General features: G+C 34.5%; 1 protein-coding gene across 1 annotated transcript; it reads right to left on the bottom strand.

The window, feature by feature from the left end:
* Positions 1 to 23,837: 23,837 nt before the first annotated feature.
* Positions 23,838 to 47,819, bottom strand: lrig3 (leucine-rich repeats and immunoglobulin-like domains 3). Its single transcript, XM_088644771.1, has 19 exons — positions 47,342 to 47,819; positions 43,530 to 43,601; positions 43,340 to 43,414; positions 35,328 to 35,462; positions 35,095 to 35,238; positions 34,857 to 35,000; positions 33,043 to 33,186; positions 32,256 to 32,399; positions 31,280 to 31,360; positions 30,808 to 30,879; positions 30,222 to 30,293; positions 29,898 to 30,061; positions 27,010 to 27,330; positions 26,506 to 26,787; positions 25,825 to 26,277; positions 25,462 to 25,620; positions 25,176 to 25,316; positions 24,649 to 24,903; positions 23,838 to 24,485 (listed from the first exon to the last, which is right to left on the bottom strand). Exons 1-19 carry the CDS (start codon positions 47,542 to 47,544, stop codon positions 24,238 to 24,240), a joined length of 3,309 nt encoding a protein of 1,102 aa, XP_088500897.1. The 5' UTR covers positions 47,545 to 47,819; the 3' UTR covers positions 23,838 to 24,237.
* Positions 47,820 to 72,089: the final 24,270 nt, after the last annotated feature.

Genomic DNA, 72,089 nt, shown 5'->3' with positions numbered 1-72,089 from the left:
TTTTAAAAATCAACAAACAATAACTGTACATTAACATAAAATAAAAACTGAACATCAACATGTCTTAGGTACTCTGTCATTTAGATTGAAGCATAGTGGTTACACTTAGACAAGTCTTTGTTATTGCCAAGTCCAACACCTGTCATATAGGACTATAAGAATGATGATATTTGGGTGGGTGCATGGCAGAGCTACAGTTAAACCAAATTGAGGTCATATGAAACTGGCTGAGGATAATTAAAATACTAGGACATTTCATTCGAATCATTTCATTGCCATGTTGTGTTGATTGCTGCATTCGTAATGGAACTGATAATGGCCAGGTCCTCCTCTCAAATAGACAGATGCAGCTGTAAAAGCTTTCAGACCAATAGGAAACATTTTGTGTGCAAGTCTGGTACTTAAAAGCTGCATGCATGTATTACCCATTTTCTCTTAATTATTATGTCAAATAGTTTGAGGTAACCCTGTGATGTTCTTCAACATTTTGCGGAAGTCTTGCACAAAATATTTACCATTTTATTTTTCAGTACTATTATATTTTTATTTACATTCTGCCAAAACTCTCAAATGAACTTTGCAGTCACTGTATAGTAACAAATGGGTTTCATATTTCATGACTCTGCTTACGCAGTCATCAGAGCAGCAGTAGTTCTTTGCTGAAACCCAGATGGCAGTGGTGAGCTCAAGGATTTCTGCGATAGGCGCAGACATAAACACTCAGATGTTGATGTTCAGCATTTCATCTTGAGATTGGACTAAATGTGAAGTGAAGAAAGAAAGAAAGGTGGTGAATACTCATCCAGTGAAGATGGAGAGTTTGGAATAGTAGATTTTTGGGCTAGAAATTGCAACAGCATTCATAACATTTATTCAAGACCAAAGTGAGCAAAATAATCCAGTTGGATTCTTGGAAAGATCATTCCCTTTGTGATACCCATGTTTGGCACAGTTGGACAGGGAAGTGAGGGGGGCACAAAAATGCCATGAAGTGTTTTTTTGTAAAGGTCATTACAAGCCACAAGTTTTCATTTTCATGTCTCTAGTACATACAATTGCTTCAGAAAGAAAATAGTCACTATAGTCTTATTTACTCTGCTGAACTATCTGTGCTGGATTTTTACCTAGATCAGAGTCTGCCTAGATTATATGCTTTCTTTCCCTTTTTCAGGAGTTACAAAATCAGACCATTTTTTATTGTACCATGTAGTACTCAAAGGTCCTCCATATTGGCAGGCAGAACCTGTGTACTTTGGCACAGGAAACAGACTTTAATAGATCAGAACATTTTACTTTGTCAGATCTTTTTTTCAGAAGTCATAACTTTCACTGTGGTATTCTTTTCATTTAACTAGATGGATGTAATATCAGACCTAGGTGTCTGTATTTTATGTCACATTCCCTTCAATATGATTTTTAAATTGCATAGGAAGGAATCAACAAGAGGATTTTCTATATCATGGTAGCTGTTATTGTGAAGTCAGATCTCACTGATTTTAAGTTTTGTCTACATTTATCATTTAACCCAAAAGACACCACAGCTTGCACTTCTGTTTAAATATATATTTTTATGAGGCATATTCAATTGTTGTGTCATCTGCAAAGGAACAAGTAATAGGTTTCAATACATATTCAATTGTCTATGTTTCCAAAATGTTTTTCTAGTTGTTTAGTGGTTGCTGGTTTATTAACAATATTTGTATATACATCACTTTATTCTCTTACTGGGGGAATTTCTTTTTTTCATTGCTCTGCCCAGTCAGCCATTTTGACCATTACCTACTGCTGCTTGGTATCTACTGCTGTCACCTAGTTGTTTTAATGTTTTTACTGTTAAGGATTTAATTTCTGTTATTTTGTCTCCCCCTCTTCCCATTTGCCAGAAGCTATGTATATTTTATTATTTCATGATATGTTTTATCTTTGTCATTAGATTTGGTGTCTGAAACCCATGACTAATGTTTTATTTCTCGTGGAACATATGGAATCTTAAATTTCCAACAAAAGGTGCTACTTGTTGGAAAAAAGATAGATCTTGCCATGGCAGAAGTCTCATTTGATACAACAAAAGTATCTACAGAGATTGGTATATGGTATATGTGGTTCAGATAAAAAAATATTTTTCAGTTTATGCCCCTATGTATTTATTTTCAATCCTTTTTTGTCATGACTTCTATCATGAATCATGTATTTGATAAACCAAAACTGAAACTTTATTTATGCAATTAATAAATTATGCATCTGATCTGGGTGAAGTAGGCATATGGCTTTTTTGGTCCAAAATAAGCATTCTAGAATAGACTCTGTATTTGCTCCCAAATGTTTTTTCAGTGATACACAATGCTGAGATATTATTGACTTTGCTCTTGGGTTAAAATTCAAAATTCTCTACTAACTGGCAAATACTCATAAGCTCCCTGCTTGCATTTTCTAAAACCATTGCAGAAAGATTGGCTTTAACCATATTGAAGAAAACTAATTCAAAATCCCCATGGGCTAAAACCTACCATAGATATTCTTGCCCAAGCTAACAGCCTTCTCAACATTCAATGAAAAATTAGTACAGGAGGAGGCATGTTCCTTAGTTACATGTATAATGTGGAGGAAGTGGGAAATGTTCTTAGATGCAAGATGGCCCTTGATAAACAACGTTGTACTAATGTGGTCATGTATATTTTCAATTGTCATAATATAATCTTCTTAGCATACAGCTTAACATCAGAGCAGATCAGAGAGGGGTACAATAATGCTCCCAAAGTGGCGTTTGGGATGAAATATCTAATAAAATTCATTATGATGAATGCAATTAATGGCAGGTGATTTGTTATTTGTCATGTCTCGAACCAAGAAGAAGGCTCCACTGACGTTTTCTTTCTTATTTTTTTCAGCATGGAATAAACCTATTACTTGTTCATTTATATGCTATATCATGATACCACAAACAAGTGGTTTTAGAACAGACAACCGTCAGTTTGCCATCTCTAGGGAAGCTGTTCAGGGATACTCACCATTATCTCTGTTGTAGCCACAACCTCAAGTTGTCTATCAATCTGTTATTTCTACCCCTATTTCCATTAATGATGCTCAACGTTACATATTCATCTGTGCAGATAACATATTGTTATGTGTAGGCAATGTCTACCAATTCCTGCCTTGTCTGCCAACTTTTTAAATGGGCTAAGTTTGATTTTTTCTAAAGGAGGAGACACTGGTCCACCTCAAATGGTGCTGTTGGTAGGTGCTGACTTTAAGCAGTGAACACATGTACCCATTTGTCATCAACCTCAGGTCTTTATAATACTAATGAATAGACTTCCTTGCTTTTATGTTTAGTTCTGTGATTCCTTTTTTCCCCCATTTAGGGGACTGAAATAGACAGAAGGCTAGAATTATGTGTGAATAAATAGTGTTTTATTGGTTTTGTTAAATTTTGGAAAAAATGTAAATGGGTTTACAAAAACATAAAAGTGAATACATGCACTGATTCATATACAATTTTACCAATGACAGTCAAAATGATTGCGTACGAATGCACATTAATGCATTTTTTTAGTCAGGAAAGAAATTAATGTTTCTGAAATTGGGGTGACCTGCTAAATGAGACCTGAATATTAGTTGTAAGTTCCAAGGATGAGTCATTTCAGGTATTTTCACAAAACAGCAAAAAGGTTAATAAAGATATGAATTAAGGGTTAAATAAGAGAGACTACTAAACAAAGAGCTAATTTAAGTGGTCTTCACAATCTTATATTCCTAATGTTTTCAACTCTGGATGAAAAACTTTGGTGGCACCATTAGTGTGTTAGATAATGTCTCGGCATTAACTGGTAGGTTTCTTAAAATACAATTCAGATGTATTATAATGTACAAGTTATAAAAAGCATGTTAAGCTCACATACTTACACATTGAAACCTACCCAGAGACAACATATGACTCCACCTGTTGGCGGGAGATTTTTGCTAATGCATATTTTCTTCCAGTTTTTCATGATGGTGGAAACAATTTTTTTTTTACTTTAAATAAATGAATCATATATAACCAAAACAGGTTTAGCTCTCATTTTCATTGTCTGTCATTTTGGTTCTCTGGAATACAGTTGTGTGATCAGCTCTCCCTATCATTGAAGCTCATTAACCATTAATGTTTAATTTTTTAAAACTTTGTTCAATTTTTACAAAAACCAGGCCCTCACAAATTACAAAAAATAAAGGTTTTATACAAATTGCTATAGTGGAACATTTTATGGTTGCTATGGTATAGAATTGTAATAAGGCAATAATCTAGAGTTATCATCATGAATCTCTTCCATAAAGTTTGTGATATAAAATCTCTAAAATGCTAATTATTTTGTCTAATACTGTATATTCACATTAGCTGAAAAAAACAGACATTACATTGGTAACACATTTAACGGATTACAGCAGTATTATTTCTTTTCCAAAACTCGAAAAAGATTGCCCAGTAATTAGTATTTTTCTCTTCAATGCTGAAAATAATATAAATATATGTCTCAGAAAATCATTGATCTCATTACTGTAATGGAATGATTTTTAAAGCATGGAATGGGCATCCATAAGTCTCAAAACATATATACTAACTTAATACATACGTCAGTAGGTGTCTGAAAGGTCTGAAATTACAACGATAACCCAAAAAATTCAACATAATTGAAAACATTAAGGTAATTCAAGTAGGTAGGTGCGTCAACAGGGTTAGGCTGCAAAGGAACAAGTTAAAGGTTTATTCCATGAAAAGGGAAAAAAGGAAACAACATTTCGGCTGTGGAGCCTTCTTCGTGTGTGAGCTGATAATTGAACACTACAATTAGTGAAAAGCTTTAAATCCCTGAAGTTTCTTAAGTAAGTTTCAATATAGATATGAATATATACTGTAAAGTATATCAATCAATGGTAACACCACAAACTTCCATGAGAATGTACAGTATTTACAATCACCTGAATTCACATTACTCTTAATTATGTTATGATGTTAGTATATACTAGTAGTGTACTGTATGTTTTTGATGTTTAACTTCAGCTTCTTTATGTGCCTCCTCTTTCGTTCCTTTCTACTTCAGTGAGTACTTCCATTTTCTTTATACTTTACAAAGTAACTTTAAAGTCAGCTTTTTCCAGATGAGAGTGAGTTAGTACATTTTTTCCCATCAAAGTGTATAAGCCAAATAAGACAATCTTGATAACATTTTTTTCAGCTGAAATTGTTTCCTCTCTGTATAATTTTTTGTTTCCTAAAAACGTTCATTGTCATTGTTTTACAACCAATTGCATTTGCTTTCCAAGCATGGTGCACTCTTAAAAGGTCAGTCCGACACAACCTTGGATCTCAAAGTGCACTAACAAGACAGATGTGCCAAATGGCCTGTGTCCAGCATTGTGGGTATAGCAGTGTTTCATAGTTACCCTGTAGTGAATGATGTACTCCACTGATTAGATTCTTCAGTTAGAGCTAGTAAAGCCGGTCTTGCCCATGTGTGCATTTTGTTGATTCCTGGCATTTAGTATTATATACATACTACACTGCTTTCTTTGCATGCTTTGGGTTTATGAGAACACAGTACTGATAGTGGTACTTACAAGCCTTGCTATGAAGTAATATGGTGTGTACCTTAGATCTACAATTTCACACAGGAATATTTACAAAACATTGTAATATATTTTCATAAAATGACTTCATAAAATTTTATACCTCACACTAGAATATTAATAAAAACTAAAATATATGAATAGGTTTTCAATTCAAATTAAATTCTGGTAATTGTGATGTTTAAGTACCTTGAAGTTTTAATAGCTTAGGGGAAAACAAGGTGTGATTCATGTGACTCATGAAAATACCATAGTAAGATTTTTGTTTATAATTTCAGTAATAGTATTTATTGTTAGTATTTTTAAATGAAAATGAATACTCTAAACTTAAAACAAACCATTGTTTCCTCCCTTTAATTCAAGGTACATGTACAAACAAATAAATTAAATCACTCTTATGATATTATACAGTATCTTACCCTGTAATAGAGTTCATTTTTGTACTCTTAGTAGCACAATTTCTTTTTGCATTTTGCATTTATTACTATTATGAATATAGCGCTACTGCACTGAAATAAGTCTTATTACAACACAGTAATAACAGACAAGAAATTAAATTATATTCACTCTCTTTTCTACTCAAACAAACCATTCTCTTTCTCTTGCAGCTTGTTTAATTCTCTTCTAATTTAGTTTGCTATCCTATTTAGTCATTTAAAATGTCTTTTATTTCACATAACTCTCATAACACATCTACACACTAACGCTTTTCTAACAGAAACTGAATAATTAAAGCACAGTCATAGTGCACTACTACATGATATTTGACATGATAGTTCTTTGTTAACCAAGCTAATCCTTTACCACAGGGACCAATGCAGATTCACAAGATGACACTTAATAGGTCAGTTAAGCAAATTCTTAGTTTAATTAAGTATAGCAGCTGGTTCCAGTAACTGAGCTCACTGAAAGGAAAACCAGATGATATTGGAGTTAAGCAGCCTGGGACTGTGAATCCTGGTTGTAAATATACTAATTGTTTACATTAAGTATCCTAATGTTCCAATGTCAGCTGCTGTAATTGATGTTAACCATCTCTGTATCCTAAATAAGAAATAATAAAAACATCACCAAATGTAATCAAAAACTAAATGTCCAAAAGAAGACATTTATTCAATTACAGTAATTGTTAATATTTTTATCACTTTTATTTATCTGCAGTAACTATTACTAAGCTCACATTATTTTGCAGATATGTTAGACTTTTTTGGCATCCTCAGCCTTTCATTTCCATGTTATATTTTAACCTTACAAATAAAATAATACTATGGATACAGAAATGGATTTCATCAGCTTCTTCCTTTCTGTGTCTTGATTCATTTTTGCTGTAACTATGCTCAGATGCTTCATAAAGTTCAGGTTTGACAACAGAGTTATTGTTTAGTGTTTAAAAAATGTGCAAGGATAAATGATGGTACAATGATAATATTTAATTGCACAGCCTGCTAGTACAATTAAAAAGAGTATTTGATTAAATAAAAAAAAAACATCTGAATTCCAGGCCTTGCTCCAAATGCTTTAGGAAATGCATATTTGAGATCATTGTACAGTGTAGAACTCCCTTTGATTGTAATTTAACCTTTGATTTTTCAATACTTTTTTATTTATTGTATCTCTACCTTTCAGAGCTAATTAAATCAGTCATTAAAATATACAAAAGCTTAAACTGTAGTATGCTAGGGAATTTTATGTATTGAGTATGAATTACCCACCTAAAGAAATTAATTCAAACCTCTAAAAAAAGTATTACTCAAAGTGAACAAATACATAGTACATTTGTAACTTATTTGCAACGTATGCATAATTAGTTTGTAGAATAATGCACATCCTTAAATTTCAGATGGTCTTAAGTCTTATGCTTCAAAGCTCAAATACACATCAAAAGCAGGTTCCACATCAAAAGCAGGTTGTAATTACTCAGATCACATGTGTAAGCCATATTACATCAATTAAATATAATGTACACTTTAATCATTTCTTCACAGTGAACTTGGTTATTTTGACACCATGTGAAATTGGATGATTCTGAAATTCCGACCAACTTGGTTTTTCAATGATAAATGTTAAATTTTCTCTTTGTGTTACATTTACTACACCTTTTTTCTCAATAACAATATTTAAGTTGATTTTACTAAGTCATCAATTAGAATATTTTGATCCATATGACAATCTGGCTTTTGTGTGCTGTTATCTAAAAACGTGGTAGTGGTTTACAAAAAACAATAACTAAAAAATATCATGGTTCTTCCAGTAAATTCAATTCCACTAATTTCTGTCCTACTTCTTTTGGTAATAAAACATAATTCAAAATTAGTGTTAATATCGGCAGATGTGGAAGAATGAAAATTATAGATAGACAAGCCAGCACAGGCTGGAACCCAACCCCTAGCTCTGGCCTGGGAGTGTTTAAACTGGTTAATTTCCTAAAATCACTAGAGAAGCACCACATCCCATCTGGTTTTGGGAATAGCACTATCAGGCAAAGTCAGTCACTGCTTGGTTCATCTGTCATTCATGATTTCAGCATTCTTTGACCTCCACTTTGACATTTGCCCTCTTTGCATCTGGCACCCTAGCCGATTTAGTGTTGACCTCTACAGCAGGCAGGGTGTAAGTAACAATATTATTAAGGTATTTTTCTCCAGCAACCTTGAAAAAGGGATTAAGGTAGCAGAACACCATGGGTTTTATTTCATTCTTTTACTTCTCTTAGATAGGACTAGTGTGAACTTGTGGGATTTAGGAATCCACATATTCATTTTAATCCCCTTCTGCAGTTAAGGTGACTTTTTTGTCTCATTAGATTTTCAATAAATGAACAAGATAAATTTGCACCTTCTTTAGGTGAGCTGGTTATTAGATTCTGGAATGTATCACTTCATATAGTCCCTGCTAACTTACAAAATATTTGCTATCCAGGGCTGGAAAGGGAACTTTCTTTGGTCCCATAGCTTAAATGTTTAAGTAGTAATGTACTGAAAGTACTGTAACTAGCCATCAGACCTTCCTAAACCTTTGCGTGTGTTTTTGATCTATAGAATGGAATGCACTGAATAGCCACAGTTACTGTGTCCAACACGAACTCCATTACATTCGGTTTTGAGGCGGCTTCCCTTCACAATCCTCTTTATAGAAACCACTGATAATTTCTACATCTACAAAATAACAGCTCAAATGGGGAAAATCCTAAATTTGACTTGTGTATTTATTTAATTCCTATTATAAGTAGAGCAATGCAGAAATTGACCCAGTTCCTGCCATTTTTGCTGTTATGTTTCTGTTAATATGCAATAAAACCACTCGACTAACCTACAGTATATCAGTTCATGAGTTTGGTGTTATTCTTAACAACCCAGAGATTATTATCCATAAAGTGAGAAAGGGAGAACTCTGGTCTATCAAGATTTAATTTGGATTTCTCACTCAAGTACTTGTCTCATTTAAAATACTTGCGTTTTAGCTGTAGGCTATTGGGATATATTCCTCTAAACAAGGGCTTCTGGCTAGTTCAAAGCATACAAACTGGCACTAGAATATACTCATACACTATTGCTGACACCGATATCCACTAACAAATCCATTGTGATTCTGGGCACATAAATTATTAGGAACTAAGGGAGATCTAACATTGATCAGCAAACTTTTGTAAGCCCTGAGTAAAAAATAAATAACCTTCCATCTTTTTGCACATTCAAATAGTTGATAAAATATCTTTAGAATGTTTTAGAAGGTTTTCTCATCTCCCATATTTTCTCAAAATAAAATGGCTCTGAGTGAGCATTATAGCAAGCCTGCATGAATTTGGCACCAACAATTGCTCCATCTCAGTCTCACTAATAATACTTAAATGTGTAGTTTATTAATTATTTGTGTGTTTTCTTCACTCAATTTGAATGATACTTTTCTATAGTTTTCTTTTATTAACAAATGTCTTAAATGGTGCCGTACATCAGCCCCACATTATTCTTTTCAAAACATTTTCTAAACCTTCTGCAAACATCACCATTCAGTTCATGTGCTCTAACACCACAGGAGGTGCATCACCCTGCTTCAGCACAATTGGATACAAAAAAGTGTTGCAAGTTTGTGAATGCAAGCACACAAATGAACAAATTTGAAGTTTTATACCAGTAAATGCTGTCATGAAGGCTACACCAGTAGTTCTGGAAAGTACACACAACAGCTAAAACATCGGTTTAATTGAAAAATAAATGTTCCTGATTTTTCATATTTGTGTGACTTTTTTATATTAATACCTTGTAGCTACATTTTCAGCCCAAATTGACTCTTTAGAGCTGCTACTTTTCTTAATTTATATCAATCCCATTGACTCTGGCATTGATAATGAACTCAAAAGACACCTCATACTAGGAAAATTAATTTAAACTTGAATAAGAGCAAAATACTAAGTGCAGTTGGTGAAAACGTATGTTGTACGTACCAAAAATGAAATGGAAGAAGCCACATATGAGTTTACAAACTTTATCCTGATCTGGTACTTTCTGTTCTAGGGCATTAAGGTGAAAGAACATTGAAAGAAGTTCACTAAATAATGTAAATGTTGGAATGAAAAGTGTAAAATTTAAATTCAATGAAGTAATGTCAAATACCATACAATGCATCTTGTAGATATGAGATTTGTAATATTAGGGGCCACATTTAATTATTCAAGCTTCTGATATTATTGAAAACACCAATCCAATGAACTTATAGAAGATCAAGAATTAAACAAAGACTCCAAGATGCAGTGGCAGTTATTTTGCAAGAAAGTGCAAAACTTGTATGTCTTTACAAAAAAAAATCACACTAGCTGCACTAAACTACCCATCCATTACATTATGAATTTTATGTGGCTGATGTTTTTTCCAATGCAATACACATTAGTATACAACTCACCTTCCAGTTATGACCAAAGGCCTAACCATTGCTGAAACATTGTTTTATTTTAATTTAGAGTCCTTCAAGAAAAGACTTTCTACCAACTGGATATCTATTATAACTACAACATTTTTTTTGCTGGCATTGAGTCTCCTGCAGTATTTGCTCCTCTCAGTCTTGTACTAAATCTCACACCTCCGCCCCACAGCTGTCTCCAAGACAGACCCTAATCCCTTTTCTTCTTCCACTCCTCCCTGCTGTCTTCCTCTATTCAATTTAAGGAGCAAGTCTTCTTTAAACCTTTGGAGGTCTGTAATAACTTAAGAAAAGTTACATTCCGTTCCTTATTTCCTTGTGGTTTTCTTCACATTCATAGTTTCTAAGATGAACCTTATGCCAGGTCTACTTGCACCCACTACCCTGGCTGTAGCTCCACTTAGTATTTACTGGATGGTCTGTCCTTTAAGTTTTTCTACCAGCTATTCACTTCTGTTTTCAAAACAAATATCTTCATTTCACTACCTTCAGCGCCCAGTCTCTAGAATCCTTACATGCCTTTATGTCTGAAGCCAACATAAACAAAGCAAAAATCAAGAGTTCTTTACAATTCCTTTACGATATATCAGTATAATTCCTTCCAGACCAAAAAAATAAGGTTTACGTCATATGCATTCTACGCAGCCAGTTGACATAAAATGGAAGATATTACTTTGCTTTTATTAAGGGATGAACATGACCTAAATGTTTAGGCCATTATATTTAAACTGAAAATGCAGAATTCTAAAGCATTCCAGCAATTCTTACTTCCCTGTTTATATATTGAGCTTGAATGTTAAAATGACTACAGTACATACAATGCTAAAGTATTCAGACAACTCCTATGGAGTCCAGTTTTGGTAAAATTACAAAATTACTGTAATGCTGTGTGGGGCAGTTCACAACAGAGGCACGGGTTCTAGCACAAACAATACTTAAAGTGAAAAAATAAGTTTTGATATTTATACAAGCCTTTTCCTGTGGTACAAATGTTTTCCAACCAGACGTGGGGAAAAAAACAACAAAAAACAACCCGTGTTGGGGGGGGGGGACGAAGAGCTCATCCCACAGGATTATGGGAAAATATTTAGCTATGACAATGCCTTTCAGTTTGATCTGGAGATGAAAAGAATAGCAATAGTGTGGCCCTCCAGACAGAATTGAGGAAGAATAATAATATAATAATACACAGTAGTACTGCCCATTCAGTCAAAGATGAGAAAGATGAGAAAGTTAATACCAAGCCATTATACAAGGCATAGATTCAGTCCATGCTGATTAAAGGCTGCAGAATCTTACAGAGCTCCTCCTACAATTTAGTTCAACACCATCTTCATTCCCACTCCATGGTCCATTTATACTGTCTTGAGCAGGAAGCACAGCTGATCCTCTTCCAGTAATTGCTGTTGTCCCATCCAACTGCAATTAATATGTGCACCATTATCGTAGGCAGGGTAAAGCTTCAAAAAGAAAGATAAGCCACACGAAAAAGGACACCGTGTGAGGCACATCCCTACGCAACACCACAATACACATTTTTTAAACTTAATATTTTATTTGAAACCTGAATACTGAAACCAAAAACTAAGGGTAGGGTAAGTTACACTTTCAACAAAATTAAAGAAAAAAAATCTGAGAAATGTTGATTGAAGAAGTAGTCATTTGTTATAAGCACTTTTGGCAGCAATTATAGCCACAAATCTTTATGGGTAAGTCTCTACTAACTTTGCATGCTTGGATAATGCAATTTTAGTCCATTCTTCTTGACAGATTTGCTCAAGCTCTCTCAAGTAACTTGGGGATTGAGGATGGGCAATGACCAGGTTGAGAGCCAACTACAAGCATATCTACAGCATCCTAGCACCCTTTCTTCTTTTAACAAGAACACCTAGGTTTCACAAAAAGCATCCAGGGTGAACACAGAACAGAATGGGAATACCTCAGTTGCTCAGCAGCTTCCCTAACTGTCTTGCAGCAACCTTTGGCTCTTTCTCTAGCTACTCATCCAGTTAGCTCTCCACCTTGTGTAGGACCATTCAGCCTCCTGATGCACTATAACCTAGCCACTGCATTGAAACACGGGTCTAAGTAGAAAGGAGCCCAGCTGTAAGGTTTAATGATTGTAAGGACTGACAGCTGGCTCCTCTCAGGCAATGATTAGAGCTGCCTGCTCGTCACAGGGTCTTTATCCCCGAGTTGTTTGAAAGCCCCTTGGTCTTTGTGGTAATAATCTTTGTTTGAAATTCACTACCTGACTGAAGGACCTCACAAAGACAGCTGTATTTATTGTGAAATCATGTGAACCACCATTATTGCACACAGACTTCCCTTAATTGTGTGTCTACTTAAGAGACTTGTGTGCACCTCAAATTAATTTAGGTATGCCACAGCAAAAGGGTTTGAATACTTATACAGTCATGATTCTTCCTTTTTTCTTTGATATCAGTTATCTACTTTTTTATTATTTTTTTTTGCTCTGGAGGTGTGGAGTTGGTTGTCTATACAGTAACAAATAAAAATTGCTCTAGTGATGACTGCAAGCTTTAAAACAACAAAATGTAAAAGCTGAGCAAGGGCCTGAATACTTTAGGAAGACACTTATGTCTTACGTATTTAATATGTTTATAATATGTATTTATAGATAATGACACAATTAATTATTATTTTAGCATTTTTATTTCAAATGTGTAACATCTATTATATAGGCAGAAAAAGATTAGATATATAGGCAGATTAGAACTGCTTGTGATATCAGTCCTGTTGGGACAAACACTATGCTACATTTAAATACTTAACTGATTTCCAGATTGCTCTGGATATTTTCCCTTTCATGTTGCTTTCCTTTAGTTCAAGTCCGCCAACAAATAAAGCCACATCCCCGGACTTGTATGATGTCAATTTATTTGTAACACACTTGCCAAAAAGGAGTTTTAATTCACTACATAACATCATATTTATAATGAATAATGAAAATAACTAGGTGTGACTGAGTTTAACTTTCAAATTAAGGCAATCCTCTGATAAGATTTAGTGTTGTGCCTTAAAGTTCTAACATGAAGATCATGGCAAAAATGGTTCTCTTCTACCCACTTAAAAATAACAAAAACATTTCCCTATCCTTCCACGTGTTTAGTTAAGTCTGAAGTTCAGGTGTGAAACAAAATATCAATCAATCTTTATTTCTTATAGTTGCCACAGAGAGCTTTAGAAAATATGTCCAACTGAAGTTTTATGTAAAGATTGTAGACCACTGGGTAAGAAGCATTATCCATTTGCTGTTCTTATTAAAACAGTTTCAGTATATGGGGAAGGCTGAAAATATTTCTGAGATAATAAGACTGTTTTTAATTGATGTATGGAAATCATATTTTTCAAGTTCACTATCTGGATTTTTGCTGTGTATGGGAACAATGAACAATGAAGTTGTTTTCCTTGTTTCTTGTTTTCTTCAGTAGTGAACCTCACAAATTAAAATGCGGGTGGAACAGTCACTGAAAGCATAGAGATATTAACTATATTCACTATGGGACAGGTAACTGTTGGCATTGGATATTGGGATAGTTCAATTGCTATAGTGTCTAATACACATGTTCTTGAAAAGATTCAAAGACAAACTGGTACTGAGCCTTTAAGACATGATAATTTCTGTTTCTTTATGTGAACAACTTTGTCATTAAAGTGTTTCATAAGGTAATTGGTCATAAGATAAATTAGTCGTCCTGATGGTTTTTAAGATTAGCTACAGCAGCGGTGTTAAACTTGTCATTTCTGTGGTGGAAGAAATGTGATTTGAACGTAATTACATAGTATTGTTCATTTGCACAGTATTATTACAATGTACCTACCATTCTATAATGTGTATTTTATATTGTATTATTGTATACAATATTCTTACATAGTAACAAATGCATTTCTACAACTATTGCCATTGCTCTTAGGCAACAACTACCTGTGGTAAAAATCAAGTATCAATTTGAGTTCTACAAAGAAATACACATTTCTTCACTCCACTAACTATACAGCATTCTTTATTTTTCCCTTCTACAATAATATATTTACAAGACCATAATTAAACTGATAAAAAATACATTATTTTGAGATAATAAAATACCAGCTTGGTATAGCTACAGTGATACCACTGTGATCTAGTCACAAAGGCCGCCTCAGCATTTTGGGGAGTTTTGGGGATATGTTTGTACAGGTTGTGCACATGTCATTTTTTTTTGTAAAGACACGCTCCTGTTAAACATGAACTGTGAAAACATCAAACACCCGCACAGTGGCTAACGAATCACAGGCAGCACTCCATATCCAAGACTGTTACCGTATGTGTGCTTGCTTGGACTGTGGACTATACAGGTTCATGTAAGTCATGAATTGAATCCTGGCAGAATCTCTGACCACACTTGCCACTTTGGCTGAACAAATGATCTTGGCAGGTTTGATCTGGTCTGCGAACCATGTTTGACACTAAGCTGTAGTATTGGTAAGGAAGTGGGGTTTAATTTTATAAAACCCTATCAGGTTTTAATGGTAGGCTGACCAGGTCAAAATTAGGGCCTGCTTATACTACTAATACAACCTGATTTTGGTTACTCTTGATTTTACATTTCCATTCAGCTCCACGATGGTCTAATTTGAGTGAAAGTGTTAAGTCTTTGAATCTTGATGAATATTTTTTTCAACTATAAACTTCCTATACTGCATTTACAATTGCATACAATTGTACAAATAGTGCAACCTAGGAGGTTCAACAGATGATCAACACAACCAGTTAATAAACTTGCAGGAAGAAGGTGAATATCTATATATTTGAAATTTAGATAAGGCAAGCATTTTTGTTCGATATTTAAGTGGAATTAAAATCACCAAAATAACCTGACCATTTTATTTCTGAGATTGCAAGTACACTTTAATATGGACAACTCTGGATTTTTTTTCTAAAACAATGTTCGTCATTGTTTTACCAAAATATTAAATACAAATTTTAATTACAAAACAAAATGAAACAAAGAAAACATACAAATAGGAATTTCATCACAATGTACATTTATATTCAAACAACCATATTTTTTACCTATAAAAGTAAAACAAATTGCACAAAGGATTTCTCTCCAGATTAGCCAGTGGATAAAATATCCGTCAAAAATAGTTTTTAATCGATCTTTAACGTTCTACAGGTGTGAATCCAGGAGGGGACTGTAGCTGCAGGTTTTTCTTAAGTCCATCTCCAATTTGCAGCTGGTTTAACTCCTGAAGACCTTAGCATTGTTCAGTCCAACTGGTAGATCCCTCCACGGATCTCTGAAAAACCTGTAAGTAGCTCACATATGATTAATGCACAAACAGCAAAATGTTAGACATGCCATGGTTAAAAATGATGCATGGTTGGAGGCCATTCTAATGTAACATACTAAGAGTTAAAGTTTATATTTCTCTTGGTGTAAGAAAAATCTAACATTTCCATGTTAGTGGAGTGGAGTGTTTTAATTACAAATGAATATTGTTTAGGCCCTTGACAGACTTGAATGGAAAACAATGTGTTTGGACTTAAGGGATACTCATGCTGACTGTTGTATTGTTTAAACCTTCTTTATTGACAAAATGTACGGTCACCTGCATTGTTAAGCGCCTTGGGGTAACCTTGTTGTGAAAGGCGCTATATAAAAATAAATTGAATTAAATTGAACTCCATAATCCTACTAGTGAAACATTGATGAAGTGCATGATATAATGATTTTTCTTCTGTTGTATAATACAAAATCACACGGTGCTTTATAGTGGTTGGACTGCTAGAAAGTAATGTTAAGATCTTGATGTGAGCAATTTTTCCTTTTGGCTTCAGTAGGCCCATATGTTGGGACTAACAATACTATTAAACAGGAGACAACTACAACTAGTCAGCCTTTGTCAGAAGACTGCAGCTGCACTGGAAGATTGGTATTTTTTGAGTAAATTGTTAACATTAATTACATTTGTAGCATAACTCCTGACTGTGTTTAAGACTTGCACATAAAATTAAAGCTGTTGGACCTGAGTGTTACATATTTATTTGTTAGTGTATCACTAAACTTTCATAAAAACCTTATTACATACAGTAATTTACATCTCACTCTGATCACTACATGAGTCTACTTCCTTGCTAATTCTTTGTGCTCTGCTTACTTTTTGTCCTTTTATAAATGAAATGTACTGACGTTTTGAAAAGGATGAAGTTTCTTAAGTGAAGTTAAATGAACTAAGGGTGAAAAAAGTATAAAGGGAATTTACGACAGAATTTATAGACATGTAGAATAACCTGAAGTTTAAAACAATTTTACAGCACTTTATTTTTATACCAGTCAAAAAAAATAAACTATATGTTGTCAGTGTAAGTCTTGAGGCTTTTAACTATTATTTAACAAATAGTAGAGGGAAAATAAGGTCTACCTCAAGAACAATTTTAACCAGGTTTAATTAATCAAATGTTGAAATAGCTTTGAATTTTAGTAATAATTTTCTAGATACAGTCAAATGTGTTTCTTTTACATTAAATACAAATCACGAAACAGTTTTATGCCAGATGGTCACAATGTTTTACATGTGTACTTTTCTGTTGTTTTTTATCAATTTAAAGTACATTATGGTGCAAAACTACTGAATCCTTAATAATCATGAGTTCCTAGTCAGTTCCTTAACTCCAGTAATACAACAGAGACTATACTGGGTGCAGTTAAAAACAAAAAGTGTTCTCTTCTTAGGTACCTTTGAGTGTCACATGGAGAATGTGTATTGGTAAGTGTAGATTTCTCCATTAAATTTACGTTTGTTGCATTCCATCCCCTGCGGTTTTAAGAGAACTGGTTAGGGAAGGCTGGATCTGACTGAGCACAAATGGAATGGCCATTTGTCCAGAGTGCTGGAGTGGAAACTGAAATTTAAGTATGCTATACAAGAAATGATGTGAATTAACAAGAGTGAAATATAATGGGAACTTAAGCTAGCATTATTTTACATTTCAGTTGAAATTACTTCATAAAAGGTACATTACTGTCCATACATTCCATATCACAATACCATCATAGATAAACTATAATATTAAAAATTGACAGGATGAAGAAAAGTACATCTCTTTTTAGAAATATGCAAGATTTGTTAAAAAGTATTGCGTATAACGTATAACTTAAATATGGCAATATAAACAATCAATATTATTGTCATTATTATATGGTCTTTATTTTTTATACCCACATGATTAAATTCTTTAAAAAAATATTTCAAGAGGTGATATGCAGAAGATCTCTCAAATAATTTTTGAAGAATTATCAGCTCATTATTTAACAAAACTCCTTAGAAATTACAGTCTAGTAGATCGTCTGATTATCTCCCTCAGCCTAAAAGACAATAATTGTTCATTATCGCAGGAGGTCAGTTAAGTTTTAATTCAATGAAAAACAAAACTGCATTCACTGTAGCTATGATGGCAAGATTCCATTTAGAAAAAGAAAAACATAGTTAAGGAGACTTGGGGATTTCTCATTATTATTCAAATGAATACAAATGTTATTGTGCAATCAGTGGCAAATATTTGCACTTTAAGAATATTGAAAAAGTGTTATTGTGGGAAAAAATATAAATGAATATAGGCAAGGAGACTGTCCTGAAGACTTACATTGATTACATATGAAAGGAACAGAAATGTACAAAGTGGGCATTTTGTTTCAAGACTGCACACTATTTTGGTCTGCAGATTTAAAACTGTGTTGAAAAAAAAAGTTTTAAAAATCTAGAATAACTGAAACAGCATGGTTCCCTGCTTTTTAATTGGTGAGCACAAAACATCTGAAAAGATTTTTGTATGAAACATACTAGTAGAAGTTCATCTTGTGTCACCACTATAGTGTCTGATCTGACATGATGTGGCCAAAGGCTTTTTTTTCCCAAATGTAGAATCTTTAGAACTTAGACACAGAAACTGCTTTAGTAATTGTGTTATATCGGATTAGTCATGGCTAAGGTTTGATAGCAAGAAATAAAAAGAAAAGCATGTGTGTTTTATTTATGGCACATTTTCCACCTGTGCTGACACGGCTGGGAATTTACAATTGCCCTGAGTTACAAGCAATGCTTCTGAAATTCCACATTTTACGGGTCTGTATTATTGTGGAACATTTGTCAAACAGCCAATTGCTGTGGCAGCCCAGTCAATGATTTATTGCAACATCTGCAAGTAAAAAAAAAAATGTTTGTATCGGCTTTTAACTATTTAGTCTCTTACTCAACATAAAAGACAGCCAAGAAAGGACATGAACCTGTATGCATGTTTAAATGGCTGACAAGAATCACAGGATTAGCCTGCAGGTTTACTGCCCATTAAGAAGATGTCATTTTAGTTTGTTTAAAACTGCAGCTGGTCTGCTCCTATGAATTCAGCCATATACTAACAAAACAATTATTTGTCTATAGAGATAATCTAAACTTCTCTCTGTACTATTAATGGCAATCATCAAGCACAAATACCTCACCAGTTAAACAAACATTGGGTGGGATATTTAAAAGAAAAGGAAAGTGAATAAACTAACCAGATGAAAGGCTCACTTCAAACCTATGAAGGCAATCTCATCTAACTGAAGTAGGCCAACAGTCTGGATAAGCAAACACCCTACAGTTATATGATGAGCTTTTGAAAATCAAGAATACCAGTTGGTGTATATATATTTTACAAGGCTGACCTTTTAAGGTTTCAGAATTATGCTGTTAAAAGCAACTTTTATAAGCAAGCACTCATAATGCAGATAAGATTATTAAGTAGCTCTGAATATTTAACAGTGCTAGAAACCAGAACCATCTAAACAAATTTCAGCTTCCACTTTGTAAACTTCCACAAAGTCAGTAGCACCATGAAGCTGTTTTGCCATATTAGGTCTCATCAGCATGTTATAGCTAACTTATGAGCACAGAAAATGATATGCATCTTACTAGAAACACCTATCATGGTTATAGCCAGATCGAGCTAAGCAGAATTTATACTCCCATAATTCACAGTAACGTCTTGCTCTTAAAAAAAAAAACATCACTGAATTTTAGTGTTGTGAAATGCCAATGCTAAGTTATAATATACTGTTAGGCAGTTGTATGGGAGGTCAGCGGTGTGGCCTCTCAGTTCCTAAGCTCTAGGTTCAGTTCTTTGCCATTTTTGATATAACATTTGTTTTTTCAATGTTTCCATAGGCTTTCTGGGGTGCTAGTTTCCTCCCATTTTCCAAATGCATGCTGGATAGTTTACTTGGTACTTCTGATTTTTTCCTATGCTTGTGTCCTATGCTTGGTGACGAACTGATGTTCCATCCAGGGTATAATCCTACCTTGCACCTCATGTTTCTGGTGACCTGATTATACCCAGAAAGAGTTTTTGGTGATGAATGTGTTTCCTTTATGATTCAGTTCTTTAGATATACTATAAAATTCAGGTTATTTATGGCTGTCCTTTTTTAAAAAAAAAACGTTAATCAATTTAATAATGTAATTAGTTGAAGGATTCTTAAAGACCTTTAAATATTGATGGTAACCATGGCCCACAATGAACTACAAATACTTTTCAAATTCAGTTCAAATTACTTTAACTGTTGGGAAAAATATTTCCACTTTAGTGAAATTTTAAAGTATATTAACACGCACTCTGTATGAAACTCGTATTAAACTGTATGAACTTTTAAACAAATCCTCAAGGGGCTCTGACTGTATATGATTTAAAATATGATTTTGTATTATAAAAATGTTCCCTAATATACAGTATATATATCCTTGTGTTATCTGTAGTCTCAGCTTAATGGCAGTTTTGTCTGATAGTTGTAAAAAAGGATGGGTTTCAGAGCTTGCTTTTATAAAACTCTGGAATCAATTGAAAGTTTAATTTGTTGTTTGCTAAAGTTTTGTAGTTTTCAATCAGTAGGAATATTCAAAAGCTGTCTTTAAGGCAGCACTGATTCATCTCAGGTGTTAAGTTAATTAAACAATATTTAGAATTTACTATAAACAAACGTTTTCTACATTAAAATCACTAAACTTTTTACATGTAAAAAAAGGCAGTGCAGGGGAAATAAGTTTCCATCTTTTAAAAATGTAAATCTTTCCTTCTGATAACTGTAAAAATGCTTTTTATGAAAATAAGACTTAAATTAAGAGAAATTTATTTTAAAACAAATAGAAACTACTATGAATTCATCCAATGGCTTTATCAAGACAAAAATACTTTTTTTTGTATTTTTACCTCAAAACTCCACATAAACACATTTAGAATGTTACCTTCTGAACAAAAGTATTAACATTCTATGATCTGTTTAACACCATTCAGTATGTATTGTCAACATCTGTCTCCACATCACCACATATGGCAACAATAAAGACAAATTAGCTACGAAATTCAGAGAATCTGGCAATAAGATAAACCTAAGCATGCAAAATTCATTTTCTGTGCTTAGTCACTGGTGGTCTGAAGAATGATCGACTTCCTGTCTCGTCCTCTGGCGCCCAAATCAAAGGAGTAAAATCAGACTGTAATCTGCGTATTTTTCTGGCAGAAGACTGACAGGTCTCCACTGGCTTTGCCATTGTATTAAAACTTTTTCTCCTGTCTGCTTTAAAGAACTGTTGTTTTCCTATCATTTTCTCTTGAGGCATTAGGTATTGCAATTATTGAATAAATGTGCTCCAAAAATGGTTTCTACTTTGCTAGAATGTTATCATGAAAAGTAAAACGGTAAACATCAAAAAGTTGCTTCATGAAAGTAAAAGTACATACTCCCATTAGATTGAAAACAATCTAGACTATTAAAAAAATGCATTAAATCAAGGTCTTTTACAATTAATACTTTCCTCAATAATATAGCTTGTGAATACAATTCCACTTACAAATTACATTTACAACCTTATTGCAGTACTTAAGCTTATGTGGAAATTATTTTCACTGGGAAACCTGATTAAAATCTCTGTCTTGAAGAGTGGTTATTCTGGGCTCTTCTCACAATCCACATAAAAAGCATCTCAGCCCATTTCCTAAGACTCCTTCACACAACTTTTAAACTGGCCACTTTCCAGCTGATCAGAACTGCTGATATCCACACCAAGATGCAATAAACATATTGCCATATACAATCTTTTGCTGCACATACAAAGCAAAGAATGCCACAACGCATACTAAAATCCATTCACATTTTATCATTGATATACAGTATGTGTAACCAGCAAAACATAAGCAAATGCACTTAAAACTAGGATATTTATTGACTTGCTTCTAATCTGTGTATTAGTCCAGTGCATTGTTTTCCCCATCTTAGCTGGAAAAAAATGCAATGTAAAAAACTGAAATGTTACACATTGTAATCTGAAGCAAATCACTAATCATAAGAGAAACATTACAAATGCAAGAGGAGGTTTTAGCTTCCACACAATCTTTCCAATATTATTCTTCAACTGAATATTACTTGACATTAACTACATTCTGAAGCACGTGGTTCCTGCTGTGTTCTTCGTCACTGCAAGACAGTCATCCAAGTGACCTGAAGAGACTCGAAAATCATTTATATGCTTAGGTTAAGAATCTGTGAAACACTGCAGTTTGGTTCCCGGTGACTAGACTTTCTTTAAATGTTGCAGTCAGAATCTGCCATACAGCTGATTTGAAGTGGGATACAAGTGTCCTGTTGCAATAAATGTTAAAAAGAAAATCAAGTTCCTGGAGTGCTGGTATGTTCCTTATTAAGCACAAACATATTTTCCTATGAAAGTATGCATTAAAATATGATGTGAATAGCAGCATGAACTACTTTCTACTTTGTAAGATGCCATTATACATTTATATTTAATAAGGTGGGCACTGCACAATCAGAGAAAGAACAAATTAGGAAACTAGATTGGGGTGGATGGGTTTCCTCGAGTAACCTCACTGATGTGTACCCCATGCCACCATTAGCAATCATTGATTGATTTGTAGAGTTATAACCCATTCCAAATGTTAGAGGTTTTAGTAAATGCTCAGTTATTCAGTGGGCTACAACTCATCATTTCTACTTTTTATAGCACAGTTTAGCATTAAGTGTAACCCAATGGAGATTAATTTTAAAACATTCATTAAAACATCAAGTAAAACAAATGAGGTGACAAAGATGCCAGCAAATGTTCATGCTTAACTGCTAGTTTCTTGTGAATTGTAGTAAAACACATTAGAATAAAAGATCTGAGAAAACAAAATGGAAAACAAAGTTCAGCCAAGATGGATAGATGCCCAAGCAAACCAGAGGTTTTTGTCGCCGTATGGTGTCCTTTTAAATTCTAAAACTTACTTTGTAGTCTGTTCCAGTTAAAATGGATCATCGTCATCATCATCATCATCATCGATATTTTTTTAATTTCTTAAAAACATGGTAGTAATCTGACTTTTTAACTGAACAATTAACACACCTCTTCATATCAGGTCTGAACACTGGAAAACCATTTCCATTAGTATTTTCTTCTTCCACTTTCTAACCTATTTATCCAATACAGGAACATGGGGGAGTCAGAGCCTATCCTGCCAAGCAACAAGAACAAGGCAGGATACATCCTGGACAGGACAACTGTCTCTCACAGGGCACACACAGACATAAACACACACACATACTCACATCAGGGTATTTTTTCAGAAGCCAATATGTCTTTGGACTGTGGGGGAGAGGGGGAAATCACAGCACACAGAGAACATCCATGCAAACACTGGGAGAACATACTGTACAAACCACACAGATAGCAGCCCAGTAATCGAACCCAGGGCCCCAGTGCTTCGAGGCAACCATGCTAACCACTATGCTGCCAACATTTACATTTACTATTTTCTATAGTAAAACATAAAATGACAGGAAACTTTGGAGTGGTATATTAGGAAAATCCACCATCCAAAGTGCAGAATGTGCCTCACAACTCCAGAGAAAACTGAATCCACACCATGCTCATCATCAGAGCGTGCTGTGTTAAGAAAGTCTCTGAGAGTACTTTTAAAGTATCGCCGAGTCGCAGAGATTTTCTTTGAAAGAATTCTTGCTTTCAGACAACACCCACTCCTGAGTGTCATCAAGCAGCAATAGGAATGTGCAGTGAATTGCGTTTTTTTCCCCTTTAGACATTTAATTTCCATTGTTGCATATCCAGACCAAAGTGTGAACAAAGGCAAGCCCATCATTTTCTTTCAGTTGCTCCAGCAGTTTGGGAATACATACTTGACAATGGCTGTAAATGAAATTCTTTCAAATAAAAGACAAAAAGCAGCTCATAATTCATAATATGAAATATTATAAAAAGTCACAGCATTTTCATTTTTTAATGTTTATAGCAGCAGAAGGATAATGTTTTATTGTGTATATTTATGTGCAAAAGGTGCCTAACATTTGTCAGAAGCTTAAATATTTAAGTTTCATAAACAGTAATTTAAAACACTCAAATTCAGTTACATTCCTATTTACAATATTAATTTACAAAATAATATTCTGTATAAAAATGCATAAATTTAAACTCTTCTTAAAATGAAGCTATTTCCCATTTCTATTTGAAACAGTCCAATCTGTTAAGATCATAAGTTGCTGTGCACTTCCTCTGAATGATTATAACATCCAAATTTTGCACAAAATGTGTTCAGTACTGAGGTAGTTTTCTTCCAATTCTTGATAAGAAATAACCATTTAGTTCTCAATATCTGAAGGAGAAAAACTATTATGTGCTTGTCCTGTAAGGCAGAATAGTAAGAGTCCTGTTACTATCAAACGGCTGTTCGTAGATTTCTGTATTCTGCTCAGGTAAAGACCGTTGAGTTTCTCTGGCCTTGTCTTCATCAGGTTCAGAGTCTGTGTCCACTGCAGCATAAGGGTTTTCATGTAACGTCACTGGGTTGTATGAAGTAGACTGGCTGTAGTTGGAATAGAAATCATGTTGTGGCCTCCACAGTGTCTTCCCAAAAGTTCCTGGAAAACGAATCGACCACAGGCTGTCAGAGTTCAGACTTCCAAGAATGCCTAAATGAAAACTCTAAAAGCTGACATCATTCAAGGCACTGTGATATGCACATTAAATTATAAAAGCCTCTCATTACAAAATTAATTGTTACATATTTATATTTCAACCTACCCATGAATGTGTTTGATGGCACTCTTTCCCGGGGCCTGCTGTGGTCTTGAATGTCACTTTCTGTGGATGATCCCTCGTTATGAGCATTAATTGTACTATGAAGGTTTCCACTGGGCAACTGCATTAAAACACTGGTGGCTGTTGAGTCAAATGGGTCCTCCATTGTGTTTCCACATGGATAATAATTTTTCTTTGAATATATCAGGCTTCCATTACAAGAATCAACACAAACAGCTCTCTGGTCAGCTGAGTAACCTAGATGTAAAAAAATGGCAAAATGAGAACAATATATACAAAAGAACTTCCAACTATTCCTAAGATGATAAAGTGTTAATAGTATAATGGGGGAACTATCACTATTATTAATCATACAATTACGTACATCAAAAGACACAAATACACTAAGTTAGGTACAGTAAAGCTTAGGTTCAAATACAGGAAGTACAAACAGTATGTTCAATGTGACAAAAGTAGCCTAACAATACATAAAGCTGGAATGTTTCATAACTCAGAGGAAAAACATTTACCTGTGAACCCTTCAGAGGAGTCAGTGCTATACATATTTTCCCTGGTTCGCATTGATCCTATGGTTGCTTGGTAATGACAAAGAAGAGGGTCCATTACTCCCTCAATGTCTGCTTCACTCCCATTATCCAGGTGACAAATTCCTGTAACAGTTCATCAACAACACTTTTTACTTCACCTTTTATTGATGCTTTTTAAAGTCACATCTTTTAAATTTCATTTCTCTGCATTACAGCAAATTTATAAGCCTTATAAGAGTGAAATTTCCATGGTTTTTTAAAGACATACCATTTAGATCTCTCTGTTGCATGTAAAATCCAGAAATCGAAGATGACATGAAATGATGGTTGCTGCCATTTTCTGAAAGCACGTAACCATCTTGTCTATCAGCCAATGTTCCCTGTGATGACAAATAGCTGGGAATATCTGCAGGCAGATTTGTCTCATCTAAGGAAGAATGGTAGCCAATGTTAAAAGACATGAAACCAATTTCTCTTGTTTCCTATTCACATGCAAGTTTATATTCATTTTGCTTTAAAAGAAAAGTTAATCTAACAGGCACCTATCAACAAGCAGAACTTTACACTAATCCGTTCTTGTGATGAAACAAATCTGAAAAGGGAGCACAGAGTAGTAAGCAGATTAACATACCTGTGTTTGTCACACTGCAGTCCTCATTGCGTTTTCTTGTGTGGTATATAATGACCACCCAAATAAGAGAGGTTCCTACCACACAGCATACGACAGCAATAATCACAATGCCAACTGTAGTCCAGCCATCCTCCTCTGTTCCTTGACTAGTATTTTGAGTTGAGTCACAATTTGGATTTGGGAGGACATTCAGCCTAATATTACCCCTTTCTGTCCCCAGTGTATTCGACATTTTACATGTATATTTCCCAGCATCTTCTTCATCTGTGTCCACAATGATAAGAAGCTGATTTCCAGCAGCAAAAAAGTGCCTCTCTGTCACAACTAGAGGATTATCGTCTTTTGTCCAGTTTAATTTGGGGGCTGGACTTCCACCAGCAATGCACTGTAGAACTGCAGTTTCACCTTTTGCAACAGTTCGGTCTGTCAATGGACGCAAGAAACATGGTGTTTCTGTATGGGAAAAAAACACAAACATAAGTTATTTAGTACAGCTGCAGAAATGGAAGCTAATTATATATATATATATTCTACCTCCTTAAAGTTTGCTTTTTTATTATTGTCCTAAAGTAAGCTTTTTATATGTTGTTTGTAAGTGATATGCAGTACAATAATACTGATACACTTCATTTTATTTCTAGGTCAATATTCCCTTCTTTAAAAGGTAAAATGAGCTCTTACCCAGCACGGTTAGCGTAGCATTAGCAGACACTGTCCCAGCAGTGTTTTGGGCATTACAAGTGTACACTCCTATATCCTCAGTTTTGACTTGAACTATCACAAAAACATAATCCTCCGGCATTACATGCATGCGTCTCTCTCTGGCTGCGGGAAAATCTGTGCCACCATCTTTCTGCCAAGCAATCTGAGGGCTGGGGTGCCCAACAGCTTTACACTCCAGACGGGCTGTGGCTCCTGCCCTTACTGTGAGATCCATGGGCATTTTAGTAAAGGACGGAAGCACTACAATATAAAACATACTGCAGTTAAACAGGGAAAGACATATTACAAACATTATGATATTTCAAGAAAGTGGTAACCGTCCAGCTCCAAGAAAGGCACTTTATATACTTTTTTGTAACGTAATACGTTTTTTTTAATAACAGGTAGGACAGACAATAGCGTTTGCAAACCCATACTTTACATGTTGTTATTCATTCACAGGCAATGAAAAAAGGCACTTACTGTTTACAGTGAGCTTGGCTTTAGTAGAATACGATGTGCCAAAGTGATTTGATATCACACACTGGTATCTGCCCTCACTGCTAAAGTCTACATTACGAAGCCAGAGGGTTGTATTATACTCCACAACTTCGCCTTCCTGAACACGAGGATGAGCATGATTCTCAATTTCAGCATCGTCCAGTGCCTCATTGTCTTTTTTCCAAGCAAACGTCATTGGGGAATCACTGGAACTTGCAGCAGAGCATACAAAACTCACATTGGATTCCTTTATTACTGACTGAGTCTCAGGCTGCACTCTAATCTGAGGCTTGGGGAAATCATCTGTAAAACAAAGATTTAAATTAACTTAAAATAGTAAAATTAAAAGAACTATGTTACAGACAAGCATTTATCAATAAAGGGCTGAGGTGAGCTGGTACCTAACCTGGCAGACAATGGCTGCAAGGCAGAATACACCCCAGGCAGAATCCCATTATATTCCAGGGCACATAAAAAAAAATCTAGTTCCAGGGCCTGTGCACCATGCCTCTGCCATGATGTTTGCATACACATATTGAACCGTTACACACTTTGTGTAAATTAGGTAAGTGTTCCTTCCTAGAATGTACCCATTCCACATTAGATTTTTTAAAGTCTTATCAGAAATATGATTAGAAACGAAGAAATGGTGGCAAAGAAAAGGCCTTTTAATTGTACTTTATCCTGTCCATCTTAAATGGGGGCATGAATTTTAAAAAAAGTAAAAGATACTCTAAATATTGGTCTTTAAAAAAACCTTGTACCTACAGTATGCTGAGAAATAATATCCAGCTTTCCCATAAATATTTTATTAATGTGTGTCCTCATGAAGACATAGAATGATTGTGGTCATTTCTAAATGTCTGGAAAAAGTTCAGCCTTAAAAAAATGCAATTCCTCTATAAAGTGAAAATAATCAGCTTTTGAGAAAAATCCTGTTGGAAAGTTCTTTAAACTTACTGAAAAAATTAACCTAAAATAAAATGACCAGTGTGTATACATTTTTATTTTCCAAATTAAAACCAGGTTTGGGTGCAATGAAATAACACTCTTTTTTTTTCATGTGATGAAACTAGAGGAAGCCTCTTAATCAGCTCAGTTACTCTCCACACAAAACGAGGCTGGGATGATTCTTGGGTGTCAAACATAAGGCCTTCAGGCTACAGCTAGCCATCCAAGCCCATTTGTTCAACCCCCATGGCAGTCATGGTCATCAGCCAGGTTTCAATCTGCATCTTGCCTGAGCAAGAAGACCCCACGCAAGAAGCAGGCATACTAGGTAATGTTACTGTAACAATGCTGCATGGAATTCTCTACCTTTATCCCGTCTTGGTGACCATGTTCTAATGATGTCTTAGATAAGCGTATTTTTACACAAAAAAAATCCTCAACATTTTGGAGCATCAGTTGAACCGGAAATGTATCTAATATTTGTTTTCAAAATAATATTTTGAACACTGTAATAATGACCATATAATTATGTTAGAGAAGGAAAGAAGAATAAATAGTGTTGTGTGGTTTAAGAGAAGTAGTGAAATTCATATTTCTTTGTAGAGGTGAAAGGAAAGCTTGCTTGATTTCTACAAAAGGTAACGATTTTCCAAAGAAGAAACGTTAATTTATTTGTTTGTTTTTGTATTGCCAACATCTAGAAAAGAGTGCTTTGTAATTCTAGTGTTATTTTTTCTGTCACACAATGCATTTTAACCTTGCCTTTTAAGGACTCTGCTTTATAAAAGTAAATATAAACTACAAAGACCATGGAACATGGCAAACTCATTTTTAATTATCACTGCAGGAGCTATGTTAGTTTTATCAGTTGCTCACGCAGGTTTTACAGGTAATTTTGATCACTAATCTCATAGCCAGTTTAACTCTCATTTCAGTCCTGCAGTTTATCAGCTCATATACAGTCAATCCCTCATTTTACAAAATTCTCAAAATGATGTGTAATGTGAAATTTCATATAACAAAATTCCTATTACTTCATATGTAAAAGTGTTCAGCTCATTCCAAAGGTCTAGAAAATTGTGCAATATTGCCTTAAGAGTACTGAATTGTCAAAAAGAGTATTGTTGGTTTAACATAGTTAACAAGAACATTTAACTTAGTACTGCAGTTCACAATATAAATAAAATGTGTAAAAATGGTAAACTGTTGGAAAACTGCATAGTGTGGCTAAATGCAAAGCAATATCTTTTGGTCACTTGTTTGTTTTCAATGCTTTCTGACATTTCAGACCTTATAGCCAGGAGACAAGCCTTCCTTGTTTTCTTTGATTTTGTAACATCTGAAGCACCCGAACACTTCAATCATTTTGCCGAGGCTATGTTAAAAATAAGCAGGATGTTCAATGATAATAAAATACTAAGTCAGATTAAAAGCAAAAAGGCTACAAAGAGCAGAGTTTTTGATACAGCAAAAATTCATAAAACGAGCATGCGTATAGCAATAGTGGTGTGTTTATTTTTGTAATTTGTAGATGTCCTTACAATATTATTTTCAGCAGGAGCAATACTTATGCAGTGTACAATAATCACAAATGTTATATTTTGAATGATTACAGATAACAAGGCTAAAAAAACTTCCCCTAGTGGCATCTAGTGAAGACACAGTGACTGCTAACTGCATTTTAAAGGAGGTTACGTCATAGCAAACACCAAAAACACAAAACAGCCACAAATGGCTGAAATGCTACGTACAAACATTATGTGGAATTATTAGTACTATGTATGGCCCACTAAAAATTCATTTAAATGAAAGCTAGTTCAATGTAGCAAAAGAGTTTGACTCCTCTGCACTGAACAGCCATTATCAAAATGTATTTTTTAGCAAAATGTAATTAATGCTATAATAAGACTGAAACTTACCACATACAAAATCCTCTGGGTTCACATTAAATATACTTTTTCCCTTTAACAACTGGGGATGGGCACAGCTGGCATTAATGAAGGGCAGAAACTTGTGCTCTACCACCCACGATGGCAGCCATTTCAGCTGGCAATCACATAAGAAGCTGGACGTGTTTAAGTGCCTATAGAAAGTAATTACAGACTATTAAAATTACATTAAACAAAGCTTGAAAGGAAAACAAAATTACAAACAATGAGATAGGTAAAAGGACTGTTGTCTACAGAAGTTGCATCACACTTAAGACATTTAAATTAACATGAAAAGCTATTAGCAACACTTACAATTCCTCAAGCTGCTTCATTTGTGAAAAGGCATGTCCTTGAATAGACATGATTGCATTGTTGCTCAGGTCTCTGAAAAAAGAGAGGAGGTAGCAATGAACTTAAGAATAGTTTTAAACCCGCGGCTTTAAAAAGCAGTCCTTGTTAAACATTTGGTTAATTTAATATATCTGGAGAACTGAAGGGCTGCAAACACTTCAATTATCAAAGCAAAAAAAGTCAGAGCTTAAGGGCAATTAAATTGGGCTGCACCATACTTGGTTAATCATGCAGTGCTGAGCTTTAACTCCTTTAAAATGCAACACAACTGTGAAAATCTAATTAAATGCATATGTTACTGGCTCAGAAATGCACAGCTTTTGCCTACACCCACACAAAGAGTGATCAATGCGAATTCTAGCAGAAGGAAATCCACATGGTTACATACAGCATTGGTCATTGCTTTGTGCTAATTTATGTAAAGGAAAGAAGAAAGGGGACCATCTGATATCCCACAGCTGGGTCTGTTTTCTGCAGTTTTACATTTAATATATTTTGACAACTAGTTTAAAAAGTTCTAACTATCCAAGCCTGAAAAGTAACTTACAGGTAGACCAGGGTGTCTAGACCAGAAAATGACTTCTTAGTGATGGATCTGATACTGTTTCCCTGAAGGAGCCTGAAACACAACATTTTGCTTCATGTACAAAACAGTTTTTTTTACTACTTAATAACAAAAAAATGTTTATTTTTAAGTATTCAAAACAATGTATTCATTCAACAAAATAACTGTAGTAAAAAATCAGCTAGACCTTTATTCCTAAACATAATTTCTGTACTAGCAGATTTACATTAAGTTTTGTTTCCCCATCAATTGTTAAAAACTTATTAAAATGAAAATATAAATGATATTGTACTGTTCTACATTTTTTCTTTAGGAATTATTTCTGTATGGGGCTGCTCACTTCACATTTCTACATGCATTACATTCTGCAGGGTAATAAAATGTACCTCTTACAAAAACATCTTCAGCAAGGGTTTATGATAAGAAAAAATATATAACTAAAACAATAACTTACAGCTTTCTTAAGTTGTGTAAAGCAGAAAATGGTCCATTCATGTCTTCAATGGTCCAAGAAATTTCATTGTTTTTCAGATCCCTAAATAGGATTTAAAGTCTAGTTAAAATACCCTGAACACAAATGATCTATTCTTCCTAAGCATAATATGGGTTATGCTTTTGTATATTCCAGGAAAGGTATAGTTAAAAGCATTTAAGGCTTCTTTTGTTTTTAAATAGGCCCTAGGTCGTTAATTCAAGGTACTGTCTCCTGCTGGCTTTGCATACTCTTAAGAGATACTTCTAAGGTCACATTAAATGGAAGAGGGGGCACCAATAAGTAAATAAGCAGACAAACAGAAACTCCACAGAACAGCCATTTCTATACTTAAGTCTCCAATAAACCACCCTCAGATTTATTAGATTATAACAAGTTAAGAAAAAACAAATTCTCAAGCCTGTGAATAAAAACTCATTTACTTTGGCTTGATTTTCAATGCAACAGTGTGTTTATCTACTTTTTTTAATCTTTCCAAACAACTAGCTTCCTCTTCAGATTAATGATGAATGACCTTTGCCTGTATAATCATCACCACCCCTTACCTACACACCTGCCCTTGGCTGACCTTGCACAGCTGACATTTGACTCCATTTAAAACAAGCAGAATGTCTGAAAGCCTTGGAGCTGCATTTGGTTCACTTCACCCTGGACTGTAAAAACTAAAATTCACTTTTTTTTTTTAATTACCTTACTGTATTTTATCATCTTACTGTAGCTGAAAGTTTAAAACACATATATATATAAAATAAAAATAGAACTTATTGTTTGGGAAATAATCTAAAACTGCACTAATAGCGAGTAGTTACTGTGTTCAATGCAATAAACACGGAGGCTTTAAAAGGGTTTCCATTATGGAAGAACAAACCAAATGCAGCACAAAACAAGAAAGGCACACACCATTAACAGTTTATATGAACATAATTGTGAGACTTACAAAGTATGCAAGTGGGAAAGACCCCGGAAGGCGCCATCGGCAATGAAGCTCACTTTGTTATTTCCTATGTGGAGTTCGCCAAGCAGACTCAGACCCACAAAGCTGGACTCATCTAACCGTGTTAATTGGTTTGAGGTGAGATCCCTGTGAATACAGCAATGAAGCAATTAAATACAGAATAAAGGCAAAACAATACATTATCTTCCAAAGTGTGGCCATATAAACATCTCTACAAATTTTACTGAGGTTGATTAACAAATCAATTCGCCAATTGGGAGTGTGGGAGATTGTGGATTATTGGGGGGCTTTTACACTTCTTCTAACTGAATTTCTTCAAAAATTCAAATCTGATTAAGAATTTGATTCTAGGGATAACACATGGTTAAACAAAGTTCCTCTTATTTTTCATAGATCTGCTTTTACTTTAATTTTATGCATCCTTCCACAGAAATGTATGCAGAATATTATCTGCACATCCCAGAAAAAAGACTAACTCATCTCAATAAGTGCAGACAGTAGATTACTTATGTCAAGATGCTTTTCATAGTTTTGATTAGTTAATCCACTATAAATTTAAAATAACTGATAATACAATTTTAATAATTTGCACACTATCAAAATTTGCTGTGAATTTTATTTGGCTTCAGTTATTAACAAAAAACCTATTGTTGTCAGACAGTTGTCACCTTGGAAACTTTATTATGAAAACCTCACAGATCACTGGTAAGGGGCTCATGTTTTGGCATGAACTCTGCACTCAAGTTGGAAGAGAATAAAAGCAACTCACAGCTCACTGAGTTTTTGGCAAAACTCCCAGGCATCAGGTCTGATCCTGCTGATGGCATTCTGGCTGAGGTGGAGCTGCTGTAACATCAACAGCCCATACAGCCATCCTTTATTGACTTCTGTCAGGTTGTTATGATCCATTTGTCTGCAAAAGAAAATTAATTTAAAAAAATGTAGCTACAAATTCTACTAAACATAATTTTCATAATTTCCTATTTTTTAAATTTAATTCGTAGCAAGGCTGCTATCTAAGCCAGATAGAATGAACGTAAAATTACTTATTCCCCAGCAATTCAAGAGCTTCTCTAAAACAAACCTAAATCAGTTCAAGAGCAAAAGCAGAGTTTAAGGATCTCTTCTCAGGGTCACCTTAATTAATGGGACTTAAACTGACATTAGACTAAGATCAGAAATCTAGATCACTTTATGAGCCATATACAATTTCTTGCATTAGGAATTTGTCTTTTCCCATACCCCAGCTTGCTCTCCATGAGACACACAGGCGGGGAGAGAGAAATGCACCTTATCTTTTTAAGTTCCTTAAGATACTGAATTTTACGCCTCAACACACACTGAAATATCGCAAATTGACAAGGGGGACCAAGGGGCATTGTAAAAAAATTCAAGGATATAGTGGTACAGAGTCACAGATTGTTACTTATCCCAAAGAGTAAATTGAAGACCACCATTAAGAAGTGGAAGGTGCATCATACCACCTAAAAACTACCAAAATGAGGCTGCTCTTCCAAACTTAGCAGTCAGGCAAGCAGGGAACTAATATTAGATGCCACTCTATTATTATTAACTATCTAGTCAACAATAATTCTGAAAGATTTCCTCAATGCTACGTCTGAAATGGGAGTCACTGTTCAGCAATAGACTGGTCTCCTAACAAAGTCAACCTGTGTGGCTGAGTGGCAAGAAAAGGGACTACTGAAAAAATACTTAAATCATATATGTATTATATCTTAAATAGTCTATCTTAAATCTCTTATAATATACTGCACATATGTGACAGAAGGTTTTGTAGCCAAACAATACAAAAAATTAACATTGTTCAAAATGCAAAGCATTACATCTGGTGCTAGCCCAAACACAGCACAATCCCAGCTGTCAAGTTTGGTGGTGGTAGCATCAGTTTATAGAGATGTTTTGCAGAAGCAGCTACTAAGGAGCTTCTCAGGATTTGCACGTTATATTGAAAAATGTGGTGCAAAGTACATGCAAATCCTAAAGGAAAAAATGTTCGACTCACCCAAGAATCTAAAATTTTGTTAAAAATTCACATTTTAGCAGCACAATGACCTGAAGCACAAGGCCAAAACCACACTGAAGAGAGATATCACAATGATAAGAAGAGAGTGAATATCCTTGACTGGGCAGTCAGTCCTAACTTCCAAATTTATAATGAGGCTTGATGATTGCAGTCTATCATATATCCCAAACAATCTTGTCGGAACTGACAAGGGAAACAATTTTGCCAGGAAAATGATAAAAACTACACCATCCCATTGTGCAAAGCTAGGAGAAAACAATCCAAATATACTGACTGCAGTAACTGCTGCCAAACTTGCTTCCAGCATGAATAAGGAGGATAAAGACTTGTGCAATCACTTAATGTCACTTTGTGTATCTTCTTTGCTGACTTCCTTTATATTTATAGCGGTGTTTAATTTTTATAATTAGATTGGAATAAAAAAAATATTCAATTGAAATACATTTTATTTATAATTCATTGAAATGTAACTGGAAGGATATGCATGCTTTTGTAATGCTATCAATAATATATATATATACTTATAAGCTTATACTTACAAAACCTCCATATTACTTAGCCCCCAGAAAGCACCATCCATCAGCTTGTTAATACCATTTCTCTGCAATTTCAGGGACTTCAAGGCATGCAATCCATGGAATGTCAGTCCGTCGACTTTCTTAATTCGATTTCTATTTAGTTCTCTGTAAAATGATTAAAAAATAAAAATATATGGAGGGCAATGCCAAAGAGTAACAACACCAATCACTGCTTCATGTATAAACAAAAATAGCTTACAGGTGTTGCAAATGGGGTAGCTGAAACATCTTGGGAGGAACCAAAGAAATGCGGTTTCTGTTTAGCTTCAGAATCTGCAAAGTGCTTGACAAATTACCAAAACAACCTGGCTCCATTACTGCAATTTTGTTGTTGTTCATTAATCTGAAACAAAGAAAACGGTTACTACTATTGATTCTCAATCAAATGCAGTTTTATTAAATGCAGTTTAAAAAAACAAAAAACAAACTTACAAATATTTTAAAGGCAGCTCTGGGAATGATGATGCTTTAAGTTCTATGATAGTATTACTGCTGATGTCCAGTGTTTCCAGGGATTGAAAAGATTTCAGTGTTTCTGGAACCAGCTTTGAAATCCTGTTGTTAGCTCTGCAAAATTGTAAAAAAGTAGGTTAGAATTTTACCATATAAAATAGATAAATTCCTTTAGAGCACAATCAAAGCACTCTAACAAATTATAGTTCTTCACAATACCTCTTTGCTTTAACTTTTACACTTGCAATATCCTTTTATAAATACATAGCTTGTTTTCAGGTTCCATAATATATATATATATTTTTCAGGTGTCAATACAGTGATACTTCAGCTAATTAATGCTATCAAGTTAGGTAACAGGTCATACAGCCACTGGTTTATACTGTGTTATTTTGTTTATAAGGTAATTACTAACAAGGTATTAAAAACTGGCAATTACTTTAGCGATGAATAACATTCCCTTAGTGAAAGCATACCACAGCAGAAGCCAGCAATTTCCTGAACTGCACGCCTTCTAAATTGCAGTGCAAAGCTGTTCAGTTATAAACACAACTTGCACAGTGTGCCCTTTGTAAAGGGCCTGCTGCATAAAACAGAAATTCCTTATACCGCTGGACAGTAGAGCTTATTTCAGTATTCATATTTACATCAACATAATTTAAAAAATATCTATATGCTTCTTTCATTTTGTTGATTTTTTTAATTGGGTTAAAATTCTTAAATTCAGTCGTGCCACAAAATTAAAAAAAGGGGCATTAGGAGGAATAAATTAAAAACTTTAGCAATTTTAAAAGTATATTAAATATCCCAACCTAAGGTAAACTAAGAGCATCTCTCAAGTGTAACAATTTAATATGCGTATAAGTATATTAGAAGTATAATATAGTGACCACTTCTATGAACTGTTAACAAAACTAAGCTTTAAACAAAATGTAAATAAACACATCGAACACTTCAGCCTCTTTTGGCTCCAAAGTGAGATTCTTCTTACTGCTTTTCAACATGGAAATAACCTCTAACGTGTTACTGAAATGCTGACACAGCTCCCCATTCTAACAACTTAAAATATTTATATATACATCTATTAATTTATATATATAACTAATTACTTAGTGTTAGGGATGCTGTAGGTAATCCGTTTCTACCATAATACATTTGCACAAATCTGCAGTATTTTATAGGGTGCTGGGACATTACACACTAGTTGGGTTTCATGTCTCGTGTTACCTAGTCTAAAAGTTGCAAGTAGGGAGACTAAAACCTGAATTTCCAGTTCCTTGAAAGAAATCAAACTTACAAGGCTCCTGGCTGCACCAAAGGAAAAAGAATCTGTCAACACTTTTAACAGCTTCATACCCTTCATACAGGATTCAGCCCTGGGCTTTTAAGCTGTGATGTGGCAACAGGATACGGGGCTTTAGTGTTTTTGTGCTTGCATGTCTGCTACCTTCCAGGTACAAACACACCTGGTCAAAATGTGCTCTTCAGCAACAAACTAGCATCTAATCCAACTGTAATGAATTAATTATATTCCTGACAAGCCACTGATCATTATCTTGACTTCTACAGAATCAACAGTGAAACATGTATCACAGAACAGAAGTGCAAGTATATTTTAAATCTAGAACAGGAGAAACATCTTTATAAGGGTTGTGGGACTATGGATCAAGCTATGCTGTTCATGCTGACAAAGTTACTTCCCTGATTTCTTTCAAGAAATGGCTAGATGATATGCTCTTTGGTAATTAGCAACTACCCAATGGGCTCGACAAAAATCATAATACGGACTGGACATTTATTTTGTGTTTATGTCTCAAGGGCTGAAACTGAAAGGATTATTATTTTCAGTTTAATTTCCACTGTAGGCTGTGTAGAAGAATATTTTTTTATTGTCAAGGAGGATGCTGTAGTCTATAAGCAGAGGGTTCAGGTGGCAGTATTTCTTGTTTAAAAGACTTCTTTAAAAGTCTCTTTAAAAATCAAATCCTTGACTCATCGATAAGACATATCCTTGATAAAATGAAATTGTGCAAGACCAAATAGCCTTCTATCTTCTAAAGGCTATGTAACTCAAAACAACATAATACTGTTGATTATAATTAAGGCAGCAAGCATTTCCATTATTACCAATTATTATAAAAAACAAAATTATGCCTGACATCTTTAGATGAAGGTGGATTAGAACACCCAAAAATTCAACATCCACAGATGTTTTAGGGACACATCTATGTTTTAGCACAAAATGATTAAACATAGATATGTACCTAACTCAGAGTCAAAACCTTTTTATATTACAGCTTCTTTTCACTGCTACACGTGCTTTCACTCTTTCAAAGCTTGCCCGTGAAGCTTTCCACTTTGACTCTCAAAACTACAAATAATTATGTACATCACACTTCTGTTGTATATTGGTGTTACATTGTTACATTCAGGAGCCAAGATCATCAGACCGGCACTTTATCAAATGGCAACAGCATATGCTGTATGACTTTTGTCAAATGTATTTCAAATAATTTGCAATTGATAACATTCTAATTAGCAGTTTGTTGTATCAAAACAAAAGTGTTACACCACTGTTATTATTACACTGAGTAATTCTTATAGAATGCTGTTTAATTGTTTTAATTTTATGATGAATGTTTAAGATTTATATGAGCTGAAAAGTCACTTTGTGCTTGCTGATTTTACATGAGATTGAGCTTTGCAACTCTGACTTTTTGACTATTTCTTTAAGCAAGAGGCTTCTTGGCATTTTGTCTGTTGACAACAAAAAAAAAGATTAGTAAGGACATGGGACGACACACCCACATATACATCACTGCAAGCTGAAAGCCAACAATTTGACCAAAAAATCAATATGGTCAAACCATTTTTCTGTATATGAATAAACTACAAAAGTGGAGAGTACTCAAATAAGTTTTAGTTATTATTCATCTGCTGTATATTCATATTGCAATCTTAGCTACCACCCAAAAGTCCTGCTGTTAAGCACTGGTTATGTTGTAGTTGCAGGGGTAGACATGCACAATTTTCCTTGGGAAAAACGTTTCTTGTATGTGGCTCTCACACTCATGATGTCTAGCTATTAAAGTATTAATGTTATATTAGCAGAATTGCTATACACAACAACATACCTTTATACCACTTTTTACCATTTTTCAGAATAAACAATATCAAGTGAATCAAGATCAATGGTGGTAGTGCTAAAATCCATTCATAGTTAATGTCTGACTCCTTTTACAAAGTAATTTCAAATTTTTGTGGGAACCTCTCATAGAACATAATACTGATCTGGAAAAAGTACACAGAGGATGAACCAGATCAATTCCTATGCTGTATGGACACACTAAAATAATAACTGACTACCTTTATCAAAGAATAAAACAAATAGAGCAATAAAGCTCAGGTAAATTACATTTAGCAACTATAGAAACTTTAGTTCCATGTCAATACCTGCTGCCTACTACCACGACAACATCAGATATTGCTTTTCTCAGATGCCCTCATCTTGAGAACTAGACAACAAGTAACTACACAATCAAATGTCAGAGACTACATTATGCCACTCTGCAACATAGTGAAACTTAAGAAGGAAGAAATGCCACCTGAAAGCAAAAGACTATTAATTTTTTGCCTGATGTACCCACAAGTCTGTTCCAGAGATTTGACAAAAGATACTCTTAAGGATACCAGATCTTAGAAGGACACACATTAAAGGCAGAACCAAAAGAACAAGATCACTGCTTTTTAATAACATTTGCAAAAAATGTTTTAACATTTTTAATTAAAAGGATGAATTGAATGGCCACATACTTCAGCTGCTAAGGGCCCTCCAGTGAAATCAGCTCCCTAGTTCAGTTCCATTATTGAATGCTTTTTATAGCATATATTTTAAGTACATTTTGCTGTCGAGGTAATTAAGAAGTCTAAGCAATAATAATAACTTATGTGACTCAAAATGTGTTTTTAACACTGAATCAGAAGCTGTGGCATTTAATGACCAGGGCTGAAAACAAAAACTGCTTTGTAAATGGTTTTTATTTCCTATCACTAGATCTTCAGTTCTCAGGCCAGTCCCCAGACAGACAAGCATAACATTGTGCATTTAGATAGAGAGTCTTCAAATTTGTTTAACTGATTTTCTAGTAAATAAGTTTATTAGGAGTCATGAAATTAAACCTTGGGGCTGTCTTGTCAGTCTTGTAGTTGTGTTACTACTGATTTTTTTTTTATCCTCCGAGAAGAGGAGCCCATAAAAACAGACATACATGACATATGTCCCTTCATCATTACATTCCAAAGCTTATTTTACCAAGAGTAATGACAAGATGATACTAATCAAATAGAATGAAATCACACATGGTACACAACGTTTTGAAAAAGGATACCTCAATAATCACTTAAACAAAGATCTGTGAGGTCTTGAGACAAACGTAAAAAGGTTCACATATGCAAGAAGGCTATTTCGTACATCTAGGTCACTTGGGTGTTAAAAGGTAAAGGTTTGCCTATTCTAAAACCTGGGTGCCAGCTTCAACATGGATTGTAGCTTGTTTCACACTCCCTCAACCTGTTGTGTAAAGATATTCCTCTTATTCTCAGATTTAAATGAATGTTCACATAGTTCTATGCACTGCCAGCCATGTTATTGAAGTAGGTTCCCTGGATTTTTCAAGAAATGGCTAGATGAGATCCTTATTATATAAAGCTATGAATAGCTAAGTGGGCAAAACAGGCTGAAACAGACTCCCCTCATTTGAACATTTCTTATGTTCTTTCACATCTGCCTTCCCAATAGTGTGGGATGAGCATGCTTGTGACAAAATGTAAAAATATGTTTCGTTTTGAATACAAACACTAATACTTAGGTATTTTGCTTTTGGATTTACACAAATTAGTGAATTCTAGAATTTACACACTAAGCAATGTGTATGCAGTGTCTACCAAAACTCAATTTAGCTAAATGAATGGGATTTAACATAAGGAATTCAGCTATTTCATTTTATAGTAAGCTATCATTAGAAACTTATTTTACATTGCTAAGACTAGTTCCATTTGTATTAACATTATGATCTGTCACTTCATGTGCCACACAATGGATTAAGTAACAGAAAGATCTGTACAACAGTCTACAGATAGTTAAAGGAGAATTCTAGCCTTGTTGCTTTTTGAGCATAAAATGTTTGCTTTCAAATGTGTATCAAAAACACTGCCAAAATATTTCACTTTGGAAATCTGTATGCCAAGAAGAAAAAAAAGAGCTATTAGCTTTTAGCCACATTTGGAAGTAGTTTATCTGAAAAAAATCAGTCAAACTGAGTATAATCAGAGCTTGAACTGTTTATGAACAACAGAAGCCAAAACTGCACAAAACAAGTTCTTAAAACGCCCTTAAAAAGCAAAAATCTAAGAGCAGCTGAAATCAGACTTTCTCAGCCCAGCAAGGAAATAAATGCATCACTACTTATGAGTAAATAAAATACAAATACTTTTCTGATGGTGTAAGGCACCCTTCTGTATATAATTAATATGATGGCAAAAACAAAGAAGGATGCCTGCAGGCCCAATATACTTAATACTGACTAAAATTTTCCCCTCCTGTGCTTTAGTTTTTCAAATGTAGCCCCCAAAATAAGCACTGAGGTATTGAATATCACTTATTTCTTATTTAAACAGCCAAGCAGACACAGCGGCAGCTCCATCTGACTTTGCTGACCTAAGCCCAGCATAAAAACAAGCCCCAATAGATCGCCAGATGTAAGTAATTGAGTTGTGATCATCTTAATTAATTGAACAATTTTCCAGGAATTCATGTGATTTAACTCTTCCAACTTTTCAAAAACATCAGTTGAAACTTTCTTTTCTTTATCTGGCATTCCCTGAGCAGCACCCAGAAGTGTGAGATTTAATTCAGAATTAAAGAAAGATACTGGTTTTAAGTTGTTGTAGCTATTCTTTGTTTCTTATATTAATAAAGTAAGCGGCCAAACACAGAGACGTGAAATAAGTTCATCTTATCTTCACTGCTGATTCACAACGTCTTTTAAGTACTTGATCCTCCACTCTCCAAAGCAAAGCAATCCCTGGTTTTCATTAAAGGCGCCACAGCATAAAAGGGAGTCATATGATGGCTTTTAGAAACTCTGTTCTTTTTCCAATAGGAAATACCACACACACACACATTCTCCACAAGTGCTTTGCCAGCACTAAAAAAAGTTATTTGCTTTTTGGCGTACACACATACACACACTTCTCCAAGATAAGACACCATAGATTTACTTGTCAAGAAGTTGATTATGACTGGCAGTAATTTGGAAAACACCTTCCTATCTGCAGAATTTACTGGAATTCTTAAATTTTAGATTGCACAAAGATGTAGCATATTAGACTGAACATTTAAAGAGCAACTTTTTGGGGACACAAGCTATTAAAATTCATTACAGCCAGAAACTGGAATTATGTATTAAATAATCTGAAAATGATCCACCTATCACTAGAGTATCCAAGAGCCTTTTCAGTTGTATGGTTAAATCATTTGTGTGCAACACTTGAATTTGTCATTTGTACTGTTACTTAAAATATAAATCGACTTGCTTTCTGTACCCCATTGGTGCAAGGCTGTTGGCTAAGCAAACACTGAATACAAGAATTTGTTCTTAACTGATTTACTTGGTTAAAAAGACGATTAAGTCAAAACATATTCCAATGCACAGTACTCACAGACCCATAAACATTTCTCCCCTTTGGCAACTCCTCAATTACTTCAAAAGTAAACATGCTTCAATACTGTGAGTGCAATTAGATCTTTTCTAGAACTTTATGTCTAGAAATATGACTGGCATACTGAAGGCACAGACACTTTACAAAATTTCTTAAGTATTCAAAGAACATTTCAGAAACACAATCCTGATTTAAAGTTTAATGACTATTTTTTGTCCATCCAATTTACTGCTTTTTCTAACCAGAAACCATCCCAGCACGCAACAGGTACAAGACAGCATACTACCTGGGTGGGACATCAAACCACTGCAGGGCACACACAGACAATTTTCCCAGAAGTCAAGTAACCTCTCAGCATGTTTCTGGACTCTAGGAGGAAGCCCAGAACACGAGGCGAACATACAAACTGCACACAAATAGTACCTCAGTTCTGAAATTCAACCCAGGGCCCCAGAATACAAGACAGCAATGCTAGACACTGTGCCACAGAACCTGCCGCCACATCATCCAGTCTCCAATTCTCAAGGTAAATAACGTGCTTTGTAGCCATTGTTAGAAACAATTGTCCTAACTCTTAAACATTCTATATGTGTCTAGGAAACAGTTACCCAGTCTCAAACTTAAAATATGGTACGTACTGAAAGTCTGGCTTTTCCAGAATCTTAAGCTTAAAATACAATTTCCAGTAAGGACCCTATTAATTGAGACATATATCCAATAATCCAATAATAAGCTAAACATATCATGTGCATCCACATAAAGCCCATTTCACTATGGTAAACATATAAAGATAGACAAACTATTATCCAAAAGTCTGTAATGATGCTGAGACTCTTCAGCTGTTATATGCCGTAAAAGCCATTAGGCTGATACATAACACTTATACAACCCTTTTAATAAAACAGTCAACTGATGCATTATCATAATCCACAGCAGTGAAAAAGGTAGTTCATGAACCATTTTCAGAATCACAGAAACATTTCTATGGTTCAGGTTTCAACAGATTACAAACGTATATGCAAAATATGACAATGAAATGTGTGGATATTTCACATAAAGAGTATACTGATACAAAATATCTCATCAAATAATTTGACAACATAGAACTGCAATTTGTAAAACTTTCCTTTAACAAGGAAAATCCAGTCTAATACCAAAACTTTTTTGTGATTTTGCTTTGCACCGTAATTCTAAAGCTTATAAGTTATTCATTTCCTAATAAAATAAAACAAAGGAAACACTATATGGTGTGCATAAATTAATGTACTTACAATAAGAGAACTGTAATATTTCTGGAAACTGGCCCCAAATCTGGTATAGACTCCAATTCATTGTTGTTTAATTTTCTAAAAGAAAAAAGAAAAGATCTAAATTACATGGAAACTGATCATTTCTATTTACTTAGGAACTTGTTCATTTATTCATACAGTACTCCTAAATTAGCACCAAACACATACTTACATTTCAAGGAGCTTGTGAAGCTTTGTAAATGAGTTACCATCCAGTGATTTTAACTTATTATGACTCAAATCCCTGTAAAGAAAAAAACAAAATCAGCTAAATTAATACCACAGAAAATAACAATTCGGGTTTAACATAACAGGTTCAATTTATTTCTATACAATATTTCAATTTTGGCTCTAGCTTGAAACCAATAGGAAAAGTGTCCATATTACTGAAAAATGTCTTTAAAAGCATATTTTTGTATTTTGTGGATGCGAGTGTAGGCGTTTGTTCTTAATGCTCCTCAGAACTTTGATTTCTTTAAGGAATTATTAATGGATTCTAAAGACATCAGGTTTTGTGGAACATCTTGCCAAGCAGGCCACCAGACAGCAACAGGCATGAGCAGATATGTTTTGGTCGGAGTTGAAACATGCACTAATCCTGGCAAAGGCCTAAAACAATAAAGCTCTCCAATTATTGACGCTGCTCTGCATGATCAACGCTGTGGAGCCAGACACTTTCGCTCAGTAGTTTAGCTTGCACACATCTGGAAGCCATCAAGAGACTTTTGAGCAAAACAACTTGCAATCTGTTAACAAACCTTAGGAAAAATAAAATATCTGATTTTGTGCTATGCATCCTTTATTTTTTCAAATTTATTTAAGAATAGCTGCAAATGAGAAGAGTCCATTTCACACACGGTTAAAAGTATACTTTAATGATTAAAACAGATTGCATAAAAAGGTAGTGTTATACAGTTTTCGTAAAGGCCAAAAGGAAGCTAAAAGTTTCTGAACTGGCCTACACAAAACAGACAGATAAAGATCAACAAGATAAACTGAAGTTTCAGACACCTTCAGTTCCTTAAGAAATCCTGTGTTCTGTATATTCTGATAAGAAGAGTGAGATATATCTCTCTGTATATGCCCAATACATGTATAGTCCTTCAAAATGTTCTTAGAATCAAGAATGAATTATGAACATATGCATGCCGGCCAATTCCATTTTTTATTCTTTAATTTTATTTCATTTACTTTTAAGTATCATTACTTCTAACCAAGAAAGCACAGTCTCAGAACTAACCTAGTTAAAGGCAAATACACCGCACTTCCTTTCCATTTTCTTTTAAGTATATCTTGGTTTATATTCAAGTTTTGGATTTGTGTATATTTTTATTCATTCACATTATATATAATGTCAAGCCAAAACGTTTCAACAATATATAGCAGTAAAAAGGGATTCTTTTCAATAATGTGCTTTTGTGAGGTGTAAACAGAAGATGGAGGAAAAAGCCACAATATCTGCAGGACTACACAGCCACCATGTGATAAACCCATGTGGACCAATACGATCTCTTCTTTCCATTAGCCACAATAAAGCCAAGTTAAACATTACACCCTTCACACCTAGTACAATGGATAATATGTACTGCATATGTACTGCAATAGTTAACACACATCTGAATATCTATTAAAAGAAGATAGAAGATCTGTTTTCTTTAAAAAAAGTATACTTTTTTCAGTTTTTGTCTCAAAAATTTCCTTCTCCTAGTTTACAGAAACCTGAATCTTATGTAGAGCCTTTCAGAGTTGGTCTGAAATGCAAATCCAACAACAGGTCTTAATCAGTTCCATCAGGGTCTTTGCAGCTGCTAATTCAGCAAAAACAAGCAGTGCTGCAAAACAAAAGACTAGCCTGTTAAGGTTTAAGACGCTCAACAGTAACTCGTAAATTAGCCTGTTAGACACCACAGATTTTTTAAAGCAGCTACATATATTTTTTTCCAAACTACCAGACCACGTTTTTAACATGAAGACCAGATTTCTTTTAAATTTACTAGTTTCCAGCCAAACAGTTTAAGGAAGTAAAATTTTCACACTAAAAAAAACTTAATGAATTTCAATTCATCATTCTATTTTGTATTGATTTCTCCGGTATTCGTTTTATTGCACCAGTTCCAAATATTACGCCTACATCCAAAATTTGCGTTACTGGACAGAATATATGCTTATATATTACATTATATGTATATTTGCACACTTTCATCGCAAAATAGTTACACATTTTGAATTAAAAAAAATATAAATCGTGCCCTTCCTTCTTATCTTACGTTCCCTGGAAGCTCGTGACAAAGGGTTTTTAATTTCAATTAGATAAAAAGTGTACATTATCAGATTTAGGAAAATTGTGTTTATTTCCTTCTCTTTTAAAGGTTTAAAACCCACACACTGTACGTGTTTAACTGAAACTATTTATACATCCCTGGAACTATCGGGTTTTGAAACTACATTCAGGTCACTTCACTGCAGAGCAGTGTTTACATTGTCATTGATGGAGGCGCTGTATTATCACCAGCAATTACCCTTGTGACCTCAGGTACAAAAAAGTAAATAACACTAGCAAACTAAAACCAAATCCTCTTAGAAAAATAAAAATGTGAAAATCGACTCCCTCGAGTGGCTCAGAATTTCCAATTAGCAGGGATGAGAATGTTTTTTTTCTTATTGTCATAATTAATAAAAACGACGGTTTAAATATTAGTGTGTAAAAGGACTCCTGGAAACGATGCTCTAATTTTGTCCCCCATGATTTTCTTTATACATTTTATGTTTTGTTTTTAATTATGTGTTGAGAAATCACGTTACGTTAAATTACGTGCCTCCACATTAAATTGTTTTTGGTTTTAACTAGTCCCAAACCACATATAACTGTAACTTGAGATGTTATGAGTCTAGTCTCTAAAATTCACCATGCCAAATGAAACTCGACAGGAATCTTTAAAGATTAATTTACAATATATTTCTAAACAGAGGTCTGAAACCTAAAAAATGATTTTTTTTCTAAAATCTTCATTCTTATACGATTTAGGCGCCCTGCTGCCATTCAAATCTTAAGCCCCTCATGTCAATACAACCATTCACATTTCATGAATAAGGCAGCATGACCCCAGAAGAGGAATTTGAGTAGAATTAGCCACAACTAATTGAAAGCCTTCCTGCATTTTGAGAAAGGGGGAAGGGAGTACCACATACATGTAGCACAGAAACATAAAAAAACACTTCATAAACAGGTATACAAATAAACCAACTACAACAAGTTATATATGTAAAAAATATAAAAAAGTCTACATCAATTTTAAATATACTGATATCAGACAAAGTAGCATTTTCTCAAAACGTGCTGTTTATCCCTTTTATCTTTATATCATATTTTTTACGTTATCTGGCACTAATTACTTGACACATTTTGCTTATATCGCTCTTAAAAAACTATTGTAATGTAATAAATAGGTTAAACTGAAATACATCATATTAAAATAAAACGACGTAGAGCACTTGAAAGTAAGGAATTATACATCCTACAATGGAACATGCGCCACTTCTCCCGAAGTAATTAAACGCATATATGCTAATAAAATATGCGCACTTCAGATGAGCCATCCATCTGTACCGCTAAGGCCCCAGTTAACTGCATTCTCTGAAATTTTCTGAAACGGGTTGAAGCCATTCAATCCATATAAGTAATTCAGTTGGAAAAGCAATTCTTTTAAATATCAAAATGATTAAAGTTCCCAATTAAACAAGATTGTTTTAAAATCCTTTTATCTTTTCTATCAACACACTGAAGTGGCAATTTCTGTCAGAAATTATCATAATTCACACTGTAGCATTTAGTTACCGAACTTTAAAAGTCAAAGGAACATTTTGGTCACCTCAGTACAGCACGAGTTGTCAAACGTGAAAAGGTAGCAAACTACCGAAATCCTTACAAACAGTGCAGAAATAAATCAAAAGCTTGCGGTGCAAACAATACAAGTATCCACTTACAATTGCACAATCCAAGGAGGGAGATTCCCAGGAACCTTTTCCAGTTTTCTCCTACTGCAGTTCAACAGATCTCCAACACATCCGCAAGGAGATGGACAAGATCTGTTTTTTCCATAAAATCCCGACGTTAGATCCACTACCGACAACAGCAAGAAAACGATGAAAAGCTTAGCAGCGCAAAGCGACTGCTTCGCAGCGGACATTTTTGACAATCACTTCAAATCCCCCTTTGCAGTCAAACTTTCCTTTTACGCAGTACAAAAATGATAAATTTAAGAAAGTGAAGCCCCTGTCCTTAGAAAAACATTAAGATGTTGTGAAACAAATTGTAGCGTCTTATATTCCTATTAATAAGTATTCGTCCTCTTTCGAGTTAAATCGGTGAAATTCTTTAAACATATGGAACGCAAACAAAAACTTCCCCCACTCCCCTTAAAAACTTTTTCTTTCTACACTCCTTTTCGTTGCTGCAGTTGCAACTTAGAGCCAAGCACCCCGTAGCGAGCATTTCTATTGGACCTGGCGCCCAAGACACATGACACAAACAGTACGTGAGCTGGAGTGTTGTAGAGTGATTTGGGAAACGTAGTTTCGAGGAGTGTTGAATGAGCAAGAACTATGCAATTATCCAAGTAGATGCATTTACCAAATTAAGATGAACGGGGAAAGAGCACCGCAAAATGTCACCGTAGTTAAAAAGTGTGCAATCTAGAATGTTATGAAATGTTATGAAAATACCCAAACATATAATTTTCCTAGAGCATATCTAAGGCAAATCAAAAGGCTTGTAAGAGCCCAAGTAGTACAGACTTGATTGCTCAACTTCTCTAAACTCTACGTTTCCGTACTCTACGTCAACTCCCATGAACAAAACCCAAAAGCCCCTGCCTCAATATGTCAGTAGGTTAGTGTTATCTTAAGTGCTATTGAACACGGATAAAGATAAGTGCCGACCTGCCGATTTGGAAGACAAGGAATGGAGGAAATGTATATGGTCATACTATTTGAAAATTAATTTACTCGTTCATATAAAACTAACACAATTTTCATCTGTAACGAAAAGGACTGTGAGAAACAAGACAGTTAATAAAACAATATTGACTGGTTTATTACCTGAAGAAGCCGAAACGTTGTGTTTTCTTTCTTCTCTTTTCAGCATGGAATAAACCTATTACTGGTTAACTACCTGCCTGGTTTCTCATAGAACTTTGTACAAGAATAACATACAGTATATTCTCGTATAAGACTGACTAGATGTGAATAATATACTGTATTAAAACCTGCGACGTCTAGTACGTGAGGAAAACAAGTCTTTGAAATACCTAATAAAGATCTCACTACTGTTGTCAACTGACCTTTAAAAACACCTAAAACATTACAAGAGACTTAGACCTTCACAACAGAATGTTATTCTCTAGATTAATATTATTGTGAAACATAATATTGATGAAAAAGTCCACAGTATAATAGTGCCTTTTATTTTCTAATAATTTATTTGCTTAATTCGTTTAATTAATGCATTTTATTAGATATTCATGCTTTTACAATAAAACAAGGTAGGTAGTGAAAGTGAGAGCATTGCCGTACCTTGGGGCAATCATTGAAAAAGATTGCCTTCAGGGAAACAATAAAGTATATTTAAGCAATTTCCTACTAATTTCACATCTTTTTCTGTTGTGTCTTTAACTACATGATAAATGTCCCAAGGTGCCTGTAGAAGTCTGCATTTTGGAAGTAATTACAGCTGACTTTATGTGATCCAAGACTGAAACCAGGGAAACTAAATTATGCATAATTTGAGAGTTCTGATTGCTTGTAGCAGAAACAGATGAACTCTCCTGACAAGGTTTGCCTAGAGCACAAATATTTCAGTTTTTTTTTTGTAATTTGTCCAGCTACAGATTTCTTCCCCCTTTATTCTAGATGAAAATTGTACATCCCGGAGAGATCTTGTTCAAGAAAGAATTAGAATCTATTCCAGCCATTCCTTGGGTGGATGATCATGAGTAAACCAAACATTAGGTTTGTGGTTTATTTCCTAGTTTAGCTGGTAAATCAAAGTATTTTGCAGTTGTTGTTGTTGTTGTTGTTGTTGTTTGTAAAGAGGTAGAGGTTTCTAATTGTTTTTGTTTGGTTTTGTTTTTCAAATGAACTAAAAAATTAAATAGGTTTTAAAGCTGCACAACAACTGGTTAAACTTATTCAAAAGCAGGACATGAGGTCAAATGAAGGAGTCTGAATGTAGGATGCGATTCAGAATCAAATCGCAGCAAATGAAAAAAATCAATTTAACATGCTGTTGGCCATAAAACAAAGGGTTGTCCCATTTTTTATGGGGCATGCCTTGCTTTATGTATGTTTCAATTAAAAGGAATTGACAGGGCATTTTACAGATGGCGTTTACAAGGTTGTTTTACTCAGACAACCCAATTATGATGCCCCTTTCTGCTCAAAATAGCAGAAAGAAAATGCTTTCAAATATTTAAAAATAAGTAGCTTTAGAAACAACCCATACCATCTAATGGAAATGCTTTTAGTTGAACTGGGTGTGTTTCTTTTATTGTGCACAAGTGTTTTGGTTCAGAGTTCAGTTCACTCATTTCAGAAGAAATTGTGACTGATTTGAATGACTAAAATGATTCTGTTATGCGCTGTTCCATAGAATAACAAAATTCTATCTTTGCTGAAAGGCTTTGCTTTTCTATTTGATGATGGAACCCTTGATGAAACTGAAAAAACAGCTTCACTAATTTCCAGATCTTCCATAACAAAACTCAACCATGACACATGTGGCAGTTGTAGAATAGTTCTGTTTTCCTGTTTTTTTTAATCCCAGCTAAATTTGTTCCTTATTGTCTTTTTCTTTTTCACATGTATAAGTACTTCAAGCTGAAAGATGCTTAAGCAATCAGCAGTCTTCTGTGTGCTATTAATCCTTTTGAAAAATTCCTGATAATTGGTTGTCTAAGGTTTTTCTGAGGAGATTTGCTTACTCTTCAGATTTCTGCAATTCATTGCAAATAGATTACAAAGTAAATGAGGTGCCCTAGAAACAAAAAACTACATAGTGGAAAAATACATGACAAATAGCATAGTTATTTTCACTTCAATTACATCTAATAATAAACCAATGTAAATGAAAACTTTATAGCTTAATCTACACATGAAGAGAGTATGATGAATTATAATTTCTCCTTTATGTAAAATATATTTTGATAATAGAGACATGTCAGTGTGGGAGTATGTCAGTTCCCAGGATAGTGATTTAATAATAATAAAACATATTTACATATATTTATTTCATCTAGTGTCTTCCTTAAGTATTCCACAAAGTGCTTTATACAAAAATTAACAAACAAAATAAAAACATTGATACAAATGAGAGGGTTCAGTCCATCTTGCTCATTTGGTAGTTTATTAGCTAAGTGAGCTTTTGTCCAGACATTTCTTAAAAGTACTCATAGACTGGGCCTCAACCTTTAGGCTTTGAAGTCTGTTCCAGATACCCACAACTCATTAAGTGTTAAGAAGTGTGAATACCCTTTTAGTTCCAATTGTGACCCTATGTCCTTGCTTCACTACTGAGTGTGAAATTGTCCCCTGGGTTAACCTTATCTATAGCCCTTAAGAACCCTTAAGAACTTATTATATCCTCTCAATCACATGTGTGCTGCACTGAAGATATTTAGTTCCTTTAGTCTGTCTGTATGTGGCAATTCTCTAAGACTAGGAATCATTCATTTTGCTCTTCTTTGAACTGTTTTCAAGGCTATAATTTCCTTTTATGTGCTATGGTGACCAAAGTAAGACAATTATTCTGAGTGTGGTCATATTAGCACATTATAAATGTACAGCATAAATTCCCTGGATTTAGAGTCTGTTGTGAGTGATTTGGTCACCACATTAAATAAAAGACATTGCTCCTCTAGAATCAGAGAAAAGCAATGAGATACATTTAATGATTTAAGATAATATCCTACACTGACAGGCCAAAGGAACAAAACAGTTTTAGTATTGAACATTAAAGACTACTAGGAAATCTTAAACCAGTGTTAAAAAGCATCCTCAAAAGCCAAAGTCACCCCATGGCTTTCTTCAGAATTATCAGTGAATATAATCCAGATAGTGATCCTAGCTCAACATAAACTAAAATGCAGACTATATACAATATGGTGGTCTTTTCATGAATTCTACCTGTGTCTCCTCCAAGCCCAGGAAAGGCAGATGAGATATAGAAATTTAACATATGGAAAAAAGAGAAGTGCAGAGAAGAGGGGTTTAAGCTTATGGGTCACCAGACGTCAGAATGGGTTGCACTTGAAACACAGGGAAGTATATGTGTAGAGAAGTTGAGGATTACACAAGCTAGGGAACAAGGGAACATGATGCCCATGACATGTAAGATCAGGTGGGAATAGGAAAAACTCTAGGAAACAAGAATAAAAACTATTGCTTTTGGCAAAGATTTGGTAAAAAAGTAACATTGGAAGAAAATGGTTAAATGTTTCTTCTCATCCCTACTGGCAACAGAAAACAAGTACCAGGAACAATTAATTTATTTTTTACATAGAATAAAAAAAATGTATTTACTAATGACCAATAAACAAATATAGACAATAACAACAAACAAACAAACAAACAAACAAACAAACAAACAAACAAACAAACAAACAAACATACATACACATTCTATCATAACAATAAGACTGTAAAAAATATTCATGACATACAAAACGGCTACAAATATAAAAAAATACAATATTAAACCACAAAATAATATATTTTTATCCTCTCCTAGCCATAACAGTAGAGAGAGAGTACCATTGTCATGTAGCACAATGCTCTTGTCATTATACAGATATACTGTATACAGAGAATGTGTAGACTATGGATTTTCAGAAATAATGCTTAAAGGCAATCTGATGGGTACAATGGTTCTAGATCATTCAAGCCCTTGTAGGTAAGAAACGGGATTTTTAGTCCAACAGAAAGTTATCCACAAGCCAATATAACGAGGAAAAAAAAGTTTGTTTTTGTTTTGGGTCTTTTGGGCAGTGGCCGATTTAGGACACATGTTGGGGCACTAGCAAATGGAGCATTGCATTAACCTAGACGCAAAACCATACACCAGTGTTTCTGCATGAGGGAGTGAAAGAAAAACTCATGAGCAAGCACTATTTCATAAAAACCCTAGCAGAATCATTGTCTTTCATTTTAAACTTGCCAAATTCTGGATGAGCTTGTATAACTGAAATTACGACACCCTAATTCTAATTTCTCCCATGCATTAGTATTGTAAATTAATTTACAAACAAATTGTGGTTTAAGAGCAATGTAATAAAATTGGTGTGTGGTGGGTTCATATACAGAAAACCTTACTCAGTGTCTTCAACATTAAAACACAACTTTTAGAAGAGCATTCTTTTTGTAGTTTTGTACATGATGAACACACCGTGGGTAAATTTGAAAAGATCTATATTTTTATTTAATTCCACAAACATAAATATTGGCAATGGATAAAAGTCATTACATCATGTTAGTGCAACCTTCAACATTCTGTAAAAATATTTAACATTTAAATTGATGTTTTGACATTGTAATCTTTGACTAGTTCTTAAAATAGATCAAAGGGAAGTTGTGGTGTATAACAAGACCACTACAAATTGTTTGAACAATCGGTTCAGCAAAAAAATTCCACAGTCTGTGGGTTACAGTAGGACTTTAATTTTTCATGAAACAATTACTTTCCCAAATAGTCAAGATAGATTATTTATGTAGGAAATGAATGAAGATTGTGTAGCATAGAACTTATGTAAAAGTAAGTGCTTTAGTCTGATTGTTTTTTATCTTATTTTGTATATTGTTTTGTTTTCAATTTTGGAATTGACAAAAACTTTTGTGTTTTCTATCTAGTCAGTCTGGAATTATCTACTATTTAATAAATTGGTCAATTGCTGCATACCCTGCAAGGCATATGGATAACGACCACCAGAGAACACATTCCTCTATGATGCAAGTATCATTGACACTTTCCTCTGTTGGTGCACTTTGCCATTTGTCTTTGCAAGCCCTATAATGCTTTACAGCAAACGTAACACTTCTTGAGAAAGCAATTCACCTATTGCTTCAGTGTAAGCATACTGGTCATTACGTCCAAGCAGCTGCTAATTCACTGTAAGGTGAACAATCTCTGTCTCATTGGAAATTGCCCAAAACTGGAGGTGCTTGGGCATTTATTCACTGCTTTGGAAATTCAGGTCACAGCTTAGTAATTCAGGAGGCCTATTCAGGAGCCCATATTGACTCAGCTTCGGATACTGAAAAAGCCAGACATCTTTCAATCTAGCATATGCATATTACTAGAAGGTTAAAAAAAAATATTCCTAATAAGAATCATAAAGATTCTCTGATATACTAATTGTTTATCAATCAGTTGTATTATTTATGCAATTGATATTTATATAGGTTTGTTTTTGTTTTAAACAAAAAAAAGATCATAAATGCATTTCACTATGTTTCAAACTCTGCATGTTTTTCAGTACATTGTAATGTTCTTGCTCAAGACCTTATAATTAAACTAATCTTTCAGGGACACTGATATCCATGTACAGTACATGTACATCAGGGTTTTCATAGTGCTATTTATCTTGAACGTACTCTTAAAACCTCAAAACTAAATAAAGATTATATAATGTTTCAAAATAAAGGGTAGCGGTTAAAAATGTATTTCAAGCATCCCAAGAAAGAAATACAAAAGGGTGTAATACTTATAGTAATATAACGTAGATCAGGCTAACCAGCACTGACCACACGAATAAACTGCAAAACTGGTATCAAAAACCTGTTTAACACAGTCTCCAAAAACATCATCTGTGATTGTTGCTGTTAATATTGTCGTACACTAAAATTAGATGAAGATAAGTTTTCAAATGTGTGAAAATCTCAAAGAAGAGGGGTTGAAACATGAAGCAAATAGAATTCTGAGTGAATTACATGGCTTTGGATGAGTTGAAGACAGTGGCTTACTTACAAAGAGAGGCCAAGCAGGAAAAACATAGGAGTCTAGTGAAGTCTAGAGTGAACAAGGGTTTGGTCCAGCAGCTACTATAAGTAGAGAAAAAGAGATTTAGAAAAAGATGACAGGAATGATTTAGAAAATAATTTAGAAAAAGATGACAATCTCATACTGTGAGTAATAAAGGAAGTATCAAGGAAAACACCAAGGTTTTTGGCAGAGCAGGAGTGAGAGAGGGTAATAGAGTGTACAAAAATAAATATAATGTGATCAAAATAGGGAATAAGAAAGCATTCTTATGAACAAAAACAACATCTGGGCAGTAGAGAAGACATGATTAATAATGGTTAATATGCCATATTTTCAAAATTAATGCTGTAGACATTAGAATATAGAGATTATAGACTTTTAATGAGTCTATAATTTTATTACTTTTTACAACTTTTAATGAATTGGTTGAATTCTATTGTTATTGTTATACCCTGGCAGTATTTTCTATATCTTATAACATGCCTAAATTACAGTGGTATATTGTGAAATTCCACACTATTATTATTAATACATGCAAAATATAGTATATCACTGCATGATCCAGATCATTAAAATGATTTTCTCTTTAGGTTATTCAACACTTCTCCATTTCATACCCTCTGCCATCACTGATTGACACTCAAATAAGAATGAGCCTAACACTAGGGTATCAGGTTAACAAGCAGCCTGCATTAGTAACAGCTAATTTTCACGTGTGAAACAGCAATTATGCAATTGCATCTCCTACATTGCTTTTGAATTGTCATCAGTGACATTGTGCATTCCTTAAGAACTGGAAATAACAGCAGTAATTATTAGTGGTGAACTATCCTGACAATTGAAGTAGAATGAATACCTTTTCCCCAAAATCAATACTTTGGGGTTATATAACATATTAGTCCATATCAATACCTATGAATTATGATATATGTCATATCAATCCTAAAAAGAATAAAACATTAATAAATATATGTTTAAATGTGAAATTATACCTACATGCAATACTTAATATTCTACATAGTTTAATTTTCTGTTCCTATTGTATCAAAAACTACAATATCAATTGATATTATCAAACAATAATTTTTATTGTGGTGGTACGGTGATGAGCACTGCTGCCACACAGTGCTTGGGCCCTGCATTCAATTGCTGAGCTGAGGTGCTATCTCTGCAGAGTATGTTCTGTAAATTGTATATGAAATGTCTTAATAAATTAATTGGTTGTATTGATAGCTATTGTTATTGTTATAGCCTGACAGTATTTTCTATATCTTATAACATGCCTAAATTATTGTGATATATTGTGAAATTTCACACTTGGGTTTCCTCCCAAGTGTAGTCCAAAACACAGTGGTACGTTAATTGGCTTCTGAGAAAATTTGCCCTAGGTCTAAGAGTGTGCGTGTGTGTGTCCGTGTGTCTGCCCTGCGATGGAAAGGCACCCCGTCCAGGGTATACCCTGCCTTGCACAGATTGCTATGTCAGAATAGGCTATCCTGTGACTCTTAATCAGAAGAAGTGGGTAGAAAATGGACAGATGGATTTACCATCACTTTTCTCTGACATTCTTCAAGATGCATTATTTATGTTGTAGTTATGAAAGGTGAATACTACTGGGTAATGGGATTGTTGTGTTTCATACAAAAAAGTACAACTTCAAAAAAGTAGTTATGGATATACGAGTAGCTTCAGTTTGATCCCAATGTATAGTCGTGTTCAACTTTGTTCAGTGAGGTCTTTTCATATGGAACAGAATAAGAACAGATGCAGTTCTTTTCTGGCTGCTTGACAGCATTAGTTAACCCTGAGGTGAAAAATGTCCTAGAGGAGTAAGGAAGTACATTCCTGATCACTTGATTGCTTCCTCATGGTTTGGTAGGAGCTTTTACAGGCTCAAGGTTTGGAATAAGGTCAGTATGAAATAATAAACTCCACACTAGTTTCAGGTTATGTTTTTGAAGTATACAAGACATAATACTGATAACAATTATGAAATGCAAAACTTATAATAAACACTTTTAAAATACTTCTGTAAGCTAATTTAAAAAATAAAAGTGCAATACATTAGAAACAGACATATTTTCATCCCAAATTATGAATTGTGCCATGGTAACTGATTGACTTGTTTGAGTATTGTGAGACGTGGTTATACAGTATAGTAAACAACATTTTAGAGATCATATCCCATTAATCTAAAAATACGAAATGTTGTAAGAACTAAGAAAAAATTTACAGTTTTCATGGGTGATATTTGAACGTGTTAAAAATCAACATAATTTGCTGGTTTCATTGACATGACATTGTCAAAATGGACCAGTGAAAGTGCGAGACAATAAGATAAGATAAGATCACTTTATTAGACGTCTACAATTTCTTGCATTAGGAATTCATCTTTTCGCATACCCCAGTTTGCTCTCCTTGAGACACAGACACAAATGGATATGGATAAAGTGTTTTAGTATTTATTAAATTCTAATAACATAATTACATTGTTTTTCCATTGGTTAATCCTAGGTATTATAATTCAAGGGAAGAAAAATTGAATTTGTTTAACATATAAGAATCAGTTTTCATAATACACTTTGTAATACACTAAAAAATATAACAAAGATACATAATACACAGCATTTACTCTCTCACATTTAGTGACATTGATCAGGGATGCAAAGAAAGCAGGTGAAGACCTTTTACACTGTTAGATTAGTCCTTTAAAAGTGTTAAACTGGTTCCTACACCTCTTGCAGTTGAGGATGATTGTCTTCTGTGATCATCTTATCTGTAGGGCTGAGTAAGACTGATGAGGCCAATCTGGAACTGACAGAACCTGTTCCAGTTTGATCATGTGTTCCCAGGTAGAAAAAGTTGTCAGGGGCTGTTGATGTAGTTCATAACATTTAATGACACTGCTCCTGTTTGCTTTCATGTCTCCTGCTTTTTTCCTATACAGTATTTTCTAACATCTGAGATTCTTACTGTAGGATTTTCTTTCATCTTTCTTTCATCAATAGTATCCTGTGAGCTGTTGCAAGTATCAAATTGTAGTATTTCTTCTTGCCTAGCCTTGAGGCTAATTTTTTAAGGTCTTTCTCTGCCATCCTATTGAGCAGGTGCCATGACTGAGTTGGGAGCATTTGGAGTTAGACATCTGGACAAGTTGATGTTTGAAGGTCACTGTCTTGATGCACATTGTGTTTGTTTGTGAGAGGAGGCAAGCTCTGGTTTGGTCAATTTGAAAGATGCATAACGTTGATGTGTTGAAGGCTTCACATACTAATTTTTTATGTCAAATCTCTTCATGAATGTCATCTGCTCAGTGTTCTCATGAGTCACCACGTGAATCATGTAAATCTGACATTGTAAAGCATTGTAAAGCTGGATACTAGTGATTGAGAACACCAGATAATAAATTTAATGAACTGATTGATAATCAAGCAATATAGAAAACCTGAATGCCAGTACTGGGCATCACTTCTTTCAGTAATAGGTCTACTTAATAAGTCTTATTAAATGCAGTCAAATGTGGCTCACAGTTCTTTAGCTGTTTTTTTTAATCTTTCATAAAAAGTCTATTGCAATCCATGTACATATATACACATGTACAGTAGTATGTCTCAATGTTTCTTCAAGTGGAAATAATTTGTCTGGGTGGTGATACAGTTTAAACAATGTTGGAACATACTTTTACTTATACAAAGAGAGACTTTAGATCTTGGTTCATCACAATTCCCCCCCAAAAAGATTACTAAAAACAGATTATGTGTTTTCAAGCATAAAAAGGATAAATAATGCCAAGGCATATTCAACCATATTCAAAGGATTCCGTTACAACAAAAGATCAAAATGGCTAAAAATGGCCATATTTTATTTTCTGAAGTGAGTGAAAACACATTGTAAAACTATTGTGTGTTTTAGTTAGTTGAAAATTTCTGATAAATGGAAAACTGTTTGCCAGCCACATAGCCTTCTTAAATTTTGTGGAAGGCTAAATGATGTAAAAAATCAGGCTACCTGTATGATAGTCAAATTATTAATAATAAAATAGTGTACAACTGTGGTAATTGGGTCAGAACCAGTAAGGATCTATGAAGCACTGACTGAGATTAGTGCTGACTCTACTTTCCTTAGCAATACTCATAGTGGCTCTGTGCCAGCCATTGTACTTAGAATAGTAACAGCAATAAAATTTAGTCCCAGCATGTCTAACTGCAGGTATTATTCAGCCAGTAAAAACTCAGGGAGGGAAATTTTACTTCGGGCAATGGCAGGCAAAGACTGTTTATATAAAACACTGTACTCGTTGAAGCTTAGAAATAAAGCAGCTTCTTTCAAATGCTGCTGAAAACCTTTAACACAAAAGGTCATTTCTTTAAGTTTCAAAATACATTTGTATTGCAAAGACTTAGTTTAAATTAATCATAAGCTGTACAAACACCCTGCAGACCTACATGTACATCTTGAATAGTGTTATTGAATTTTAAGAAAGTAACAAAATTGTACTGATTATTTAATATAAACAGTGACTTACTAGTTAAACAATATTAATAATTATTTTATGTCTTGACAATGAAAATGGAGGACCTAAAAAAATCTAAAAAAGGAATATAAATCTTATTATAAGAAAGATATTTTCTGAGTTTTTTAATTAAACTAGAAATTAAACATTTTTTCTGTATCATGAATGTTTCTCCCATAGCGATAACAGTGCTAACAGACAATGTAGTTACATTAAACACAGATTTAATTTTAAAATATTAATATTTTCAAACCTCACTCTTTTGAAAAATACAGATGTAATTGTGGACCAAAGGGCTGATATAGCTGACAACATATTTCTTTTTTTCAATCTTCACAGTAATATAATGCTATTGTTTAATATTTCATTGCTCTAAATGCATATCATGCAGACTGCATCTCATTTCCATAGTAATGCAATATGTAATAAATGTATTATCTTATAATCTTTAATTGGAGGGTTTTAAACACATCTGTGGGTTTCAACATTTGGACATTGAAAAGCATATCACTTGAAATGCCACTTCAAGTGTCTGAAAACCAACAAGGGTGACAACACTATGATAAACTGTTTTGAAAAACAAGCACATTGTACCAGACAGTCATGGCTTATTTCAAAATGTATGTTAAACTTGGACTTATTTTCTCTTTACTTTACAACATTTGCATGATATTCAAAGAAAATCAAGTGTTCTCAGCTGATGTAAACACATAAAGATACTACAATGCATACTACATTTATGTTTACCTCACAACAAATGAAATTCTCAAGTAATGGAGGGAACTTCATGTACCACTGAAATGTAACTGGATAACGCACAACAGCTAATGTATGACCATGTAGAAGACTGGGGAGACAATTAAGGAATTGTTTTCCATTTGAATTACGAGGGCACCTTAGATAGGACACATAGTTTAACCCAGGGTGGGATTCAGCCTGGCCAATGACTTCAGTGCATTTTTGGTTACCAACTTTAATTTTTAAAAAAGTTCCATGAGATCTTTCAATATCAAAACCTTTGTTCCATAGTTCGTCCATTCAGCCATTCATTTTCCAACCACTTTATCCAATTGATGGTCACAGGAGAGCTGGAGCTTATCTCGGCAAGCCAAAGGCGCAAGGCAGGGTACACCTTGGAATGGACGCCTGTCCATCACAGGTCACACAAAGAGGCATGGGGACAGTTTTCCCCAGAAGCCATTGAACCTACCACAATATCTTTGGATTATAAGATGAAAATGGAGCTCCAGGCGAAAAGCCCCATTTGAACACAGAGAAAACACAATCTCCACGCAGATAACAGCCCAGGTCTGGAATTGAATCTCAAGGGCCCCAGCTGTGACACAGCAAAGCTAACCTCTGCTCCACCGTCCCTCCTCAAAGGATGAGATCTCCTACTGTGCCCCCCCTTGGGGCACTGGTTTAAAAATTCTGATCTAGAGTGAAGAGCAATCCCTACTGGTCCACCAACATAACTCGCATAGGTGACCTGATTTTCCTTATAGTTCTCCCAGCCCAATACAGAACAGGCATACTTAGTTTCTGAGATCTGATGAGATTGGCCTGCAAGGATGTAATGCATGCTACCCAATGATGCATTAATATAATAAATACTAAGGAAAAATGTATGCATATGCTGCAAAAAGAAGTAACGTAAAAAGTTTGCTTTTTTTAAAATTGCTTTTTTAAACATTGTTTTAAAATGTGTGCTATAAATCTCTTGTCCTGAAATCATAAATGGACCGATTATTTTTCAGAACAGAAAATTTAAAAGGAGTGTGGTTTAAGAGACAATCCCGGTAAGTAGTTGAATTATGACTGGCACTATGCTATTATGATTTTTTTCACATGAACATTCTTATGAATTTCAGAAAATGATATTCTAAAATTCATGGGAACCAAGTAACAACTTGCGTAAATACTTGTTTCCACCCTAGCTAGTAAACATCTAATTTAATGGGCTTAGGCAAGTTAAGTTAACAAATCAACAACACTGTTATTGAAACAAAGAACAGTATGCTTGTCAAATTAACGTATAAGTATTGTTTTTCCATTACTATTTTTTACTGCTATTTACACAATGGTAATGAGCACACTACTCTTACAAACCACAAACATTCTTCGCCACAATTTGCTTACCATAACTATATTTAAATGCCTACCTGCCATCTTCTGGTGTGAAGAAGCTTACAAATGTTGTATGCCTGGTCCCCATAAAATACAGAAGAAAGAAAACATATTATTTTCAAAATATGTGATGAATATTTTCTTGGCATTTTCATTTATTTGTTATTTATTTGCATGTAATCAAATATTTCATTCATTATATTATTATAGGAACAATGATATTTAAGGACAAATAAAATGTATCAGTAAATTAAGGGATGATGATAGATACATGATGATATAGAATACAAAAAAAATCTGCATTTTTTATCTTGAACCTACTCTAACATTTATTCCTACTTTTTCAGTTAAAAATATTTCATATTAGCATTGCTAATATTGATATATTGCTAATATTATTTTTGCTAATAACACAGTAGAAGGGCATTAGGTCTTTCAGTTATTTAAGTGACAATTACAGTACAAGTGAAATTAAAACACATGTTTAACAATAAAATAATGTCTGGGTCAAACACATTCAGGAACCTGTTTAAGGCTGTCATGTCATGTGTGCAATTTAATTGATGTGTGCCCTGTAGCAGTATTTTGCATTTATAATCAGCGATGTGGAGTTCGATACTAGAATTCTGAACCAATCAACATATGTATAATAGTAGGTACAGTATGTGGTAATAAAAATACAGTTTTAATGAAATCACTGATAGCTTGTGAATACAAAATGCACCTAAAACTAATGTAAATACATTTTTCAAGATTACTGCTGCAACAATATAATTGGATCACACTCGTTCACAGAAAATGAGTTAATCAAGACAAAAAGTCTGTGTAAAGGACTTTTTTTGTTCATACTATACATGTACCTCTTAAGTGCCGTGCGTGCCATGCAGTGAGTATAAAAGTACTGTACTAATTGTGGAAAGAAGTCCACTATATTTTCAAAAAGTAACAAAAAATAATTTGATTTTTACAGTTTATTTCTATATCTAGATTATATAGCTGCATAAATAGAATTACATGTACATGGTGTGTGCTACCAAACTGACTTAACAGTGAATAAACAATCCAAAGATTAAACCACTAAAAGTACACTAAAATATAAAAAACAATTAACATCTGCTTTAATTGCACCTAATAGTTTCAAGCTGTAATTAAGATTGTTACCCATTTCATTTCAATATACAGGTTTCCCTTGGTGGTTTAAAAAATGTAACTCCCACGGTCTAGGCACAGTTGGCAAATACTTGAGCATATTGGATTCCCATGATCCACATTACACTCATTAAAAGCTAACATAACCTGAAGATATTAATCCCTTATCTAACGTTTAATGTCTAAAAGTTTAGCCAATACAGGGTCTCGGGCAAGACAGAACCAAACCCAACAAGCAAAGTGCACAAGGTGGTGTACTGTACATCGTGGGCCCTGGACTGCTGACCACTGCACTGCACCATTTGAAGTTTTCTCTCATAAATATTACAAATATAATAATGTTAATTATAATTAAACACATGAAAGCAATGAGGTATAATTAACAGTAAAATGAAATATTATTTAAGTTAATCCCTGAGATTTAAAAATAGCAAACTAATTGAGTATAGAGAGAACTGGAATGTGAAAGTATGTCATTGAATGGCTAGTTGAGTGGAGGAACACATGAGGCATGAGGGGATTAGTGAAAAAGCCAAGACGACAACAAAGAGTCATGAGCTGGATCTTTATAACAAAGTTCTCTTGAACAAGGGTTTCCCTCGGTTTTGAAGATTAGTACTGTGTATGAAAGATTCCCCCCATTGGCAAGGAAAAAGTGTACTAAATTCTAAACCAGTATTGACCTAGATTTTTTCTTCATCTCTCCTCAATTGTGTATGGTTTATTCATTTATTTACAGAAACCTCTTTTTCTTTTAATTTCACACTAAACATCAAAACTACTAATACCAAATATGACTTAATCCATGCTCATTTAAAACTAAATTCAAATGATTTATATATCTATATTCATACATGCATCATTAGGTTATGTAAGACTGCATTATATGATCCATGTGGCATACTGTACTCCTATCACGACGTCCTATGATTCACCTTGTTCACAACATTTGAATTTGTATCACAACATTTCTTTCTTTAAGAATGACAGATTTAATCATGCTTTTCTATCCCATAAGTACTAATTTAAGACATACACGGTTATATTACTATTGCTGTTTTAGGATATGATGCAAGATGTTACAGGGAACTACAATATCTTTAGAAGACATATTTTTTGCATTTTAATTTACTGTATGGTGACTGCTTTCCATGAATATATGATGGCTGCTTTTCATGAGAAAACTTTCTGCTGATCAAGACCATACTTGTAAATGCAAGTCATTTGTTTTGGAAACTCAACTCCATTTTACAACTGGAGACTATTGTAAGTAAAAAACGTACTGTTAACTGTGTTAACCTGTTTTTTTCTGCAAAGAATATATTCACTTTACGTTTGATAAATTCCAATAAAGAAAATATGTCTGTTTCATTAGTCTTGTATGTAATACAATTATGAGGATTTTGGATGTTTCATCTCGTCATGTATCCTGTCATAGGTATTGGTTATTAACAGTTGATGTTCTACACTCTTGCCTATACTCTGAAGTATAGAAACATTAGGATTCTTACATATTTTTATTTGATTTTCCAAAGATGATAAAACCCCTGGATCTTTATGGGGACATTTTGTAACTAGACCTATAAGAACAAGATAATAAGTTTATTCTTCAGTGCAATTATAATTCACTTCAAAACTGTTAGCCCATTTACCACCAAATTTACAGTTACTAGGGAATAGAATTCTGGCTACTTTAATCATTTGTCAACAGTGGACTTCAAATAATCAGTGTCTTGATGCCATATACCACACAGAACACATTCCAGATGTCAGAAGAAATAACAGTAATCTGGGGTCTATGGTGTAGGATGGATGATTTAACTGTTGAAATCCAATTTGGAGAATGGCATCCTATGCAGTCCTTGTCTTATGAACTAGTAAATTGTTGTTAGACAGAAGACCATCATGTATTGATATTGCATTGTTTACCATTCATCATGGATGTAATTTATCATGGATGTAATTTATCAATATGCCTTTGAATTCCAAAAGATCATGAAACATAAGAAATTTTACAAACCAGAGGAAACCATTTAACTTCTTTAGAACATTTGCTTTTTGGTAGCTAACTGATCTAGACATCCCATCCAAAGGAGCAGGGTATGAGCTTTATGACAGAGCTGGGTAGCTTGTTCCAGAATCCACAAACATTTGTGTAAAATAGTGCTAATCTTTAATCACTTTCCTCCTTAGTTTGTGTTGTTTGGTTTATGTTTCACTGTTGATTCTGAAAAAGTTCACTGGCTATCATTGTTATAGCTGAGGTTATGGTACAGAACTTCTTTAGGGATAGATATGCTAATTCATTCTTCATCTTGCAAAACATAACAGTTGCTCAAACAGTTTTGAAGAGTCCAGCATGTGCTTATTGGCTTCTATTATCTAGTGGCATGTGAGGTTTCAAGGCAATCATTTGGCAGAAACTTCAGAAATTCCAGGATCTTCTAGACTAATGACTTCCAAGTTTATAACATTAATGACAGAATCTTTTACAAGTCCTGAAACATTGATTCAGCAATCAGTTTTTATGTGATTATCATTCTTTGCATTGTGTAAATTGTTTAATAACTGTAATCAAGATGTGAGGCCATCTTTAATCTTTTGCTTTTTTCAATTAATTTTTTTTAAATCTTCCATTGGACAAGGATTCAATTACTTTACATAGCCCAGACTGTGAAATGGTTGTCACTCAATACACATTAAACATAGATTAACATGAGGTCTCTAATAAATAGTGATATGAAAATGAAATTAGGCATGCATTATAACTAAATATGTGGCTTTTATTGTTGCATACAAACTACATAACTCACAGTAAAATATGTGAGGAGCATAACTTTCTGAATGCCTCTTATATTTGATGGAGAAAGCACCAGTATTTTGTCCACTCCAGTAGTATGTGTAATTATCTTCTTTCCAATGGGTGACCCTGAAAAGCAAGGCATTTCTCACATGGTGTAATGAGGGTGGTATTATAACATTTTAATTCCAGAGAAATGAGTGCAGTTCTGTTGTGTATAATGTTTTTCTCACATGTTATCCTGAAAGCAGGATAGTACTGCTTCTGGATACCTCAAATTCCAATTCCTCGTGACTCTTTGCCAAAATGTCAACAACATACTGGCAAACTACCAGCACCATGTCATTTGATTGAGTCGTTTTCACCTTCTCTGTGGTGCTTTCTCAAGGCTTATGTTTGATGATATTTCATGATAAGAACCAAAATATTAAAACTGCATACAGAATGCTGGGAAATGTAGCTCTAAGCATATAATTTAAAGACCACAAAGTGAGTAGAACACATTCTAGACCATGTGGCAACATGATTCACCAGTGCTGTGTAGTAGAGGTTGTGGAGGAAAATAATTAGGATTCTGTAAACTTTTTTTTACTGGAAAATTTCCACTCCAGTGGAAAATGTTTATAGGAGTTCCAGATTTTACTTTTAGTATGAAAAAAGGATACATCACATATAGTGATAACTTTGTAAATAATGATTTTTGCAGAAATACAGTACTGAAAATACATATATACAGTACATACAGTACAAGTCAGTACAATGTGATAGCCTTTAATTCTCAGATGTTAGAAGATTTGCCTTCGGGCATAACGTTATTCATCATGTTCAGAGATGGGATGTTGAGAGATGGGGTTTGGATCCTGAGAGGGAAATGGTTGCAAATGACACATACAGTACTGTATATGTTGTATGTACTGTAGATGTTGTAACACAATATATTGGTGACTTATTTATTCAATTACTATGCTTTTCAGATCAAAGAAAATACAGACCTCAGGCCTCATGATTGAGCTTTAGTTGACTGTGTCCCCTAGTAAAAAGAAAAATAGAATCTGATCGTGACAACTGGTTACCTTTGCCACTGCAGCAACATAAACAATAATTTTAGATTTTCATTGTGTTATGTTTAATTTAGTTTGAATATTTATTTCTTGAAATTGAAAATATTGTCCATGAAAAAAAATATTAAACAGCTAGTACAGAATAGTGCATTTTGTGAATTCATTATTTTTAATTTATATAATTGATTAAGTATATTTAATTTTGAATTACTTGCATGGTTTGTATAGGTCACAACTTATGCAATTTTAATTTTAATTGCTTTTTTGTTTTAAACAGAAAAGGCTATATGACCTGATTTGAATATTCAAATTCCTCAAAGAAATTGCTATAAAAGAAGGGTTTAATAGATCGTATTTGACTAACTTAATCTGTCCTGTCACCTGATTCCAAATTTAGTTAAATAATAAAACTACCCCGAATCAGGGAATAGAAAAGCATGTGCATGTGACTTTTTAATCTTTGAACAATATGGTGATTGAGAAATGAATAAGCAATAGCTTAAAAATATTAAACTACCAATATAAACAATAATATTTACAGACTGTGTACAGCTGGAGAAAGTTCCAAAGTTCAGAAAACTCCCTCTTTAGTAATTAATTACTTAATTACTAAAATTACCCAACTACCATATGCTAGAAGTAGACACCAATTGTTACAAGAAGGTAAGACATTTCAATGTTTTTAAAAATCCTCCACAGCATATTCTTCCTATGTGGGAATGCATCTTAATACAAGCAAGAATGATAATCTTTGTCTGGTAAATTTAAAAAGACAAGCCCAATATTTTCACAAATATGAAAAAATAAATGAAAATTTCCCTTTTCCCTACATTTCATGTATAATGGATAATTTATTTTGTTAATACATTAACATTAATACTGAAGAATGGAATGTATTTTGTTTTACCAAATGGTGAAGATTGTCTTCAGCTCTTGTCACTCTTGGCCTCATTGTATCCCTTTAACATTTTTTGTATCCCTTTAATATTTTTTTGCTAATTGTAGTGTTTGTCACATATGATTGGCTAAAATCAGGGAAATTTCAACCTCATGAGTTGAACTGATCTGATATCTTCACACAACCTGGAACTGGTTTTCTGATGAGGTTTCTCCTGAGCTTTGAAGGTACTGTCAATAGATCTTAACCCACTGTAGCAAGCAATCCAGATAACACAGGGCAGTGTAACCAATGCATCTATAGCCATACCCAACACATAACAATTGTCAAACTGTACAGGGCAGTGCAGTGTTGTGGTTTTGTTAAAACAGCTTCAACTGACAGTCACCAAAGACAGCAATATGGTGTAAAAATTACTTTTTATTTACAGTGTAGAACAAAAGCAAACAAATCAAAATAGTCCCTATCAGCCTATCCTATCAGCCAAGCAGCTAAGCTGCTTTCCAGCTTCCACTAGAAAAAAAAGCTACACAAAGCCAAATTTCAAAATAAATATTTCTGCTTGTTTGTTTGGTTGCTTTCTTAAAGCTCCTGCTCATTTGTAATTCATAGAATCTCTACCTTTCCCCTGGAGTGTAACGATACCTCCCAGGTTTGTTTCTTTCAACAAAGTTAATGAACTTTTGCTCTACCTGTTCTTCTCCTGCATTTGACCCTCATTTCACACATCAGGAAATCATGTTCTTCCTCTTTTATGCAGGCTCCTGACCAATCACCTTTTTGCTGTACTGGTCAGGTCACGACATACAGCAGGTCTTCCCCTTTGGCTTCTGGGGGAATGTAGTGGGTACAAGATCCACCATCTTGCTACCTCCCTACTGTAATGCCTCACAGTACAAAGCCAACCTAACAGAGACCTTCACGACCAATAGTAATGTACAAAACAAAGTATACACATGGAAATTAAGGGAAAGTGCATTTAATACAGAGAACCTTACAATTTCTTTATACAAATTGATGTGGTAGTTAGGAACAAGATACTGTACATAGCTACTGTATGTTGTTAAGAAGTTTGAATTTGTGATCTACTAGCTAATCCTCCTCCGCTTCTTCGTAACCTTTCTTTATGTACTTCTGTAAGCTGTCAGAGGTTTCCCCTGTGCCATGCTATTTCTGTTCAGCATTATCACCCAGGTACACAGAAGCTACATTACATGCATAAATAAAACCTTGAAGACTTATGCTCCAGTTTAGTCTGTACAATCTGTCCTTGTCTGTTTTGAGATAAAGGTCTTTAAAGACTTTTGCTTTTATAGATTTAAGAAAGTCTTTCTCTGGCGTTGAACACAGATTTTATTTAATTTATTATGTATAGCATTCGTTGTAAGGTGCATATTTCCGAACATTTACAAATAAAATATTTATGCATGATATTTTATCATTTAAAATCACATTACCTTATTCTGAGATTATTCTTAAGAGTAAATTATTTAAGTTCAAGTAAATTGTGTAAGTGTAAGTCTTTACAGCTAAATAAATGTGTAATTTCTTGCTTTCAAAATTAAGCCACTAGACAGGTATAGGCATGACTCATTGTGGATCCAATTCCTAAAGGCAGAGACTGCATTATTCTTGTGGGAACTGCTGATCCTTGATATATTCAGCTTTATATGTTGTAGTCATGGCAACCATAAACCAGTTATGAGCTAATGCACAGAATAAGAACACCAGGGTTTTACTCATTCCTTTTTGCTGTACCTGTAATTCATGCATGGCTATCTGTGTATTTTTTCCAGAAAAAGCAATGTGAAAATAATATTTTTACATAACAAATGGAAGATTATACATGGTGTCTAAACATTAAAGCTCATGTACCGTATACGTTGTGTATGTCGACTATATATATTACTTCAGGTTGAATTAAAAATATACTGTAGGTCACATGCTCTCTAGTCCCCTTTTTTACGAACTTTTATGTTTTTTTTTCACTTTTGCGTAGATACTGTAGGTAAACAGTTTAGAAAGCAGTTTAATCTTTTAAAAAATAATAAAAAAAGATATATATATTTTGGTTCTGCACCTGTAGTTAAGTTGTGGTGACAGGTTGTCCTCCTACATTAACAACCTAAGTATATTTTAACAAAGCATTCCAGCACCTGAATTAACAAACAATCTGCACAAGAAACATCATGTTTGGAATTTATGGAATGAGATTCTCTTAATACTTTGTCCTGCTCTGGATTTACTTAATCATCTCTTACTTTCACATATTGCTAAGATATACTGTCATCAGTAACCAAATTACATGGCACTGTAGAAGAAATTATTTCTTTCATTGTATGGTAAGGAACTGAAACTGCCCTTAAAGATTTTGGATTTTTTTTTTTCAGTTGACCCCCTCATGAGATAATTCCCATTTATCCTCAGTTATCTGGAAAAGAACTGTTCATAGAACTGATCAGAACTGATGAGAGTTGGGCTTAACTTCAACATTTAATATATGTTCCCCGCATCAAAATGGAGCTTTGATCTTTTCATAAAAAAATAAAGAAGGCTGATGTTTTTGGACGGACTTTCACAAATCAAGGTAGAAAGATACTGAAATCTCAGTCCTCTTCTGTTTTATTTATATAATACTTTTTGTACATATTTATTTGAAATTTGACATTGTTTTCCTGTCTGCATTGGAACTGAGGAACTTAATTAAATTCCAATTTGTTTTAATAGACAATGTTTATAACCTGCTATGAAGTCATCTTTGAAAATGATCTTTATTAACAAAAGAATAAATGTTTACAAAATTGTATTGTAACGCTTACGGCCGACAGGCGCTGTGTAAGAGCCGGCGTACCAGAGCGGGTGACGTCACCGCCCTTCCCTGTGATAGCAGGACCACAGCTACTGGGCTGTGGAGAGATCTCTCTTTGGCTCACGGGGCTAGGTCGCTGCAGAGAGACGCGGAAGTCCCGGGTTCGAGCCTCCAGTCGGGATGGGGCCGACCAGATGCGGCAAGGGCGCCCGCCCGAGCCCCCGTTGCGTTACATTGGTGTCGGAAGGGCGGTGACGTCACCCGCTCTGGTACGCCGGCTCTTACACAGCGCCCTGTCGGCCGTAAGCGTTACACTCTCCCCCGCTTAAATCGCCGTCCCCGGCGAAGGGCTATCCCATCCCACTTCTGACACCAATGTAACGCAACGGGGGCTCAGGCGGGAGCCCTTGCCGCATCTGGTCAGCCCCTGCACCCTCCGGGGCTCGAACCCGGGACTTCCGTGTCTCTCTGCAGCGACCTAGCCCCGTGAGCCAAAGAGAGATCTCTCCACAGCCCAGTAGCTGTGGTCCTGCTATCACAGGGAAGGGCGGTGACGTCACCCGCTCTGGTACGCCGGCTCTTACACAGCGCCCTGTCGGCCGTAAGCGTTACACTCTCCCCCGCTTAAATCGCCGTCCCCGGCGAAGGGCTATCCCGCCCCGCTTCTGACACCAATGTAACGCAACTGGGGCTCAGGCGGGCGCCCTTGCCGCATCTGGTCGGCCCCATCCCGACTGGAGGCTCGAACCCGGGACTTCCGCGTCTCTCTGCAGCGACCTAGCCCCGTGAGCCAAAGAGAGATCTCTCTTTGGCTCACGGGGCTAGGTCGCTGCAGAGAGACGCGGAAGTCCCGGGTTCGAGCCCCGGAGGGTGCAGGGGCCGACCAGATGCGGCAAGGGCGCCCGCCTGAGCCCCAGTTGCGTTACAGTATTATATTTTATTTTTAACTTTGTCACTAAATAATGATGAAAGGATGTATTTGCGTGTAGAAACAATTGGAATTGACTTCTGGGATTGATGACATTGAGATTAAGAAAGCTCAATAAAATTTATCTGGAAGGCAAATGACTATGTAAATGTAAATAGGCCACCTATATGTTTTTGTTTATATCAAATCATTTCCAAACACCAGAAAGAGCAAATCACCCTTGGCTTTCATAGTTAATCCATACTTTGTCTGTTCTTGACTTGAAACGTTCAATATGTGTCAATGTCATGTAAATCATGAAGAGTGATTGACAAATCAATGAAGCAATGTATTCATTCTCAGAAGACATTTCTTTCGGGCATGAATGCCAGTTATATAGACTAACACTGTGTAACAGGGTACACATTTTATCTTTTTAAATATCTGGGATAGGAATAGCAATTTATTATTTTATTAGCAAAGAATATCACAGCATCACTAGGATTTGTGGCAATTATTGAATGATCCAGGTGGATGCTGCACATTGGTGATGGTGCTGGGGAGTCCCCATTACCTGTAAAGCGCTTTGAGTGGAGTGTCCAGAAAAGCGCTATATAAGTGCAAGGAATTATTATTGTTATTATTAAATGTGTGTAAGGTCAACTGATAAAACCAGGACATCCAGACATTGCTTTCATTTTCATTAACATCTCCAAAATGTGATTATGTATGCACATTATTTAAGTAGCATGAGTAGGGAAAAGACAATCCCAAATGAACCCAATAGGCAGGTACTAGAAAAACAGATTTGAGCTGAGGGATACTGAAGAGAGCTTGAAGCAATTAAAGTAGCGTTAAATGATCTATTTGCACTCCAGAAGAGACCGAAGGGCCTCAATTGAAAAAAAAAAGTGATCTAAGAAAAAGGAAACATCCTTCAGTTACTCAGAGTCAACATTCCCCTGCTGAGTTTCTGGCACAGAAGGAACCCATCCCTACTGGGAGAAATCAGATCTCTGTTTAAGCTAGATGATAAAGAAACAGCAGCTGTTAAAACAATCACTCTTTAGTATTACATTTGAATGTTTGCTGTTACCCTCTCAGTGGAGGGATCAACTACAAAGTACAATATGCAAGAATAAAGTTGATTAGAAATAACTGAATCTAAATTATTTAATTCCTGGATAGAATAGAGCAAACCTAAGTCATCTAATAAGGAGTAAGAGCATATTATTTTTTGGTTGATGATAGATTCTGAAAACGCATTTCTTTCTGTTTTTAAATCAGATCACTTGTTGAACACATACAATCAGATTAAATCATATTGTCACATAATTTTCATATTACAAGGCAATAACAGTGTAGAATGAAACTTACCAGAAAGACAATGAAGAAATATGGAATATGTGAAAACAAAAAGCCTCTTCTAGTTATATAGC

Source organism: Lepisosteus platostomus, chromosome 9 (genome assembly GCF_059453375.1).
Source record: "Lepisosteus platostomus isolate fLepPlt1 chromosome 9, fLepPlt1.hap1, whole genome shotgun sequence".
In the NCBI taxonomy this organism is placed as follows: domain Eukaryota; kingdom Metazoa; phylum Chordata; class Actinopteri; order Semionotiformes; family Lepisosteidae; genus Lepisosteus; species Lepisosteus platostomus.
Note: the sequence above shows the minus strand (reverse complement) of the source record. Positions and strands in the feature narration are given on the sequence as shown.

What these genes read in the sequence shown, in the direction of transcription:
- lrig3 (XM_088644771.1), bottom strand. Translation starts at nt 47,544, where the DNA reads ATGTCCGCTGCGAAGCAGTCGCTTTGCGCTGCTAAGCTTTTCATCGTT. An exon ending in CTAGACACCCTGGTCTACCT is followed by an intron (nt 30,294 to 30,807) that starts GTAAGTTACTTT and finishes CTCTTTTTTCAG; the next exon opens with AGACCTGAGCAACAATGCAA. An exon ending in ATGAAGCAGCTTGAGGAATT is followed by an intron (nt 30,062 to 30,221) that starts GTAAGTGTTGCT and finishes TACTTTCTATAG; the next exon opens with GCACTTAAACACGTCCAGCT.